The 53,004-nt window shown below is 41.7% G+C and overlaps 2 protein-coding genes across 4 annotated transcripts; one reads left to right on the top strand and one right to left on the bottom strand.

Moving 5' to 3' along the window:
- The first annotated feature begins 11,157 nt into the window (after positions 1–11,157).
- On the top strand, positions 11,158–29,813 carry scaf11 (SR-related CTD-associated factor 11). 3 transcript variants are annotated; one of them, XM_075472185.1, is made up of 15 exons: positions 11,158–11,342; positions 17,755–17,801; positions 17,945–18,090; positions 18,352–18,429; positions 19,733–19,812; positions 19,903–19,982; positions 20,074–20,111; positions 20,872–20,942; positions 21,130–21,255; positions 21,644–21,744; positions 23,675–25,888; positions 26,006–26,325; positions 26,708–26,875; positions 26,973–27,092; positions 28,191–29,813. In XM_075472185.1, exons 2-15 carry the CDS (start codon positions 17,783–17,785, stop codon positions 28,284–28,286), a joined length of 3,657 nt encoding a protein of 1,218 aa, XP_075328300.1. In that variant the 5' UTR covers positions 11,158–11,342; positions 17,755–17,782; the 3' UTR covers positions 28,287–29,813. The 3 variants fall into 3 exon arrangements, with proteins under 3 accessions (XP_075328300.1, XP_075328301.1, XP_075328299.1); XM_075472186.1 differs by having other exon boundaries at positions 18,346–18,429; positions 26,982–27,092; XM_075472184.1 differs by having other exon boundaries at positions 18,346–18,429.
- Positions 29,814–30,958: 1,145 nt separating this feature from the next.
- On the bottom strand, positions 30,959–43,611 carry slc38a2 (solute carrier family 38 member 2). Its single transcript, XM_075472183.1, has 16 exons — positions 43,271–43,611; positions 41,970–42,111; positions 41,781–41,862; positions 41,578–41,693; positions 39,668–39,741; positions 39,477–39,569; positions 39,060–39,135; positions 37,641–37,723; positions 37,420–37,478; positions 36,933–37,103; positions 36,763–36,842; positions 36,546–36,646; positions 33,592–33,716; positions 33,357–33,501; positions 33,164–33,261; positions 30,959–32,896 (listed from the first exon to the last, which is right to left on the bottom strand). Exons 2-16 carry the CDS (start codon positions 42,101–42,103, stop codon positions 32,810–32,812), a joined length of 1,524 nt encoding a protein of 507 aa, XP_075328298.1. The 5' UTR covers positions 42,104–42,111; positions 43,271–43,611; the 3' UTR covers positions 30,959–32,809.
- Positions 43,612–53,004: the final 9,393 nt, after the last annotated feature.

Below are 53,004 nucleotides of genomic sequence, written 5' to 3'. Positions count from 1 at the left end.
CCCAAACTGGCAGCTGGTTCCACAGGGGAAACTCTAGGAACCACGCATAAATCTGCAGTCTGAGAGCAGGTTTACTGAGAGAATAACAGATTAATGCGATATTTAAGATTTCTTTCAAGTTTTATTCTGGTTTTACTAAGAGCGAAGCTAAAATCAGAAATATGATTTCTCCTGTCAGAACTGTGGATTTTTAGAGAGGTACTTGGACATTCCAATTAAAAGGTTTGAGATCATCAGGTCCAATGACAATAACTCCACTTTAGTCTGAATTCATAATGAAAAAAAGTTCAATTTTAACCAGGCCGTCAATAGTTGCTATTTTTGAACACTTTTGCACAGTTATGGTAAAACAAAAGTTCCTTCGTCACCTTTTCAACACATAAATTCTGAGGAAAATTCATCCGCCCACAAAGGAAACAAAACAGATGTTTTCTTTAAAGAAATGGCCAAAACATTGCTGCAGCTATGAAACCCATGCAGTTAAAATCCTACGTCACAGCAACCTTTGTGAAGATGCAAGAGGGAAGTTTTGGACAGCATCTAATCATCTAAGGTCAGCATCTAAATTGACAGAGATGCTATTTTTATTTTACTTGACCCAAAGACACTTCACACAAAGGACTGGATTCGATAAAAACAGCACAAACAGCTGGTAAGTGTCAAATGAATACATGGAGGACTTGACTAGATAAAAACTAGACTGACGCACACAAGTAGACTTGGTTAAAAAAAATAAATAAATTCACAATAAGCTGATAAAAGCCTGGTGGCAGTGGTGTAGTCTACGTTGAACGCAGGTATACGGCGTATACCCACCTCTTTTTTGGGGGGATTTCCGTATACCTACCTAAAATGCTCCGCATACCCACTTAAAATTCATTTTTCAATATTTAGAATAGCACAGCCACGTTTCATCAACTACCACTTCTCATGGAAGCCTTGTTATAACTTAACAATACAACGACAACACTTCAGAATAGCATTCATTCGGAAATTGCGGCAGTCGATCAATCTCCCAGGGATTCACTATCAGTGTTTTGACAATGACGTCCCATAGAAACTCTTCTTCTTTGTATTAGTTGAAAGCGGTGATTCTCTAACGCACAACAGCGCCCCCTATAGGAGTGGAAGGTGGAAAACTAAAATGGATGTGTGTATATATATATATTTTTTTATGTATATTACATATACAGTATAAACGAATGTAATACACATATATATATATATATATATATTACAATTAATTAATTCTGACAGCCCTTGTGTATATATTAATATATAAAACAACCTGTCTCAAGATGTGATGGTGTTCTGCTGCTTTAAAACAATCACTCTGTTAGGCCTCGCTCTATGAGGGATGAGTACAAAGATTAAGTGCCACAGGGAGTCCCATTGCCACTGAGATACACAGCATACAGTCCACACAATCAAAGTGAGTTTATGATGTCCCTCATCCTGTCCCTCATGCATGCAAGGGGCAGGTAAGTGCAAAGCTGCGACCCCACAAACATGTTTGTCCCTTAACACGTTAAGACAGCATTATAAATGTGCTGTTACCAGAATGGTAATGACCAAGTCGTAGTGCATTATTAAAAGCCCTGTGTTATGTCATAGTATTGTAGTACTATGGTACTTAACTTTTCAATGACTATTACAGCGCGCCACTGGAGGTACGGCGTGCATTAAGGGGCTACTATTGGTCCCGAGAGGTCCCGAGTCCCGACCTCTAGTTTGGTACCACGGGCCTATGACTGGCCAACTATACAGTATACCCACCTCAAAAAGGTAGACTACACCACTGCCTGGTGGGGAAGCAGAACTATGTCAGATTATAAACTCTGACGAACAGATGATGCTTGGAGAGGTTTTTAAAAGTTGTCCAGGGATGAAACGCTGAAAATTAGCAGGGAGAAAAGTGCAGAGGATTGGGATTGCAACACTGAAAGCTCCGTCTCCGTAGGTTCAGAGTGCGCTGAGTTTCCAAAATGGAATGAGTAGGGGAAGAAAGTCAGAGAGCTACTAAGAAGTAGTTATAAAAGAGAAAAAAAGAGAAATATAAACCATTAGTTGTAGGAGAGCTTTCTGATTTAGAGTGTGTGAATCCCAGTCAGCATAGCTTAATGTAAAGGAGAAAGAGCTGAAAAAGCTCAAAACAATAGGAAAACAGTTGAACAGGTTGTTAAAGTAATGGATATGGCAGAAAGTCTTTGAGATAAATTTGCCGAGATTAATAGCTAGAAGTTATTACAAATAGGTGAAATCATCAGTTTTAAGGGCCGGTCAGAGCCAAATGTAGTGGATAAAATCTCGAAAGTGGCTAGAAGTAGTAGACACAACTAATGAACTTGGCTTTTCTTCTTGTACTTGATATTCAAATTCAAATTCAATTCAAAAATACTTTATTTATCCCAGAGGGAAATTAAATGTTGATGTAGCTCAATTAAATCAAGGAGTTATTATAGATGCTGATGGCTGTGGGCAGGAATGATTTCCTGTAGCGGTCCGCTTTGCATCCAAACTGAAGAAGCCTTTGACTGAAGAGACTCTGTTTTCCGATAACAGTCTCATGGAGAGGATGTTCATGGTTGTCCATAATTCTCTTGATTTTATGCAAAATCCTTCTTTGCATTATTGTCTCCAGAGGTTCCACAGTCGTCCCCAGAACAGAACCAGCCTTCTTTATCAGGTTGTTGAGTCTTTTTAGGTCCCTGGTTCTGATGCTGCTGCCCCAACAGATGACGCAAGAGGAAATGACGCTCTCAACAACAGACTTGTAGAATATCTGCAACATCTTGTTGCAAACCTTGAAGGACCTTAGCTTCCTCAAGAAGTACAGTCTGCTCTGTCCTTTCTTGTAGATGACTTCACTGTTGTGTCTCCAGTCCAGTCTGTTGTCCACATGAACACCAAGGTATTTATATTCCTCAACCACCTCCACTTCTTCTCCCATGATGGAAACAGGGTTTGATCTGACCCTGTTTCTCCTGAAATCTACAATCATCTCCTTTGTTTTGTTAACATTCAAGATGAGATGATTGTTCCCACACCATGCCACAAAGCAGTCCACCAGCTCTCTGTACTCAGCTTCTTGTCCATCTCTGATACACCCGACAACTGCAGAGTCATCTGAATATTTCTGTAGATGACAGGAGTCTGACTTGTACTGGAAGTCTGAAGTGTACAGAGTGAAAAGGAATGGTGAGAGTACAGTCCCCTGTGGTGCTCCTGTGCTGCTGATCACCTGGTTAGACACACAATTCTTCAGTCTGACAAACTGTGGTCTGTTTGTCAGGTAGTCATTAATCCAGGTGATTATTGAGGCCTCCACCTGAGTCTTCTGGAGTTTCAGACAAAGCAGATCAGGCTGGATTGTGTTAAATGCACTGGAGAAATCAAAGAACATGATCCTCACAGTGCTGCCTGCTTTGTCCAGATGACAGTGGGTTTGTTGAAGCAGGTGTATGATAGCGTCTTCAACTCCAACTCCATGGCGATAAGCAAACTGCAGGGGGTCCTGATATGTGCTGGTTTGCTTACACAGGTGGGTCAACAGGAGTCTCTCCAGGACCTTCATGATGTGGGATGTCAGGGCAACAGGTCTGTAGTCATTGATGTCTGAAGGGTGAGTTTTCTTTGGTACCGGAACCAGACAGGATGTCTTCCACAACAGAGGTACCTTCTCTTGGGTCAAGCTAAGGTTGAAAAGGTGTTGCAGAATCCCACAGAGCTGCTCTGCACAGGCCTTCAGGACTCGGGGGCTGACACCATCTGGACCTGCAGCCTTGTTCCGGTTCAGTCTCTCCAACTGCATCTTCACCTGACTTCTAGAAACAGAAAAGTGGGAGGGGGAGGCAAAGGGGACAGCAGCATCTCCTGATTTGGTTGAAGACAAACTAGTGGAAGCAGAAGAATCCATGACTGAGGTGGAGGTGGAGATGTTACAGGAAAGCTGTGGGTCAGAGGAGGGTGGGATGTCTCTTTGGCTGGGAACAGGAGGGGAGGATGGTGAGCTTGTTCCTGAACTGAACCTGTTGAAGAATGTGTTCAGCTCATTTGCTCTGTCCAGACTTCCATCCATCCGATCCTCCCTCTGCTTGAGGCCTGTGATCTTCTTCATTCCTGACCACACATCTCTGATATTGTTCCTCTGCAGTTTACTCTCAAGCTTCTTTCTATACACCTCCTTGCTCTCTCTGATCTTGACTTTGAGCTGCTTCTGTATACTCCTCAGTAACTCCCTGTCTCAAGGGGTTTATATGCTGAACAGAGAAAAACAAGGTTGTGATCTGATTTACCCAGGGGAGGTCTTGATTTGGAAATGTATGAATCCTTGACATTTGTGTAAAACAAATCCAATGTCTTGTTTTCTCTGGTAGAGCAGCTGACAAACTGTTGAAAAGTTGGCAGTGTAGCAGAGAGTGAGGCATGATTAAAATCACCAGATATTGCCACAAAAGAATTGGGGTGTTGTCTGTATCTGAGCAACAACGGAACTGATGACATCACATGCAGTGTCGGCAACAGCTGAGGGTGGAATGTAAACAGCCACCAAAACAACACTGGTGAACTCTCTTGGCAAATAATATCAGAATCAGAATCAGAATCAGAATCGCTTTTTATTGCCAGGTATGTGGACACACACGAGGAATTTGACTCCGGTTACACCTCACTCTCTTTAGTGCAACAATTACAAAAAAATAGACATAGAACAAGATTAAATCAGAAGTGCAAATTGGTGCATGGTGCAAGGATGAAACACTGAAGTCCGGTTTTAGCTGTTTAACACAGAGACAGACTGAGGGAAGAAACTGTTCCTGTGTCTTGTTGTTTTGGCGTACAGAGTTCTGTAGCACCTTGCAGAAGGGAGGAGTTTGAACAGTTTGTGTCCAGGGTGTGATGGGTCTGCAGAGATGTAACCTGCCCGTTTCCTGACTCTGGACAGGTACAGATCCTGGATGGAGGGCAGGCTGACACCAATAATCTTCTCTGCAGACCTTATTGTCCGTTGCAGTCTGTTTTTTTCCTGTTTGGTGGTTGATCCGAACCAAACGGTGATGGATGAACAGAGAACAGACTGAACAATGGCGGTGTAAAACTGGATCAGCAGCTCTTTAGGTAGGTTGAGCTTCCTGAGCTGCCGCAGGAAGTACAACCTCTGCTGTGCTTTTTTGATGGTAGTGACTGTGTTGGTCTCCCACTTCAGGTCCTGAGAGATTGTGGGGCCCAGAAACCTGAAGGATTCCACAGCAGACACTGTGTTGTTGGTGATGGTGATGGGTGGCAGAGTGGGGGGGCTTCTCCTAAAGTCCACTGTCATCTCCACTGTTTTTAGCGTGTTCAGCTCCAGATTGTTCTGACCACACCAGCAGACCAGCCGTTCAACCTCCCGTCTGTATGCAGACTCATCACCGTCCCGGATGAGGCCGATGACTGTTGTGTCATCTGCAAACTTCAGGAGTTTAACAGACGGGTCTCTTGAGGTGCAGTCGTTGGTGTAAAGGGAGAAGAGCAGTGGGGAGAGTACACACCCCTGGGGGGCACCTGTGCTGATGGTCCGGGTGCTGGATGTGATGCTCCTCAGCCTCACCTGCTGCTTCCTGTCAGTCAGGAAGTTTGTAATCCACTGACAGGTGGAGGAGGGCACAGTGAGCTGGGTGAGTTTGTTGCGGAGGATGGCTGGGACGATGGTGTTGAACGCCGAACTGAAGTCGACAAACAGGATCCTGGCGTACGTCCCTGCAGAGTCGAGGTGTTGCAGGATGTAGTGCAGTCCCATGTTAACGGCATCATCCGCTGACCTGTTCGCTCGGTAGGCGAACTGCAGGGGGTCCAGCAGGGGGTCTGTAATGTCCTTCAGGTACCCCAACACCAGTCTCTCGAAGGACTTCATGACTACAGATGTGAGGGCAACAGGCCTGTAGTCGTTCAGTCCTGTGATGGTGGGTTTCTTGGGGACCGGGATTATTGTGGAGAGTTTGAAGCATGAGGGGACTTCGCACAGCTCCAGGGATCTGTTGAAGATCCGGGTGAAGATGGGGGCCAGTTGGTCAGCGCAGACCTTCAGGCAGGAAGGTGACACACCGTCTGGGCCGGGTGCCTTCCTGATCTTTTGTCTGTGAAAGACTGACAGAACATCCTCTTCACAGATCGTGAGTGCTGGTGGGGGGTCAGAGGGGAGAGGTGGCAGAGTGGCAGGTGATGTCAATGGGGGGGGAGGTGGAGAGGTGTGAATGTGTCAAACCTGCAGTAGAACACATTCAGCTCGTCAGCCAGTTGATGATTCGCTGCAGTGTTTGGGAATGGTCTCCTGTAGTTGGTGATGGACTGCAGGCCTCTCCACACTGACGCTGGATCGTTGGCTGAAAGGCTGTTTTTAATCTTTTCAGCGTAGCTCCTCTTGGCTGCTTTCACCTCCATTGTCAGCGTGTTTCTGGCCTGGTTGTACAGGACTCTGTCCCCACTTCTGTAGGCCTCCTCCTTGGCCTGACGAAGTTGCCTGAGTTTTGCAGTGAACCAGGGTTTGTTGTTGCTGTATGTGCGGAAGGTTTTGGTGGGCACACACATGTCCTCACAAAAGCTGATGTAAGATGTCACGGTATCAGTCAGTTCATGCAGGTCTGAGGCTGCAGTCTCAAAAACACTCCAATCAGTGCAGTCAAAGCAGGCTTGTAATTCCACTTTGGCGTTGTTGGTCCATCTCCTCACCGTCTTGACCACAGGCTTAGCAGATTTCAGCTTCTGCCTGTAGGTCGGGATAAGATGAACCATGCAGTGGTCAGAGTCTCAGGGCTGCACGGGGGACAGCGTTATATGAGTTCTTAAAAACAGTGTAAAAGTGGTCCAGAGTGTTTGTGTCCCTGGTGGGACACTTAATATGCTGTTTATATTTTGGCAGTTCGTGGCTGAGGTTTGCTCTGTTAAAGTCCCCCAAAACAATGAGCAGAGAGTCCGGGTGTTTTTTCTCCACGTTATTAATCTGGTCGGCCAGGTGTTGTAACGCCTCAGTAACACAGGCCTGAGGAGGGAGGTAGACTCCGACCAGAACAAACGAGGAAAACTCCCGTGGCGAATAGAACGGTTTACAGTTGATGAAGAGTGTTTCTAGTTGAGGACTGCATGATTTGTTTAGGACCGTGACATCAGTACACCAACCTTCGTTAATGTAAAAGCAGATTCCGCCTCCCCTCGTTTCCCCCGTAAGCTCCGTTATCCGGTCCGCTCGGTGCAGGTGAAATCCAGGCAGGTAGAGAGCAGTGTCCGGGATGTGCTCACCGAGCCAGGTTTCGGTGAAGCACAAGGCAGCAGATCTGTTGAAGTCCGTGTTGGTTGTTTTGAGGAGCTGCAGTTCGTCCACCTTGTTCGCCAGAGAGCGGACGTTGGCCAGGTGAATAGACGGGAGCGCAGTGCGAAACCCCCGCTGCCGCAATCTGACAAGTGCGCCGGCTCGCTTCCCCCGATGTGTCCGGCGTCTCCAGCGGAGACCACAGAGAGCTGCTGCTCCTCCAATGAGTAGTTCTGTTAAGTTTTCCGGATCGATGAGAACCGAAGAAAAAACTTTGCTGGTGGTTATACCGATGTTTAGGAGTTCTTCTCTGGAGTAAGTGACCAGAGAAGGAGCACAGAAAACACGACAAATGCACAAAAACGTAAAAAACACGAGAGAGCGAAGTACCGAGGCAGCCATCCGCGGCGCCGTCTCCATGGAAAATAATATGGACGAAAACCTACTGCCAATAGTTCAATGTCAGGACTGCAAAGACGACTCTTCACAGTAACATGTCCTGGGTGACACCATCTGTTGTTGACAAGCACTGCCAATCCACCCCCTTTCCTTTTCCTGCTACTCTTTAAATCTCGATCTGCTCGTACAGTCAGGAAGCCCGGCAGAGAGACGCTGGAGTCGGGGATATGATCCTGCAGCCATGTCTCAGTAAAACACATAATGCTACATTCCCGATATTCTTGCTGAGTCCTTGTCAAGGCTAGAAGTTCATCCAACTTGTTAGCTAACGATCTTACATTGCCCATGATGACGGATGGCAGAGATGGTTTGAACTTCTTCTTTCTTTCTCTCCTCTTTGCTCCTGCTCTGCATCCACGACGCCTCCTTTTCAATTCCAGTGGGATTTCTGGCTTCAGTTGTCGAATTATTTCTGCTTTTCCAATGTTAATCAGCTGCTCCCTGTTGTAAACCACCTTGTTGCTATGGTTATGCATCATAACAAAAGAGCAAAATATACAAAAGTATTGGGAAAAATCAATCCAGCTGCACAGCATCCAAGGCAGGAAGGAACAGTTGTCCAAAAAATGCAATTTCTTCCAAGAAAAAACAGGAATGAAATATATGTATATATGTCCTGAAACTCATCAGCATATTACCTTCCTAAGCTGTTTTGTTTTGTTGACTTTGTTTCAGAGTGGTGGCATCTAAGATTGCAAATTCCGCTAGACTTTGCCATGGTCTTCCTGCTGGAATTTCTCACCAAGTGCCCGAAAAACATGTCCACAAGAATACCATGTGAGGCAATGTAAGAGCTAACTCTGCTGGTAAGAGTTCCTGCTTAATACAATTTTATTGCAGTACCACGTGTGAACTCCAACTGTGGGAAAATTTTGGACCAAATTGTTCCGACATTTTTATGAAAATCGCCAGTGTTTATGTGTGAGAACAGCTCTGGTTTTTAGTTTGGGAACTACAAATAAATAATGAGGAGCTGCGTACAGGTCACCATTTCTCACTTATCAGTTGACCAATCAGAGCAGACTAGGCCTCTGAAAGAGAAACCTCAAAGCTGCAAACACTAAAATGGAGTGTCTCGAAGCAGAAGCATCTCCTGTATGGGCCCCCTAGAATCCCATTCAAAAAGCATAAACTTCTCTCATGAAATACAATATCATTCCTTTTTTTTTTCAACCATATCTCCTAACAGTGTCATTAACTACATTGACTCCCTCTGACCAGCGTACTGGTGGTCCCTTTTAAAATGACTGCATAAATAAGCAGACATTAGGCCTTAAAGATGCTATTTTTTTCTGCTAGGAGTTTTTCAAATACAAAGCTCCAGCTCCAAACTTTTGTCCTAATTTGGAATCATTTAAGTAACACTAACATGTTTACATGTATTTTAAAAGTCTGGCTTTGGTCGGACAAACACTGTGATTTGAAACTATTTTCACAAATCAGGGAAAAAAAGACGTCCTTGTTAAGCAGCCGCTGTTCCTTTTTTTGCTAATTCACACATGCCATACAATGTGCCTTACGTTATATGAAAGACATATATGACAAGACCTATCATCTACTCAATTACCTAACCCAGATGTTTGCCAAAATTACAAATGTTGAGGTATGTCGTGATTATTGATAAGTATTCAGGTATTTGAAAAAAAAAACCAAACATCTTTATTTATCTATTTATGGGTTACTTGATAGGGACTGATACAGTGCACATAGATAAGCTGAAAACATGCTAATTTGCAACAGTTGTCCCCAGTTAAAATCTTAAATTTTCTAAAATATGTGCCAGAGATGATATCTAAGCTGTATTTGGTTCAAACTTTTCAGAGCCTGATTGCAAAGACACTCAATAGATCTCATTGTCAACTGGTTGGTCTGGGACCAGGCGGCTGAACCATATAACAAGTGTGACAATATTTACAGTATATTTAAGTTTACAGTCTTTCAGCAAATGAAACAAGGGAAACTGAACTTTTATTTCCAGATAAATGTTGTATTTGACTAATTTTCAAAGGGAAAACAAACTGAGGGTTGAAAGAGATTATACTGATTTGTGAAATGTAATTTGAATGCGTTTAAAGTTTCTTATTAAATGTAATAAACTTATAAATATACAGCTGAGAGACACCAATGAGGCTCCCAGATTCTAATCTTACATTCCATTATAAATAATACATGCCTGTGGTGTCTAGTTTTACCATGTAAAAACTATGGTGAAAAAAAATAGCTCAGTAGATTCAAAATTACAAGCAGAAACGATAGAGTTGTGGGTACAGTTCATATTCTGGCCATTCGTGTTTCTTATTGAGGCTTGCAGAGAAAAAAAAAGCCCAAGAGACAGTTGTATTTACCTCTGTTGAAGTTTTGCCACTCTATATATCTATATATACTAACTGTGTGTATTGCATACATGACCTGTACATGACCTCAGAAACGCTGAAGGAGGAAAGAGGGCAGCCTTGAGGGTCGTAGGTACGAGATATGAGGCTGGGAGAGTTGGCAACCCTGAAGGATGCACACTCAAAATAATGGGGAAGGGAAGGAAAGATATATACACCTGGGATGAGGTCATGGTTTAAAAAAAACCCAAAGGATGGAAGTATACACGGATAGTTTTGGATATTAGTTCATAATAGTGTATTGGACAAGGGCAAAATAATTAAATTACTGCATTTTTGGTCTGTATTTTGATGTACGACAAGATAAATGCACCCTGCTTGTACTTTGCTGTCTACAGAAGATTTTTTTGGACTTGTCTCTTGATTCTATTTTTGCCACTGATATAATTGAAGACTATTTTTTGAGAACTTTCAAGACCAGAGTTTTGAATCTGTATGCCAGTCTGACTGAGGTGACTGAGAGACAAAGTGGAACTTTCCTTCATTGTTTCCCCCCATTGTAGAACACATTTCAAACAGGTGTGGAACTGATTAAGGCCAACGCCCTTTAAAATGTCTTTTAAAGGCATGCGGCCAGGAGATGAGATTGTTTGCAACACTTAAATCTCTTACAGTGTTGTTTTCATCTGACGGATAGACTTGATCTCGTTGATGACGTTGATCTCACACCTGGTGTCTGAGGTGTCTCTGATAGCAACTGGGATATTGGACTTTCGCTGCTGAACTCACCAGTGTTCAGTCCCTTTATTCAAACTATAATTTATCAGATGTTGGTTAGTATTTGGAAAGTATAAAAACATTAAAAATGTGGCATTTTACTTTATTTCAACCTTTCATTTACATGGTTTTATATTTCTTTAACCAAATCTTTTTCCAAATTAAGAGTATAAAATCTCAGTTATGTACTATGACTTCAAATATTCTAGTTTCCTTATCCTCTACCTGTTGCTTTATTTCTACATTTGTAAATACAACCAGATGGATAAATCAACTCTGCTCTGTAATGCCCAGTGGTGCCAATAGGTGGCGCCAGATGGGCAACCTAGCAGCCAGAACGCAAGACATGTGGCTGAGACTTTCTGAAAGCTACGCTTCATTTTTAGGTGAAAACATTTCCCAGATAGTGCGATTTGTCAGCAATATTTTGCAGGATATTGGACGCTAAAAACTGTTTAGTTCGTGGAAACCAGCCCCAGCTGAATTCAAAGGTGAGTAACGACACTTTATGCTAGCTAACTGGAGCTAGCTGCTAAGAAGCTAGAAGCGACGTAAGCAGGTGCTGTTGTTCAAAGCAGCTTGTTAGCTTTTAGCTAGGTTCGCCTGCTGCCACCTAGCTAGCTAACCTATGACCTTCAATGTAGTCTTGGTGGCTAATAATAAACACTACCCAACCGTTGTTGCTGCTGTGCTAATAACAGAAAGCTAGCTCTTCTGTAGCTGTGTTTTTAGCTAGCTGCAGATGCCCGGCTAACGAATAACAGCCGTGTTGCCACCGTCGTGTTGGCATTGGTTGTTCAAGTCGGTGCTGGTTTAGTGTTTCTAGTACACAGGCCGTACTTGCAAAAACAGCAGTACAATTTCGTTTATGTCCGCTTGCCCACTTAACCGCTTTATCTTAGCATTTCTTATTGTATTTAACAGAATTTAGCATTTGGATTAAGTCTAAATGTTCAGCTAACGTTTGGTTGGGGGTTGTACGCTCACAAGCTAGCCGGTATTGACAAACGACTAAGTCCTGTGAATAACAAAGTTGGACTGACAGCTAAAAAACAAAAGTCACAAGTGCCTGTGTTGTGGTAGTTTATTTTGAACTGTAAGTAATGTTTTAAGCCTTAGACTGAGGCCATAGTCTCAGTGTGTTGCAAGTTAAACTTGGATCAGATGTGATCATTAAAGCCCGGAACTGGTTCTGCACTAACTAACATAGAAGGCGAAGGGTTTCGGTTCCGTGTCATCCTATCAGAGAGGCTTGATGGCCTGCTGGGGTTGTTGTTCACCATGAGTCAGAGTGTAAATAACACTGAGGTCTGGACATTGAATCATGTCAACTACAAAGGTTTTTCTGACTTCACCTGATCACAGATTTCGTCCGTTGCGTCACTTTCACTTTACATTGACTATAGCGTATCACTAATGCTTAAAGCTAAATAATAGTCTAGTTTATATTTTTTGAGACATGTCAAATGATAAATATCCATAATTGATTGTTATGGGAATAAATCCAATTACAAAGTCACCTAATTAGATAACCAGGCCAGAGTACCAACTGAGTTTTGACAGAACCTTGCTTGAAGAGACAATATCATCCTCTATTTAGAATATAGTATGTGTAATTTCAAGAACACCAAGCACGAGGCCAAGTTATCTATCCCACAAAGCACAAACAGCCCTGTGCGCAGTACACGGGTGGACCTTGCTGATCTCATATTGCATTTTTAAACTTCATTTATTAACATGGAAGACGGAACTGCAACACAGGAACCTGAACTTTTTTGTGTTGTATATTTCATGTTTGCGTCCCTCCTATCCTCCACTGAGAGCATGCTTACAGACCCACAGGAACTTTTTCCTTACTTTTCAATCTTATTTCTTTTTTTGCCTCCACACTGCAGGAGCTGCAAAACATTGTAGTTTATTGAACTTTAAATAGGTGCTATAGATGGTTTACAAACTATCATAATTGGTGGAGTGGATGTCCCTGTACTTCCGAGTCACTTTTTACCTGAATAATCTTTCAACTTTAAAGGCATCAACACCCTGCTGTGCTTAAAAATTAAACAGCAGTAACTTGATGATGACAGAACATCAATTAATAACATAACAGAAAAGCAGCGTTGGGAAACCACTGTCTTATGATATAATGAAGATTTATTCTTTCAAAATTCACTGTCTGTTGACCTCTGGTCACCAGAATGCCCTGTGGGTATAAGGCAAGCCGGACTCGTTGGGCAGTGTAACACTCTTGGCAATCTCCTGCTGGGAAAACTTGGGTCCTACCATTCATGTGTGTGTTACTTTCACCCATTCCCCTCCCTGTTTGCCCTATCCTCTTTTTTACGAGAATAAGGTCCCCCGTGTCTAATGGAGATCAAGGAATAATGGTCATCCAGTTGCTTAACTACGGTATTGCAGTGACTATTACTGTTTGCTTCACAAAAGTAGCATATTTTCTTTGTGAAACAGGGGGGCAGCATCAGTGGTATACCAACATTTTAATTTACACTGGTATTTTTTAAAACAACATATGAAATCAGACCATTAATACTGATGTAATCTAACTCTGCCTGTGTGTATTAGGGATGTCGAAATTTAAAAAAAGTCTTGACCGACCACTGAGCCTCATTAGTCGATTAAAGTCGGTCATTGAAAATTCTATAAGTGCCATTTATGATATCTGTGTCCTGTCGCGCGTCTTTCTCTGCTGACTGGTTAGGCTCCCACCACACAATTAATGTTGGTTCGTGCCCTTGGTATTATACATTTTCCCCAATCATTGACCACTAGTTCTAGGCGTACTTGTGGAGGAATAAGGGTTTTGGGTAGAAAAATAATTGCTGTGCCTGCGCAGACACGCACAGTCACACATTACGCGCAACGGCGCCCTTCCAGTCACTGTACTTTTTAAACACGAATCAAACGCGACACCGAACTCGGGCTGTTAAAAGCCCCCGTTACAAAGTCACAAACAGAGAACGGTGCATTTGGCGGTGTTACAGGAAAGTAGGTTAACCAATGACTTCGTTAAAAAAAAAACTTACCGAATGCCAACAGCCTCTGTGGCGTAGCTAGATGCTGCACAAAATCCTTTGCAATAAGTTCCTGTCGTCTTGCTATTTAAGTACAGATGAATATATCACAACAAGTAGGCTAAGTTAGTCTTGTGTCTTTTGCCATTACAGTTTTACAATTATTATTATGTTGTAGTCCACACGCAGCCACATTGGCTTTAATTAGGTTAATAGTGGCGAATTTCCCGTCATATATGGCGTACAAGTTGCAACCGGTGTAGGAGAGGACCTCTGAGGAGGGCTCTACGTGAGCTCTGCTGCGGTTGTTCTTCCATCGTGGGATGGCTCATGCTCACATAACATTTCTAAAGATATAGTGAGTTTTTTTTTTTTTAAACCGACGGCAGAAAAATTCTAACCGGACGACGTTGATTCGGTCAACCATCGGTCATACGGTCATCGGTTAACATCCCTAGTGTGTATTTGTCCTGGTGGCACATCTCTGCACCAGCCTTTCCCTGCGTTTGTCAGCAACAAGCTGAGCCGCACTTATAACTCGTCATTGTTGCCAATTGGTGACTAAAGCCCTATTCGGACGGGACTAGTTTAATGGGGGGACCTGGGGTAAAGTAATAATAACCGGGAAATCTAGTCCCGTCCGAACGCGCCATGTCAGTAAAGATAGCGGAGTATGTCGGTAAACTTTGCCGAGAATTCTACCTCCTGTGAAACGGTCCGGAGTATCTACCATAGGTAATACTAATCCCGTGCGAATGCGACCTTCGGTAATAAGTACGGAATATGTCGTCACATCGTTTTAAAGAGAGAAACAATTAGGTGTGTCTATTTGCAAACATGGAGGTTCTGGATGAAGCGCTGCTTGCAAGCACGCATGCTTCGACCTGGTCGGCGCCATGTCTGTTTACAGATGGGGTTTACGGAAGTGAAATGAAGACGTGCATAGCATCCAGGATGTGACGGTTGTGCGTAACCAACAACTCTTCCCATGTTAGATGAATATTACAGGGATTTCTTGTCCCGTCCGAATTGGTCATTTCTTCTCCCTGGCGTCGTCTGGTTAACCAACATTACCATACGTCCCCCCATTGAACTAGTCCCGTCCGAATAGGGCTTTAGTTCTTCAAAAAGTAACCACCTTTACACCTAGCATTCATCTACAAGCTTTTCCTCCCTTGCATTAGGACTTCCCCTCGACTAAAATTATTCCTGCTTTACCACAAGTCGCAGATTAAGGGAAATAGTTGAACAGTGGTTATTCTCTAGGGCAGTGGTTCCCAAACTGTGCCGCGGCACACTGGTGTAACGTGATGCAAGTCCAGGTGTGCCGTGGGATTTTGTGACAACCAGTGTTTCCCGCAGGAAATTGCTTAGTCAAGGTGGTGAGTCGTCGGCCGGGGGGGTGTACTTGGAATGGGACAGGGGCTGTTAGAGCAATAACAAAGCTGTTTAAGAGCTGTAACACTTTTTTATTTACATTATTAACTATTTACATTAACAACCAGTAGGTGTCGCAATTCAATGTTATCAATGCTATCTTTTAAAGCTGCGGTCGGCAACTTTTTTTAAGTCATATTAGTTTGAACTGTCATGGGATTCTGGAAGTAGAATATTAAATAGGCTGTTTAGGAAAAATAACGAAATCTGTAGCTCCCTCTGAAGCCTGTAATCATGCTTGCAAAAACCGAGCGCTCCCGGCTGTTTTTAACCAATCAAGTTAGGGTGGAGGAATCCTACCTGTCAATCACAGCTTGTGCACACGCGTGAGTCTGCCCCAGCTTGTGAGCGCTCACACTGGTGTGAACTCACGTGCACAACCTCGTCCACAGAGGGGGAGGGGTTTGTGGGGCGATTCGGAGCTTGGTAGAGGTTGGGGGAGGGACCTGAAAGTTGTATCAGTTCGAATTTTCCGACTTTAGACTCGGAATTTTGAAGAAAAAAAAAGATTTTTTTTTTTTTTTTTTTTTGGGGAACGTTGGCAAGGCGGCAGTGCGAGTTTGCTAAGGCGGCCGCCTTGACTATAATGCACTGCGGGAAACACTGACAACCATACGTTAAAATAATTGTTTTTAGGTATAGAGTTTGCCTCCGTATTATGAAATGAGTGCATACAAAGTACTGATATAGTAAATTAAAAAATAATTATTTTTGTGTAGTTGTATATTGCAGTAATAACGTATGGTTGTCACAAAATCCCACGGCACACCTGGACTTGCATCACGGCACACCAGTGTGCCGCGGTACACAGTTTGGGAACCACTGCTCTAGGGCATTAACGATTGCCAACTTACAACTAAACTCTGTGTTTGAGCAAATGGAAAGACTTACACAGTTGTCCAATCAGCCAAGTGAAAACACACATTAATATTAATTTATTTTTCCATATTTAGAACTGTGTCATTAGCTGTCTTCTAGCCATTTGGGCTACTTTGTTTCGAATATCTACCATTTACAGGCCCTTTCCATGACTTGTGGACTAATCAGACTATTGTTTTCACATTGTAGGTTTACAGTCCCAAAAACCTGCTGAAATTGGGTTTTAAATGTTTATCTCACTTTGTAGTTTGACCATAATTGTGGGAATAAAGCCAGTAAAACTAAGTGGTATCAAACAAAACTTTTTTTATCCATAGTTTATGGAGAAGACTAACCTGTAAGTTTGAAGAAAATTCAGTTACTGACATATCTAGAGGTCTATTTGTTGAATGTTTGTTGAGTTTATGTTATAATTAGTGCTGAAAGGATTTCTTGAATAACTCGATTACAAAAATCCTTGACTCAAATTATTTGCTTCGATGCGTCATTTAATTTGAACAAACGTTCTGATCAGGGGTCACCCTGTTTCACATAGACGGTTATTACTGTCACACAGCGTGCGTACGTGCTTGCGTCTGTTGCCAGTTTGATTTGATGGCGCGATGGAGGAAACCAGAGAAAACAATGAGTAGCAAAATTGGGGGAAAAGACTAAACATGTCTAAAGTTCGGGGACATTTCAAATAAAAGAAAAGAGAAATATTGTAAAACCAAATCGAGTCCACTGAGTGGAACAAACACAAGGTAACATTTCACATTAGCATTTTAATGTAAATTAGTCGGCTTGTTAGAAGGATGCCGGTAGAGAACATAAATAAGCTAAGGATGGGATAGCCACATTTTAATTTACAGCCCTGAGGGGTTTTTTTCTCCAAAAAATGAACCTGTGTTTATTATTTTGGACAATTTGTGTCTAGTTTCAGTTGAAATGTCACCAGAACTAACCCCCTCTTTTAAAAAAGATATCAAATCTGCTGCTTCATTTAGTTTTTTCGGCATGCAGTTCAATATTTAAATTTGTTGCATTTTCTGAAGAAATAAAAACAATGAATGTTTCATGTTAAGAAACCTGTCTTTCTCTTGTAAATAGTTATTGCAAAAGTATTTCCTATCCGATTACTCGGTTAATCAATGGAATAATCGATAGAACACTCGATTACTGAAATAATTTTTGAGCGTTTTCAGACAAATAGGATTGCTTTTCTATTCTAATATATCTGTTTGAAAGCCCAATCTCACAGTGTTTTGATGCAGATCAGTTATTTAGGGGTTAGGTCATATGACCATAGGCTATAGACCTTAGTTTTGTCTTTAGTTGAATGAAATAGCAGATTTATGGTTGTTTTATTAATTTGTGCTACCAAGTTGAGCAGAAAATGACATTAAACAAAGACATCTCACATAGCCCCATTAGATCTGAAACTGTCTGGTCGCAAATTTGTGAACACCACCTCCCATAAGCTTTTCTGGGAAACACAACTCAGCCCTCAAACTGGTGTAACGTTGGGTTTTATGTGACTTTGAATAAACAGGTTTCTTGTTGTCACTCTGTTTTGTAGTGGTGATCAGGACAGCCTGAGTCTGGACATGACTGGAGCTGGAAGTGGTGAGATTTTTATTTGTTAATTTCTTTTCTTTTTTTCGTACATGAACAATGTTTAAATGAATTGTTACTGTAGCCAATTATTCAGATACTAATAATAAATGTTCTTACAGAAAGTGTGCGTGGGTTCTCTTCTGTGTGTTTAGGTGGCCAGGGCCCCCCTGATGGGTCGGATGCTGAGGAGGTGGAGAGGTGTCCCATCTGCCTGGGCGTCCTGGCTGGAGCCGAGCTCGCCATGCCTGACAGCTGCTGCCACGTTTTCTGCCTCAGATGCCTCCTCACGTGGGCAGAGGTGATGCTCAGTGGCACTACATTATTTTCACAACTTAGTTTTTCCCACAAAATTGAACTGCGTTCAGTTAACGATTCAAGTTTAGAAATGAGGTCATTTTCATGCCGTTACTCAGGACTTTGTGAAAATAAATATGTCAAAAATAACGTTAAGCGATGGCCTTCTGGGTCAAATAAAATGGCAGATATCGTGATGTGTTCCACTAATTAGTATTAATGTATTAATGAGGTTTTGCTTGTTTGCTTTACTTTTAAGTTGCAGATGTCGCCCTCCTGCCCTGTAGACAGAAGACCCTTCGGTAACGTTTACAGATGGGACAGAAACCGTAGCCTTGTGCAGGTCAGTTTTCTCAGTCATAAATGAAGCGAGTTGTGTGCTGCTGATACTAGTGATGCTCCGATCGATCGGCTGCCGATCATGATCGGCCGATAATGCCCAAAAATAGCCTGATCGGCGATCGGAAAAATATGCCGATCAAAAAAAACGATCATGTGACGTAAATTACTAGCGACCACTTTCTAATGTGGTACATGACGTGTGTACAGAACCGAACAGGCAAAACCTCTACAGTGCATCTCGACAACATGACCTCTCCTGTCTGGAATTTCTTCAAAGTGTGTCAGAAAGATGTGAAACTTACTGCGGTCACGCCATCTGCGCTTCGGAGAGGCACGGTCGCGCTATCTACACTTGAAAATCGAGTGCCCGTTTACATCTCGTCGTACGGTAAAGCGTGTGAGCGGATTTATGGTGCAGTCAAATGCACCCCGTAAAGTCAGAAATATATATCGAAGTTGATTTTTCATTTGTTGGAATACATACACCTGTCATTACTTGGTTGTTTTTTTACTACATTCTTTTTAATGATTCAAACAAAATGATAGAACAAAATTATTGAAGCATATTCAGAATCAAACTCATTTCTGCATAGTCAGATTTGAAAACTTCATTTAGAACCAAATCAAAATGTTCTCTGCCGACTCCACCAGATTCTTGTTCTACATGTCCCCAGCTACCTCTGTGGTGATTTTCAAGTCATTTCACTGCATCATTGTTTAATAATCTGATGCTGAAATCATACCCAATGGATGATGTATATGGGCAGATTAAAATATTAATAGAAAATAAAAAAAACAATTGTTTTCTGCAAACTCCACCAGATTCTTGTTCTACATGTCCCCAGCTACCTCTGGCGGTTTAATTTCTATAAATGGTGCACTCTCTGCTAGATGAAAGGCATGGAAATGTACGATTCCTTCCGTGATCGGCAGTGATCGGCAATCGGGCAGATCATGATTTTGGTGATCGGTGATCGGTCCAAAAAATGCTGATCGGAGCATCACTAGCTGATACCTTTAAATTTGAGCTTAAGTTGGTTGCTTTTTAAGTACACTCCCCTCACCCTATGTCTGTGTTTTTAAGTCTTTGAAAATAAGATTATTCTGCCGACAGTAAATCAAACCATTTTGTTACAAACGGGACTCACTAGCTGGTTTATTTTCACCTTCACATTGCAGTCGGCCTTGGGCTGAAAGTTAGTCAGTTTGTTTACGTTGTGTGTGTGTACCCAAGCTTGATCAGCTGTCAAGCAACGGACTAATTTGAGTTAAAAACAAAGTACGATTCTGTGTTACTGTTTAAGATTCCTGTGAGGAAACGACCAAGTCGAGCCGAAGCTGAGAGCTGCTGCTGTAGGAACCCTGAAGACAAAGCGGGTCTCAAGTGAGTGTCTGTAAAGAGTGTCGTCAAAATCCAAGCTCATTGACTATGAACTTGAGCGATTCAGGTTTATTTGTTTTTGTTTTTTTTCAGAAGTAAACCTTCAAGAAGGCTGAGGCGGCAGAAAACGGAGAGGTTGGCCGACATTAAAACAAAAGGACTTGTTAGGAAATGTATGTTTGAACCCGTCTATCTCTTGATTTCTGCACAGCCTCCCCGCATTGTGTCAGCAACATCTGACCGTCTTGTCAATGTCTTTTCCAGGTAACGACGAGGACCCCTCTTCAGTTAGCAGAAAAAAGGTGCGCTTTTCCATTCTTTCCTTTGACTCTTTCTCACATGAATGTTTCAGTATTGGTTTTAACCCTTTTGACAAACTTTCATTTTGGCAAGATACCAAAAGGCTGCAGCTTCAATGGTTAGAGATAAAGGGAAAAATCCTTTTCTGAATTCATGTACAAAACCGTGAACAAAACTATTCTAAATCCTGATCTTTTTTCATGTTTTTGTCACTTTATCCACATCAAAAGAAAATCAGTAAAAGGGATGTCAGTAAGAATCAGTAAAATGTCACTCAAATCAGTTTCAGATTTTTGGATTCAGAGTTTGAGTGGCCAAGAACTGGTGTTCATATCTCTTCGTTTAATTTATTATTAGTGTCCAGAAATCATGGGTCAGGAAGAGGATCACCAACTCTGGGCTCTGCATTCTCACCCTCTGAATCTGCAAAAGATTTGAACCAAAAAGTCTCCTCTTGTTAAATATTTTTTTACTCATTTTCTCAAAATCTCACCCTGTATTATAAACACTTCCAGATAGCTGCATGAGCTAAAGGCTGCCACCGATACGCCCCTTTTGTTTAATTTACTTAGTCATTCATTTACTCAAAGATTTTGAATGGGAAGAGACCTCGTTTTGAGAGTATAATTAAAATAATACATGTCTGCCATCTAGTGGTGGTGAGAAGAAACTATATTTTTAATGGGACATTTTATGCACTGTGGTGGGGGGGGGTGTATGTCACTGTTTGAGCTCACTGGTGTTTAATGTATTTTTTTCCAGGTGAGGGGAACAAAGTGCTGCACATGGTCACCACCTCCCTGTGTCTCATTAACAACATCAACACAGGACATGTAAGTAGTTTTCTAGATGAACATACCAAATATGGGCATCAAATTAAGCAAAGTAAATCTGCAGAAGTACAAAACGTATGGTGAAGGTATCATTTGTTTAGACTACACATTACATTTACAGATCGGGTGGTTCTGTTTTCCCACTTATAAGGAGCTTAATAGTTTCCTCTACTTCTCCGTCCTGCAGTGCAGATCCTGTTTGGTTGGCAGAGGACGTACCATATGACACTGGATTTGAGCAGTGCAAACCGCAGGCACAACGTTGTCCTTGGCTCTCCCCTGCCGCTCCGATCCCTGCTGACGGAACCTCAAGGTAAGAAAATTCCAGCAGACCTCCGCCGTATGTTTGTTTGCCCAACTTGACAGCATTTTTTGTGACATCCCCGGTGTCCACAGCCTCACTTTGAAGCTCAGAATCAGCCGTAACTCATGTTGCTGAGCTTGGAACACAGGAACTGTAATATTTTGTCCGGATCAAAGAGGTTGGCAGCGGTTATGATCATTTGCTTTCCAAGGGACAGAACTATATGTTGAATTTTCCATAATATTTCAAACATTTTTCAGTATGCAAACAAAAGATATCCACCCAAACAGGACTTGTGTTGTCCTTAAGGATGTAACTAAAATAGTAAAGTGATAAGAATCTGTAAATTGAAGATATTGGAAGGTAAGAACATGACCATTTTTGTTGCTTTTTACAGGCAGTATCTTCATGGAACTAGTTGGAACAACAACCCATTTCCATTTGGACTCGTTTCATCTCCCTTTACCTCCAGCTCACCGTTTAGCCCGAACCATTTTGGTGAGTCACATCTGGCACAGTTAACATCAAAATAGATCTCAACATTAGTAGAAAATTTAACTTTTATTTCTTTTAACTTTCATTTGAATTTGAGAATGTGATAATGCTGGATGTGCTGTGTTTTTTTTTGTTTTTTTTTCTTAAACATCGAAACTTGAACATTGAACATTAACCAGCGCATAACATGACTGAAAATGTAAGTGAGACGTTCCAACTTGTACAATTGATTTAATTGGCTGGAGAAGACGCTTTGTAACTTTGGAGTTGGAACTATTGAACGGTTTAAACCTTTCCATGTAATTTGCCGACTTGGTTGGTAGAACTTAGTGAGTCATAATATAGTTTTCATTTGGGCTTCAGCAAACAGTTATTTAGATAATGGAATATTTTCACTTTTATTGCATCAATTACTCAAGTCATTTGAGATGTTTGTTATTTGCTAGAGTTCTTCTCAACAAACAAGCCAACTGTTTTAGCTGCATTAAGATGCTAATGTGAAACATGACCGCACGCTTGTTCCGCTCTGTGGACTGGATGTGTTAGCTGTGTGCTTTCTGCTGAGATTCACTGGCTTTGTGCCATTGTTCAGCCAGTTTGGTTTTACAACATACACACTGTACAGCATTTTCCCTTTTCGTTTGTTTGAAATGGTCCCAAACTTACGACATCCTTCATCTTTTTGTCTGATTATGCTCCTCATTGTTTCCTCCATCACATTGTCAAATCGCAAGCAATGAAAATCACATGGCCGCAAGTGGCTGCCCAGACAACAGGAGCTGTGTCTTATTCAAAAATCTTTATTTTTTATTTTTATTTAATTAAATTTTTTTTGAGCTACCATTTCCAGAGCTTCCTGTCGAAATGTTTTGAACTTTTCAGACGGGCGCCGTTGACGTTACAGTTGGCCTTTTTCAGAACTCACGCAGACTCTGCAGGTTCCTGAACGTTGAGATTTGGAGACGGTCGGTACTCTGAAAGGAGTCCTACTGAAAACTGTCATTTTTTTACCCTAAAAATAACCCCGGAACTGGATTCCCTGGAATAGCAGCTTAGGTCTCGCACAAGATGACCATATTCTGCAAATCACTGTCTGTGACGGAGTGCGTTATGCATTACTGTAACGGTATCAGACTCAATCTATTGATGATATGAACTCAAGCGATGGGGAAAATTAATAATACTAAACAAAGAGGAGTGGTATTTATCACAGAGCAGCGTTTTAAGTTGCAGTGTGTTGACAAGATATTGATGACAAAGAAATGCAAAGTGCTGCTGTTTCCTTTTGTTTATAAAGAAACGCAGCATAACGGGCACCTGCCAGTCGGCAGCGCTTCCCTGCTGACATTTAGCACATTCGGCTATAGTTGACCACTGAGCAGAACGTATTTGTGTAGATTTAACAAAGTAAAGAAAACAATTTGTTTTGAGTGTTTTTTTGTAATCCATTTAGTTGAGGAATCATTTCAGCCTTGGTTTTCACATTAAAAAGCAGAAATTTTCACGATAGCATATGTATCAAAGGCTGGCACGAGGGATATTATTACAGTCGCCATCACCACTGAAATGGATGTCAGATGAATGGATTTTAGATAAACTCTTATTAAAATGTAAAATAAAAGCACAAATATGCATTACTCATGACGTTAGGCTACTGTGGTTCCCACAGCACATTGGTCCTGTTTCACACAGCCTTTCCAAAATTGGACTCCCTCATACTTACAGTTACGGAATCTGCTCTATGTTAGACTTTACACAACAGCTCAGTTTCATTTGTCACATCTGGGATTGTGCGACACTGGTGTGCTGTCAGGTAACCTTGACAACAGCCTTTTTGCATAAAGTGATACACTTGTGGTTTTTGTGTGAAAGCTTTAAAAAAAAAAAAAAAATTAAGAACTTTGGTTGCATTTTTTTTCTTCCTTTCCTGTAGTATTTCAGGGTGTTGTCTGCGCTGTCACATGTCCCAAAGGAGGAGAGAAGCGAGTCGGCAGATCTTCTACGTCCAAAGCTCCTACCAAAGAGTCTCTACCAACCAGAAGATCTGGACGTAACAGTAAAACCCAAGAAGAGACTCCTGCATCTGACCATACATCACCACCACAGTCCAGTTTGTCAGAGTCTGACTCATCCACCAGCCAATCCGCCAACCTGGACAAGACTTCTCAGGTGCCAGCCAAGAGAAAGGGGAAACGGGTAACAAACCGGAAGGCCAGTGGGAAACGGAAAGCTGCAGCGAGGAAAAAGCCCTCTCCTGATGTTGTTAGCAGCCCTGCAGCTAGTGAGGAGGAGGAAGAAAGTGATGGAGGTGACAACAGCGGGAAGGCAGATCAGGATGATAAAACTAAACAAGAGCAGGATGTGGACGACTCAGAACAGCAGCAGTGTGATGCTGACGGTTGCCTCAAAGAAGAGCAAAGTGAGTTCAACTCTAGTGATGAGCAAAGTGGTGCTGGATCTCCAAACATCGTGGGGCAGGGCAGTGATGAAACTCAGGAACAAACCGATGAACAGCAGCGAGACGACAAAGCTGACCTCTCCCTTCCGTCAGACTCGACTCCTAACAGCCCTGTCTCGTGCTCAGAGAGCGTTCAGAGCAAAAGAGGAGAAGACGAACCAGCTAGCCCAGTTTCCTCTGCAGAAAAGGAGTCTGAGAAAAGGACTTCACCATCCCCCTCTGATACTCAGAACTCTTTGCAAGAAGATTTGTTGTCTTCTCTTTGCGACAAAGAGTCTGAGCCGGATGAAAACATGGAACTTTGTGCAGCATCAGAAGAAGCCAGTAACGAAGAACCATTAAAGGAAGCCGAGGCTGAATCATGGGAGAACTTGGAACAACCCGGTTCCTCCTCTGCTGGAGAATCTGAGGAAAATATAGCCAAATCTTCTGACGACACCGATGTAAAAATACCAGAACCAGAAGAGTGTTCAAGAGTTGACAGCTCCAAGGATGGAGCCAAGGATGAGTCAGCAACCAAGGACGATGCGATATCCAAGGACGAAGATGTATTGAAAAACGATGGCGCATCCAAGGATGACACAAACGTTGTCCCCATGGACTGCAGTTCGCCCATTAGTGAGCATGGGAGCAATTCCTTTTTAAAACTTCCGGGTGAGAATGCTTCCTCAGCTGCTGTAGAAGCTACTGCTACTGCTTTGGAAACTCAAGACACCAAGGATGATGGATCCAAAGACCAACAGGAGAGAGAAAGAAGCCAAGAGAGGAAGAATGGTAAGCAGCGACGCTCTCGCTTCCACTCCCCGACCTCCACTTGGTCACCTCAGAGGGACTCAAAGAAAGAACCATCCAGGCGCTCACGGTCAAGAGAACGTGAAAGCAGCCAGCCCTCTGGTCGGTTTTCACGAGCTCGCAGCAGAGAAAGAGACAGGGATCGAGAAGGCGACAGAGGGTCTTCTCGGAGGGACCGCAGTCGCGAGAGGAAGAGGCGACGATCCAGGAGTCGCTCTAGGTCAAGATCTAGGTCTCGGTCTAGATCTCGATCAAGGACAAGGTCCTACAGGCGAGTGCCCAGCCCTGAACGGCCAGTTTCAAGAGATCAGTCTCCTCCAAGGAAGGAGCGTAGAGATGGTTGGAGGACAGGGTCTGGTGGTGGATCTGGTAATGAAGGACGGAAGTATCACGGAGGCGCTGGTCGCTTTGAAAATGGTGTGCCTCCAGAAAGTTCTCCTGATCACCAGGGTTGGTCGGATAATCCTGACTGGGTCACAGAAAAGACTCGAAGTGAAGCTGAGAGCAGGAACCGGGACAGCTCACGCAGCCGGGGGGGCCGCGGAGGGTTTGAGCGGGGCCGAGGTGGAGGGCGGGGTGGCGCAAACCGTAGTTTCTACAACCAACAGGAAGAAATGTCAGACCGCTGGCAGCCCAGAAACAACTTCTCAGGTACAGGCAACAGTTCAGGGAACGACGCATACAGCCGCTTCAATGAAAATCGGGGGGGCGGCCGGAAGAAAGAGTCTGATCCGGGAGACTCTATGATCGATCGGTCAGGCTGGTCCTCAGCATCCAGCTGGGCTGTCAGGAGGACGCTACCTGCAGACGTGCAGGACTATTACTCCAAGAGGGAGAGAGGTGGACCAGGCAACTGGAACCGGCAAGAGGAGGAGCAGCAGCCAGCAGCAGCATCAGGTTCATCCTCTTAAGTCTTTAGTTTTGGCATCGCATTCTGCTACAGTTAGAAGAAATGAGTACTTTAACCGCTGTATTTGTTTAGGACTTTCTAACTTTGCGCTTCTTTGTTCCCAGATCCACTGAAAAGCGATCCTCCGCCCCAGGCAGTCCCGGGTAACGCGCCAGTACCTGTGATGAACGTGATTCCCCCTCAGCTCAATGTTCTTCACCATCATTACCCCATACAGAGCCTGCAAGGGCCCCTGCCGGTCACCTTACAGCCCGCGGCTCCCTATGCCATGCCTCCTCAGGTCCCCATGCACCTCCACCCCGCCGTGCCACTGCTTCAGGTGCCTGCTGTCAGCGCACAGGGCCTCCCACCCCCTCCCCCACCCCCTCCACCCATGCAGGCAGGCAACCAGTCAGCAGCTCAGCCTGACGGCCACACAACACAGGTACAATACACTAAGACAGGGATGTCCAAAGTCAGTCCTCGAGGGCCGCTGTCCTGCAGGTTTTAGATGTTGCCCTGCTTCAACACACCTGATTTAGATCAAGACATCGTTAACAGGCTTGTGCAGAACTTAAAAATCTGTTGAAGTGATCCATTTAATCTGAATCAGGTGTGTTGAAGCAGGGCAACATCTTAAACCTGCAGGACAGCAGACCTCAAGGACCGACTTTGGACATTCCTGCACTAAGATGTAGGTAGGACTGCTGCTGAGATGATGGCAATAAGTTTCAGATCACGTGTATCACATTTAAAAATGTCGATACCTAATAATTCTCAAGCACCTGTTTCCACAGTCCTTAAAGTCTTTCTCTGCGTTGCTCTAGATGACGAGCACTGTTGTGGGCTACGGGAAACCTGCCCTCCTACCTACGCCAACCAAAGCAGGTGTTGCAGCAGCGACCCAGCCGGCATCCAGCCAGGTGATGCCATCCTCTACAACTCAGCCCGGCCATCATAACAAGGCTCAAGCTGACAGCTCCAAAAAAGAAAAGGTGACACGCAGTCTTGCTTTTACCCCATTAGAAACTGTCTTTAAGAGTGTTTTCTATTGCTTTCTTAAATTCTTCTAATTTCCTTTTCCTGTTCTAGAAACAACAGATCCAAGAAAAAGCGATAAATGAGGTGAAGACAGCCATCAAACCATTTTACCAAAAGAAGGAAATCACAAAGGAAGAGTACAAGGAGATTGTTCGCAAAGCAGTAGAGAAGGTACACACCCAATTAGCCACGACCGCTTTTGTGATGCCTATCAAGCTTTTGATTGTAATGTGCCACATACCCTTTTATACAGTGATAGTAGTTTCAAGGTCGAATGCTGGAAGCTGAAAGATGTAATTTATGGACCGCTAAACTGTTTGAATTAGTCTTGGGTTCCGAGTTTATTTAGACTTTGGGGTTTACGAAGATAAACACCCTTTAATACAATCAAGCGCAAGCCAAGGTGAGTCATTTTATTCCAAGGCCTGAGGGCCTATGGCAGGGGTTCCCAAACTTTTCCATGCCAAGGCCCCCCAAACAGTATTAGCTTCTGGCCGGGGACCCCCTTTGCAAACCACAGACAATGCTACACAATATGTAAAGAAACATCAACTTTTAGAACGTATTTTCTTTCTTTTCTTCACGGACAGCAGCTTGCCGTGTGAATGCAGCCTGACTAAATGCTCTTCTTTACATCTTAAGAAGTCAACCGTTTTTTCGGACTCTGCCGGATGTTTTTGTATCAAGTGACGCTGAAGTTTCGAAGGTTTTGAACACTCATTTGAGAGGGTCTCCAGACGAGGACGTATTTCGGGCAATCGTGGCCATTTTTCTGTATGGCTGTAAAGCCAAACTTAATGTATGCTGCATCATACTTTCTGATTTTAGTCGGCCAGTTCTTTCGGTCTCTTCCTAGTCAAAAATCTGTCCATTTTGGCTAGATACCTACATGCTAGCTTGAGGAGCAGAGCAGCTTGAGAACAGGCGCAAACCGCCTGGTCTAAGATGTTTTGACTGGCAGCCAATCAGAAAGACAAGCATGGCAAATAACATTTCGATATGATATATTATTATAAATTGTATTTTACAATACTGATTAAAAAAATGTGACAATTTTTTTTTATGATGTTTAAAAAAAATTGAATTCAATTTTTTCATTTTTTCATTATCTTCACTCCAATTTTCTGAGCCCTTGCCCCCCCCCCACTTTGAAAACCACTGGCCTAAGGGAAGGACCTCCACAGATTCAACTTGGTGGTTGTCTTTTGGAAGGTGTTTTATTCGATGGCAGCTAACAATCGCTGTAAACATTTTCTCCGTCTCCCTCAGGTGTGTCACAGCAAGAGTGGCGAGGTGAACTCGAGTAAAGTCGCCAACCTGGTGAAGGCCTACGTGGACAAATACAAGCACGCCCGCAAGAAATGAACTGCCGCCCTGCTGCTGGGGGGACGATGCCCTTACAGACCCATTCTGCTGCTCAAGTGCAATTTCCTCCTGCTGGAATTTGGCCTCCAAGCTGAAAGTTGACGGAGAGCCAGAATTTTTCTTTTTTTTTTTTTTTTATATCTACCTTTTATTGAATGAAGATTTTTTTTTTTTTCTATAGATTTTCATATTTTGTTAGAAAAGAATGACCCAATCAGAAATTGTAATGCAAGAGCCCTTTATTTTGCATAGATCATGTGACTGGAGAACCTACTGTAAAGAGCAGAGCGTAGCTTGAGCAGGTTGGATGATTGATCCTAAAGATAAAACGCTCAGTGAACAATGTCAGCTCATGTAGTGGAGAGCCTCTCCCTGAGGTGCCCACTGGTACATTTTCTCTACTGTGGCATCCTGATTACATAGCTTGTTAATTGAAAATGGTCAATGTATTTTTTTTTTATATATATTATATAATATTTCAGATGAGAGCCTAGTTAAGTGAAAGTGCATTGCCCTTTATTAATTTCTGTAGCCCAATGAGGGACTGGAATCTGATGACTGTGATTGTAATCAGGGCCCTGGTTGGATCCAAAGTGGGACGCCCTATCAGCAGTAAGAGTATCATATAAAGTCCCGAGGGGTGGGGGTTTTGGGGTGCTCTGGTGAAAAGTGACCCCACCACCTTCCTGAATGTGTAAGAAATGTCAATGTGTGTACATGAACTGTGCAAAGTATCCAGAAAGTAGTGAAATAAATTAGCTGCTTCCTTATGCGCTCTGTTTGTCAGAGAGGGTGCCTGAAAGACTAACTACCAATGCGTCCTAAAGATGGGTTTTTTTTTTGGAAAAAGGATGTATTAACAGCTCTGAGCCACAAGGTGGGTTTACAGCTCTTGCTTTTGCGCTGATGTTCAAGTTTATTCATAATGTTCAATGCTACTTTGCATTTACTTTGGATCATATTTGTTGGAAATGATTGATGATTGAAAAGGCCGTACACAGAAACGGGTGGTTTTAATTATTCTGCCCAGTTAGATCTCAGATTGTTGGTAGATGTAGCTCTTTGATCTAATAAGAATGGGCCTTTTTTCCTTGAAGACGAAGATCTAAACAATAAAACTTATGGTTAAATTCCATTGATCTGCTCTGATATGAGGATCTTGACATTTTGCATGTGGGACACTGCGAGAATAGAGCCAGTCTGTGTCGTTACAACAGTTTTGAACATTAAAAGTAAAAAAATATACAGCTCTTACACATCCAAACATTTCTGAAATATGGTCTCACCAGAAAGCCAGAACAGTGGAATCGGTCATTTGGGTTCTCATGGATATTTTTATTTTTATTTTTATTTTTTTAATGCACCAGAAGAATTTGTAGGTTCAATTTTTGGGCGAAAGTGTTTGGGCGGAAATAGTTAGAAATACTCAGGTGAAAAATGAAAATGTGACCCTACGCATCTCTAGGCAAACTCAATCTGCTAGCAGTTGTATGATTGAAAGATTCAGAATGGCCAATAAACATAAACAGACCGTGTGGTGATATTTTTTCACAGTATCAAATCGTTTCAATGCACAGTAACAAAACACCATTATCGTAACATATCTGTGCTGTAAACCTGGTCCTCCGGGTCAGCTAACCAGGGTGGTGGTAGGTTTAAAACCAAGTCTTCTGAGACATTCTGGCAATATGTTTAGCAGAAAATGAACAATCCAGAGCTGTGAAGTTCCCACCCATTGACCACCAGGGGGCAGTGCTGTCAGAAGATTTCGCCTCCGTATTCTGTAACCTGGGGAATAAGTTACATAATTTCTTCTCTCTTTGTTTTAAAGGCACAAATAAGAAACTTAAAAGTTTGCATCCTCATAAACTACAGTCACACTCTCACAAGACCAAGTGTCATGCAGATTTAAGAAAACACCAAGACCGCGCTGAAGTTAAACTTCTTTTGAATCGCGTATTGATCACAGGACGAGGGATGCTGTGTTGTGCTCAGAAGAAAGATTAAGTATTTGTGGTCATTTAAATTAACAGTTTGGTGTTGTTTAAAACGATATTGAGTAAAATAATATACTTCTGACTTAACTAAATTATGATTCACAATACTTGAGATTTCTTTTGTACTCAAGCCTTTTCTCTTGAAAATACTTGATATTGTAAACGAAGAACAAAGAAGGAAGGGTGTGTTATTCTAAATCTGAATTTTTAAAAACTTAATGGAAAAGTTAAGATAAGTTCTCTACAGGGGCAGGTGTAGCTCCTGGTGTAGCACCCACCAATTGGAAGGTTGATGGTTAAACTCTGGCTTCCCCACATGTCAAAGTGTCCTTAGGCAAGACCCTGAACCCCACGTTGCCTACTGATGAATCCATCGGTGTATAAATTATGTGAATGGGATGGGTAATGAATGGGTAGGAAGCATGTAGTTATGCACAGACTAAGACGTGTGTCGTGTTAGAAGCGCTTTGAGTGGTCAGCTAGAAAAAAAGTCCATTTCAAGGCGCAGGGAAATCAATTGAGGTTGAATTTAATATATTGTGCTCTGCTCTGACTCTTTGGTTTTACTTGTGTCTCACTTGTCCATCATTGAGACTTCAGCAGTGACGCCTCATAATCAACATTTTAAAAAGAGGAAAGATACCACCAAACACAAAAAAACACCCGCAGTCCAAGTTCTACGTTATCTTTGATTTTATTTAGACATTAATTACAGGATTTACATAGTGTTTCATTGAAACAAGAGTCTAACACTGGCGGGCAAAGCCCTGTTTGCTCCTGAGGTCAAGAGATGGTTGATGTAATCTCCAACTGAGATGTGTGAAAAGAACAATTCGCTGATCCGTTTGTATTTAGGGGCCAAAAAGAAAGAATGCTGCAGTATGAGCGGTTTTAACTCGTTAAAGTTTTTTTTTATATTGAGTCAATATATAACTGGATCGTTCAGACAGTCTTAAAGGAGATAAACAGCTGAAGCTCTGATGTATTCAGAGCAAGCTCTGCATCCCAAATCTACCGTCCTGGGCTTTATTTGTTTTACAGCTCCAATGCACTTTTGTTTAAAAAGTTCAAATAAAAAAAAAATAATAATAAAAAAAAAAATCCAACAAAAACATAGCATATTTACAGTTAAACACAATAGATACATATATATATATATATACACACATAGATATATACATACAACATTATATAAATATAGTAAAATAGATTAAATTACACTGATTTAACGGTCTTCCATAAATAGATGTTTGACAAAAACAGTGTGGTGATGGGATAGTGTTGGAAGCACAGTGCACCATCTGAAGACAGGCTCTCGACTCAGCAGGAAACAAGTCCACGCTGAGCATGTGTGTTCTTCACTGTGAAACATTTTGAAAGCACAAAACTGTGCGACCACACATTAAAAGACTCGGTTTTCAGTTTCTTTCATTTGGTTGTTGGTGCTAAAGAACTCGCCAGACTCCTTAGTTTGTTTGGGGTGGGGGGTTCTCTATTGTTTTTGCAAGTGTAACAGGTATATTACAACCACTGCACGTGGTCAAATTCAAAGTATTCTCCCATAAAGAAAAAAATTCTGTTTTCCCTCACCTCTGAGTAGGGAGGTGGGATCAGGAGGCTTGCTAGCCTCCTCAAAGCAGTAGTGTCATTGCTGCTCAAGCTGTGCCAACAAGATCTTCAGCAAGCTATAAAGAGTAAATACAGCTTCAGATGAGTCCTCGTGTGAGATACTCAGCAGCTCCCAGTGTTTGGTTCTGAAAAAGCAGGTTCTGTTGATTGATATATAAGCTGACATTACAAGCAAAGGTCAAAGCCTCATGAGAAATACTGGATAGGTGCCATTTTAGGCCTCGCCTGTTAAAACTGGCAAGTGTGCTGAACCGTAAGTGCTTTTCAATATACAAAGATGCTTTACAAATACATTTTTTGGCAAAGTAAAAAAACTAAACAAGAAGAAAGAAGGAAAAAAAAGAGGTAATATTAAAAATTGATGTTAGATGGAAAGTAATGAGGAGGATTAACTTTCAAGTGATGTCGCTTCTTGTCAGTCTTTGGGAGATTCACGTGCGTCTCAGCGGTATCTGCTGTCGCTGAGCTCAGAGGTCACAGCTACGCTCTTGAACACTGTACCTGAGCGTAAGCTGTATATTGAACGCAAGGACTATGTCCTCTCTGGTATGAGGCACGCTCACGTGTTTGTTTTCGGCTGTACCCTAACTATTCAAAGAGTAAAAAGGAAAAGATAAAAGTCAGGAATAAAAAGGAAAGACAACAATAAAAAAAGTTATGATAAAAAGCATAAAAAGTAAAACACCCTCTTTGTGGTCTAGAACAGCATCATGTACAAAGTTCAGTTACATTCTCTTGGAATGACATGGTCTGCTGCTCAGAAAGTCTAAGCTGAGCATCAAGTGAGTTTTGTTTTTTTTGTTGTTGTTTACAATAGGTTTTGATCTTGGTTTGCGTGGGTGCTGCAGTCCAGCATCAAGAGCTTTCCCTCGCCTCCACGTTTTAATGTCCTTTATCTTATAAAGCATTGTGGATCCAGTCCATGATGATGAGACTCATGCTGCCAGTCATGACCAGTATTCCACACACCAGGAAAGCACAAGCCTGTTGAGGAAAACAATAAAACAGTTGAAATGTTGAACCGGAGCAACATAAATTACAAGCTTGACATTTTGGGAAGTACTTTTATTTGCTTTTATGACTATATCTATTCAAGCTGAATTTCTGACTTTTGTTTAGTATGAAGTTGTGGCTCATTAGCTTAGCCTAGCATAAGAAATAACTAAGCTAATACTAAAAGCTAATGAGCTATGGCTGCAGCTACATGTTTATCATAAAGGCCTGGAATCAAGCACGTAAATAACTCCTTACCCCAATCTTTTGCACAGACTTCATAGGTTCTTTCTTGACCAGCTTGATGTAGAAAGCCGAAGGCAGGATGAATATGAGCATAGCAGCAGCAGAGGCACCTGAGAGAGGGGGAAAAAACTTTTCTTAATGAAAAATGTTCTAAACTTTTATCTTATCAAGACATCTTAGCACATTAGCACATGTAGATGCTAACCAATAAAGCCAAAGATATCCCTGATGGTGGGGACAAAGATGACCAGGGTGTTAGTGCTAGCCAGCAGGACCACAGTGATGATGGTGTGACGGACCCAGCTAAAGTCCCTTGTGGGGCACAGGAGGTGGTTGATGGAGGTACGAATCTAAACAGGAAAAAGACAAAGGTCATCTTATAGGACATGTAATTTGCACTGACTGATTTTCTTAATGACTGCATTGTATTTGTAACTTACAGGAAAGAGCACCACAGGGACAGTGAGGGTGACGGCCGTCAGCACAGCCAGACGAACGATCAGCAGGAGCACATCATGCTTGTAGTACTTGGAGTAGGTGTGCAGCAGCTCAGGCTCCACATGTACTGTAGAAAGACAGCAGAGACCATCAACTTGAGCAACAAATAACAGCCTCAGGCTCAAGTGCTGTTAACAAAAAACAACAACCCTGCATTGTTATCTCTTTCCCAACTGTTAGCCAATGATAGTAACTACCCTCATCATTATACCAGCATTTTCATGTCTCTGAACATTATAAATCAGGAACCAGTAGATTATTTTCCTAACTGGAGATAAAGCTAAGCTACAAATCAAACATAGGAGTATGAAATGAGATAAAATATCTCCCTTTGTATAGAGCCAACAATCCAGCCATGTTGCTAACAAGGGGGTCAGCTCTATGTTCCCACGGCCCATTGGTCCCACGGCCCATTGGTCCCACAGCCCATTGGTCCCACATTGCTAAGAATTTTTTGTTTTTTCAAAATTAGGCCCAATGGTCCCACAGCCAATTGGTCCCACATCGCTAAGACTTTTTTATTCATTTTTAGGCCCATTGGTCCCACATCATAAAGACTTTTAACATTGTTTTCTAGGCCCATTGGTCTAAAATTTAGAATTTTAATGAAAGTTTTCACTAATCTTTATTGTCACTTAGCACAGTGAGGGAGGCCCATACAGAATTTTTATGTGGGGTCTGCATGGGAATGTTCCTCAACTACATGAGGAACACATATATCCAATAAATAAATTTTATTTTATGGCAGCTTACCACCGGGTCATGAATGACACTGGTCAAGTGCGCCACCCCGGACTGTGATGATATTTTATAGGCCACTTTTTATTGTGTAAAGCCAATTTAACCATGAAATACATATTATTATTGTCATTATTAGTAGTAGCAGTAGTATTAGTAGTACCAATGCAGTTGTATGTGTTTTTCTACTTTTGGAAATGAAGCTAAAAAAACAGCTGAGGAAATAATAAAAAAAAAACAAATAAAAAAAAGGTTAGCATGTGCAGGCCAAATGTCTTTACACCTTTTTCGCTATTAGTTTACTCAGAAATGTGAGAACATGGAGTTGTGGGACATAGGGCCTAAGCTGTGGGACCATTGGGCTGTGGGACCAGTGGGCTGTGGGACCAATGGGCCTAAAAAATAAAAAAAAGTCTTAGTGACGTGGGACCATTGGGCTGTGGGACCAGTGGGCTGTGGGACCAATGGGCCCTGGGAACATAGACACGCTCCCCTAACAAGCTAATAAACGCATAAAATTTGTTTTAAACCAATAGCTTTTTTAAAGAGAGGTAAAACATGCAAGTTTTAGTTTTTAGCCTTTCCTTTACTTCAGCTACATATTAGTGCTAATTATCAAAAGTTACTATGCTAAAAACTAAAACAATTTTCAGCTTTTGTGCATGTTAGCTTGCAAAAGATATCACTTTGATAAAAACACTGTTTTGGTGACTGTAGGTAGGGGAGCGTGTCTATGTTCCCACGGCCCATTGGTCCCACGGCCCATTGGTCCCACGGCCCACTGGTCCCACAGCCCAATGGTCCCACAGCCCAATGGTCCCATGTCACTAAGACTTTTTTTTTTATTTTTTAGGCCCATTGGTCCCACAGCCCACTGGTCCCACAGCCCACTGGTCCCACAGCCCAATGGTCCCACAGCTTAGGCCCTATGTCCCACAACTCCATGTTCTCACATTTCTGAGTAAAATAATAGCGAAAAAGGTGTAAAGACATTTGGCCTGCACATGCTAACCTTTTTTTTATTTGTTTTTTTTATTATTTCCTGTTTTTTTAGCTTCATTTCCAAAAGTAGAAAAACACATACAACTGCACTGGTACTACTAATACTACTGCTACTACTAATAATAACAATAATAATATGTATTTCATGGTTAAATTGGCTTTACACAATAAAAAGTGGCCTATAAAATATCATCACAGTCCGGGGTGGCGCACTTGACCAGTGTCATTCATGACCCGGTGGTAAGCTGCCATAAAATAAAATTTATTTATTGGATATATGTGTTCCTCATGTAGTTGAGGAACATTCCCATGCAGACCCCACATAAAAATTCTGTATGGGCCTCCCTCACTGTGCTAAGTGACAATAAAGATTAGTGAAAACTTTCATTAAAATTCTAAATTTTAGACCAATGGGCCTAGAAAACAATGTTAAAAGTCTTTATGATGTGGGACCAATGGGCTGTGGGACCAATGGGCCTAAAAATTAATAAAAAAAAGTCTTAGTGATGTGGGACCAATGGGCTGTGGGACCAATTGGCTGTGGGACCATTGGGCCTAATTTTGAAAAAACAAAAAATTCTTAGCAATGTGGGACCAATGGGCCGTGGGAACATAGAGCTGACCCCGTAGGTAGAGCAGAAAGGCCGCTGCACCTTCATATATTATGAATAGGAAGCATACTTTTGCAAAAAGAAGAGTTCAATGACATATCACTTTGATCATTATGATTTTTTTTTCCACTTTAAGTGTATTGACCTTTCCCTCCTTCCCCTCCTTCGCCTAAAAGGTAAAAGTTGGTAAGATTTCACAATGCTGACTCCATTACTCTGTCAAGCTGTTACATAACATGTGTAACGTTCCAGGAACACCTCTGTGCTGACTGGCAAAAACAGTGACAAACAGGAACAGGTTGGCACAGCAGTCAGCTGCATCAGGTGTTTTTTTCACAGTCTTACATAAGAGGCCTTGAATAATCCAAATTTTAAGATATATTTTCTCATTTGTGTGTGTTGATAACATTTTGCCAGATTATAGAATCTGCTACATGCAAAAATTGCTAACTATCTATAGCTAAACACTCAGTATTAGTATAAGTATTATAAATATTTATGCTTATCTATGCATGTCTATAGATTTTTCCTTGTCAGAGACTCACTGTTGAAGGTGAGGTATCCAAAGAGGGCAGCCAGCAGGTACATGATGAACATGGCCAAGAAGGACAAGTTGGCAACACCCTGCATCTTTTTCCGGGAACGGCTGTTTGGGAGACAGGGAAGAGGATGTTTAATTAAACACCTGCCAGAAATGTGAAGACATTAAAAAGAAGGTGTATTTTGTAGGCCAGAGAAATGTCAAAAGCAGGGCGCACTTACTCTTTGAGCTCTTCGTACATCGGCAGAATGGCGGGGTGGCACACAAAGGCGAAGGTCAGGATGGGTAAAGCGTAGACGGTCTGGTGAAAAATGAACCATCCAAACATTACAAGTGTTTCAACATAGTTTATTTCAGTTCTCTATTTGTTTTGAGTCTTAAATGGCTTTACCTCTGAGTTGTAGACAAAGTATTTTGGTCTGCAGGTGTCCTCGTTGTAGTCCATTGCAGTGGAGTTGCTGTTTGCGTTGCTGTATGAGGTGCTGTTCAGCAATTTTATAGTTTCATTCACAGCGTCCATAACAGGCAGAGGACATGAAAGCTGGAACTTTTTAATGATCACCTGGAAGACCAGAATATAAAACTTTTTAGTTGGAAGACAGCATAATTACAAATAAATAAAAAGTATACATTGTGACTTTGAGGACCTGCACTGACATATTTGATTGAAACTTGCCAGTAGTCATTTGAATATGTTGTTGTAGAAACCACACTTGATTCACAAAAATTCCACTGAAACCAGGTTGTTTTGCTTTCCTCCAGTATGCTATCTGTCACTATCTTGTTGTCCCCAACATTGCTATTTTGTGTAAGAGGGAAGGCTAAAGTAAACTGACCCCCCTGACAAAGACAAGGACACAAGGTGGGGTAATACTCACCACAATCAAAAAGAACACCATGCAGAGCAAGGACAGACCACTGGTATAACCAAGATAACCTGAGGGGACAAGCAAAACACAAACATGAGCTACGAGTCCTTTCATTTCAAAGCCATTTTCAAGACTTACTTTCACTTTAATTTAATCTGAATTGTAAACATTTAAGGTTTCTTTATTACGTCTTAAATGCACTGATATTACAACAAAAACGCTCTCCTTACCCAGGTTTCTGAGCAGTGAAAGGGGCAAGATAATGATAAACGACACCAGCAGCACCAGGTAGTCTCCGTTGGTGTACCATTCGCTGAAACACAAAAACAACATGTTAGTATTACTGCTTAATGTAGGTAATTTGGTGAAGATGCTCAAGTCTAATGTACTTTTATTAAAGAGGCTCTTCACTGATTTTAGTGTATTCATGTAAAAAAGTGACATGCATTTGTTAAGGTTTTGAAAGTATAGTCATCTTTATCTCAGGCAACCTAATGTAACAGCAACAGGAGTAGGTCTAAACTAACTATCTCTGATATCGATGGATCTACTTTTCTGTCAGAATCTCCTTTTAGATCCTCTGCAGCTTCAAGCCTGATCAAGCCTCTCAGCTGCTGCACTGACATCTCATCAGGCAGGAGCTTCACAAACAGCTGACACACACACTGACCTGCGCAGGATGACTGCATTGCTCACAGAAATAGATGTAACAAAGCAGCATAGAAGCACAGAGCCGAACCACATCAATTTTTTAAAGTTGAAGCGAGGTCGCAGTGAGCTCATCATGCGCCCTGTCTCGATGCGGCACCAGCCTCGGCTTCTAAAAGGGCTCTTTGATGGGCCACTCAGCTCAGACGAGCTGAGTACTGGCATTCTTTCAGAAAACACCCAGACACAACCTCCATCCCTCCCCTGCTCCCATAGAAAGACAAAGGCGCTGCTTCACCTTCTCCAGCACCCAGTACTTGAAAAACAACTGGCGGCCATTTTGCTTGATGTGCCACTTCACCTCAAGTGCTTCTGCCAGGCGCTCCTGTTCTATTTTGCATCTCATTCCAGGAATCCATTTTATGTTCAAACACACAGCTCTCCAAGTCTTTTCACCAACTTTTCAATTTATTTTAAGATCTACCTAACCAATGAAAACATCCATTTTGGGATGTGAAAAGAACCGCCGAATGACATCTGGTTCATAGCTATGGCTCCTTATTAGATGGTCAGATATGAATCCCCACCAAAATCAAATCAGTTTTTCCTTGGCTGGAGGCCGGTTCTTGGAAAATTCTTGTTTTCAGGCTTCATTGAGGGTTCAGAATAATTTGTCCACTTTAATTTTTATATAAGAAAAAATTAGTCTTAAATTTGAATTGAATTTCATGTTTACATGCTTGTTTTCTGCCATCTAAAATAAAACCGATGAGACATGAAAAGTGAAAAAACAACTGGAACTGACTGCTTTATAGACTTTTCATTGGGATGCTGAACTTTAACGTGATGCATTTAGGTTCCTGACCACTAGTAGTACTATAGAGCAGTGTTAATAGAGAGTGGCCCAGTTTTGTTTATTAACAGTAAAACCTCACATGGTGCCTTTAATTACAGTCAAATCAGCATCTTTTTTTCCAGATCTACAATATTTAGCCACTCACCCATTATGGGTTCCCGTGAAAGCCTGAATGACAATGGGAAGCTCGTATTTGACAATGTAGAGGTAGCTTGACATGGCTGTTAAGAGGAAAACAAGAGCAGTTAGAACATCTAACAGAAAAATAAACAAAGTCATGCTTTTGTGGGTTGCTCAACTACAAATTTTGTGATGCGTAATATTTGGTGAGAGGCCAAGATGTTCCAAAAAAGGTTTTACTGGAAGCTACTCCAAAAACACAGACTGGTTTCTATCAGCCAAGTTTAGTCTTTTTTCCTCCCAGTGCTCTCAGTTTATACACAGGGGAACAGTGTTTTGGCTTCTCAAATAAGCAAATGATGGATAAATATAGAGTAGTTCAAACATAGTTACATAACCACCATAAGAACACGCTGCTGCTGTTAAAATGCCAGTCTCTCACCTCCGATGTTCTGCATGGTGATGGAGCAGGAGGCTGCGAGTTTGCCTGGTATCCCAAAGGCTTTGTAACCCAGCTGCTCATAAACCAGTGCACCTTGAAGAGGAAAAAAAACCCTCAATGAGTAACAGATTTGGCTTTTAAAGGTGACAACAATCAGCGGCTGGCAAGATTCGATGCCTGACTCTGCATACCTCCTTCATTGGCTGTCTTTAGCAGCAAGTGGACAGAATACAAGGAGAAGATGGCAACCGCCACGAGGAGAATCCTGCAAACAGATGAGAAGGATCTTTAGATGCTGACTCACAATTGTTATGGAATTACAAGGAAAAAAAACAAGCGGCAACGACAAACTAACTCTGAAGTGCTGAACATGGGACTTAAAAGGCCAACTGAATGACAAATGTACTTTCCAGTCTGAAAAAAACATATTGACATTTAGCTCATGTCAAAGTCAGGTATTCTTATGCAACGACTGCTGAGGATACCCTCCATCTTTTCACGTTTGTAATGACTCGAATCTCATAAAAGAATTTGCCGGTAGGGTTGGATGATTGAACCACTTTCTGCTTGTTTTAGGATTTCAACATGACACTGCAAGTCTCTTCCAAAAGTCAGCAGTTCAGATGGTTTCCTTTGTGACCAAAGAGTCGACATATATTTTGAGCTGACGATGAAATTCATCGAAAGTAGCCAAGATTTTCTCCAATTCATGTCAGCCCAATTAGCAAAGGCATTGTTGTCAGCAACAGACTATTGGTCCTTTGACTCACAAGCAGCATCAGCAGGGTTGCAAAGGACGAAAGGTTTCCCTAATGGGGATCCTCTTAACGCCCCCGGGATTCTGCAGAGGCAGCACTGTACGTTCAGCGGTATAAATAGTCTGGGTGAAAATTAATCTGTCTGCCATTTGGGACTCATCATGCAAGGAGGCATTATTTCCTCTCTGCATGTAACTGTCCAACAGCTTCTGTGGCCACTCCCTCTGCCTGCCGGCCTGTTTTCCTCTGACACCTTTAATCTTTTTTAATATCTTATATGACCTTTCATAAGAGTAGGCAATTTAAATCAAGAGATTAGGGATAACTGTTCATTCTGAATAGCACAAGAAATAGCCTTCCTAGCTATCTTTCAATACCAAGCGATAAAGAACAGCGAGGAATACGCCAGTTGTGAAGTAACTATTAGCTTTCTATAATCCCCAACGTTCAGATTGTTCAGACACTGACTGATAAAAAATAATCTCTCTTCTCATTTCCTGATCTCCTACATGCGTATGCTGTCCCTCCAATTACGTAACTCCGTAGCAGTGGGATTAGCTTGGCTAAGCTGCGGCCACTCTGTCTTAGTGAAGTGACCTACAACTGCCATTTAGTTGCACCCAGAGTAACCTAAAGCTCACTATGAGAAGTTCTACTTTACTCAGTGAATCACAGTATTTATTTTATTCTTACTGGTATTTCCTCAACTGGTTCTTGTCCTGAAAACTTTGGTTTGTGTCGAAGCTCATAAGACTGGGGTTCAGTCCTATCAAATGCTGTCGGGGTAGTTTTAAAACCTGTCAACTCTAAAGCTCCTGTCTTGAAAAGTCAGCTAAAGGATGAAGAATGAGGAAATCCAGGACTCAGCTGATATATAATGGCATCAAGTTGCTCACAAGAGCTGCAAAATTATGAGAAAATATTCAGAGAATTTGATGCATTGAATAGCCGGTAGGGGGCACTATTGGAAAAAAACTCCAAATGTTCTCACTGAAATTTACCTTTTTCCTCACGCTTTTATCTACACCAAACATGATAGCAAGTAGTGCAGCTGTGTAAAATCTGGACAATCGTAAACTTTTGACCCGGTGTAATCAGCCTCTACCTCAGGGTCAAACAACTACTGAATCAACACACTCATCTACACACATACACAGCAAGCGGGAAAAATCCATCCTGCACAGCTTCAGTACATCTGGACCTAAGACCTTGATGCACCAGACAAAACCACACCTGTCTGTGCTCGCCTCAGCTGAATCGGGGGTTACGATAGAGCGGCATTAAACATGAGGACACCTAATCAGTGCCGAATGTTCCAAATGCTGGAGCAGATCAGTGCTTACACAAACAGGGCGATGCCTGTATTGGCCATGGCGTAGGACAGACCCAAGATGCCACTGCCCATGATAGCGTTGCCCAGGTTGAAGACGGACATACCAAAGGAAGCAGTGCCCTGGTGCTGTGGAGGAAATGCAATAAAATCAGTCAGGCAGAGCTGGAGAAAAAACAAAAATAACGACGAATAAAAGTTAAAAGGAGTTCTTACATATTCAGTCTCATACTTCTTCTTTCCGGGCTTATGATCAGGGAGGAAGTTTTGACTCTCTGCGTCTAAATCAGGGTATTGTCTTTTTTTGTTTGTTTGAAAAAAAGAAAAGATGAGATCAGGTGTGAGGAACTTTGGTGTTTAGAGAGGCATCTGAATATTGTGAATATGGTTTAAAATGAGCCTCACCCATATTGTGGGACCTTCTTTGCAAAGTCTGTGTAAGGGTAATCATTGCTGTTGGTGCTGCTGGCGTCGTCCTCTTGGGGGGCACTTAAAAATTTCATCTCAGTCTTAGCGGTGGGCTGTTTCTCAGAGGGCATCTTGGAGGCTGAAACAAAGAGCAAATTTACAAGTAAGAATCGCTATTTCTACATTTCGTTCTCCTGCGTCATGTGCATCCCGCCCCAGCCTCTTTCATTTTAACTGCACGCGATCACGCTCTCTTCAGAATAATAAATATTTTAAAAAGCCATCTTCTCAGAGAATCTCAGACCACGTGACTCCGTTTCAGTGAAAGGAGGGGAGGGAAGAGGAGAGGAGGGGAGGGGAGGGAGGGAGGGAGGGGGGGGGGGGGTGACGCACCGGCAGTCAGTGGAAAAATACCAGACACCGGCATCCGCGTTCAGCCGACATCACCACAGTCATTGTTGATGCTGAATTACAAAAAAACCGCAGTGCGCGCGGCTGCCTGACACATTTCCCTCCGAAAAGATTTAAAATGCCAACATTTCAAAAAAGGTGTCCGGAGATTTTTTTTCCCCCCATTTTACACGAAACATCCCTTAAACTAGCACACATTGACTATTTAGGCAAATGTACAGCTCCCAGAAATGATTAAACTGTCTAATGTACAAAACCCGTCTTTTTTCATATCGTTAAATACACTTTCACCCCAACACTGGCAAAAAAAAAAAAAAAAAGAGCAACCCCGGATCCGTGTAATTACATCAGCCACATCACCGGCTCCAGCAGCAACAAAGGCACGTGCTGTCCCTTTATGGGCATGGCTGTGCATTATCTGCAGGGGCTCGCGCTCTGACTCATGCCCTGGCTATGTTCAAACTACACACTGTCTTGACACTTTTAATTAAGATTGTGTGTGTTTCAGCAATGCACCATCACTGTTACACAGCCTCATTATTTATTTATCGACACCAAGGCTGACCTCGTCAACAAATAACACCACTTATCGGCAAAAAAAAATGACATTTTCGGCGCTTTGGACAGAGATTCACACAAAACAGGGCTGGATTTTTTTTTAAACGGAATAATTCAGCCTAAAAAAGCGAGAACATCATCTATTCACGATTAAACTCGATTCAAATGAGATAATACACTGATAATATTAATATGACAATACAAGTTGTAAACTTAAACGTGTCAAATCTGATGAAACGTCGAAAAGCTTCTGGTTATTTGAAAGACTGCCCCTCTTACATCTGGTAATTTTCCAGCCTTCCAGTCAATGAGCAAATGCCGGCACTTACCTTTTGGATGTAGCAGGATGCCTGTAAAATCCTTTCAGAGGAAAAAAAGAAACTACAAGTGTCCGGATGTTTTCTTCACAAAAAGCAGCTGATCCTTAAGAATATCTGGATTATTTATGAATGAATGGCAATCTTTTTTTGTAAACAGACGAATTAAAAGATAGGATCTGAGTAAAAAAAATAAAGAAAAGCTGAAACGGTTAAGGTAGCATTAACAAGATACTCTCACGATTAAAAAAAGCGACGTGAAACCGAAAGAATTTCAGTTTATTTACTAATAAAACCAAATTCCCGGAGATGCGCTGCCCTTGTAAAGAAAATCCTGTTCTGCTGGTGGAGGGGTGGGGGACTCACCCTTTATTGCATCAGTTTGATCCGCAGGGAGGAAGGAGGAGGAGTCCTGCCTTGAGGTGGGGATTTTTTTTTTTACTCACGCTGTGACGTGTTTTGTGTACAAACAGATCAGCCTGACCCAGAGACTCTCCCCTGGAAAACCACAGGCATCCACCAACAGCCTACTTATCACAAAGGGTGCTTTCAGGAAAACCAACTTTAAGTCTTATAAATAGTTTTATAAATCTTCTTAATCTATCCGTCTTCGCATGTCGAGAATAAAGTCCACATGTCGAGAATAAAGTCCACATATAAAGTCCACATGTCGAGAATAAAGTCGAATTTTCGAGAAAAAAGTCAACTCCTCTGGTCCATCATCTAATTACTTTATTTTCAACATTTCGACTTTATTCTCGACAGGCAAAATATAAATATTTTTTCTTATGCCTGGCCCTAATACTCTTCCGTAAGGTAGAGATGTACATGGGAGAATGAACTACAATTATACGACACTTGTATATCCTTAACAACCACTCGAAGCCATTTTCATTTCAAGCCACATTTCCCAAATCTGACACGCACATTTTCAACACTCATCTTGTTCAGGAGTCGGGTTTCCGATCTTGTTTTTTCTTCGCACATAAAACTTGAATAAGTAAAGGTAAGTAGAAATAGTGCAAATTCAAATACTTCTGCTCATTTTCGACAAATGCATGTATGAGGCGGTTTATGTCTGTTTTGGAAGAAGATTTGATGGCTTGAGGGGTTATGGAAACAACTTTATAAATGATTTCTAACCTGCCAAATATTAAAATGATAAAGTAACTAGCTGTTTCTGGGTTAGCAAACAGACACACATGAAAGACCAGTGTCATTCCAGATATGCTATAATATCACAGGTATAATAGAGTAATTCCTGAAGAAGAGCTGTTTTCCATTTTCTTTCCTTTTCATGAAAATATCAGCATAAAAAGCCTGTGAAGTACATACACTGATAGCTTTTTCTACACTGCACCATCATAAGGCTCAAGTTCCATTTTGTTACCAGTTACAGTGGCAATTTGTTTATACTCCTTCAAAAAACTCTAACCTTCCTGCTAAAATGTGAATGCAATTAAAAGCTGAGCAGAGGTTGTGTACCATAATCATGTTTAATAGTGTTACCAGTGAAAAGTCAACACACTGACCTACAGTAAACACAGTTGGGGTCCAAACTCGCCGCCGGCACTGTGTTTAAGTGTACATCATTCATCCTTTTCTCAAATTATTTCATAATAAACAGTAAATGCCACAGTGGTTCAGTAACTTTGTGAATTTACTTGTAGGCACAGGTATAAAGATGGAATTTTTTGAATGACATGGCATTTAAGGATTGGTAGCCTTCGCATACAATGTTTTTTCTTTTTTTAAATTTTTTTTAAAATCTTAGACACACTAGTTTGCTTTGTCTTAGTTGTGTAAATTCATTGCGTTGTATTTGTACTTTTCCTTGAACACTGGTTAGGCTTTGGCATCGAAAGCACAAGTGACAAGATGGGGATACCATGGGGGTGTTTTGGATTCCCCATGGGACTGTTTTGACTTAACAATGTTAAATTTAGACATTATCAGTCATTCCTATTATTAGAATATATCAAGACCGTACCCCTATCAATATGCATACTGTTTTGGTCAGCAACATAATGTTTGAAGACCTGAAGCCCAATATTATGAAATTTAGATTTATTATAAAATTCCTTTAGTTCTTTTGTAAGGTCATGTTTAGCCTTGACATGAGGATAAACTGGGCACTTCTTGGACTGTGGCCCTATCCCTGACTTCATGCCCTACCATACGGGATGTGAAATACCGCTAACTATTGAGGATGTCCTCCTAATGGTCTTTGTGGCAATGTAGTCCACTAATGAGTCAGCCATTTTGTAGTGCTGTCCTAAAATTTGCAGCACAACTTCCATGCTATACTGAGCTACAGAATCATTAAGTGGTACGCTTTTTGTGTAGAAGCTGTACAGCACATTCATCATAGACTGGTCCGTTTTACAGCCAACAGCTATAGAGCGGACCATGCTAGTGCTAATGTTTACAGGTTATTACATTGATTTTCAAACTCGCTCAGGATGCCTGAACACAGTAACTCCACAGACATCTCTTTCTTTCAGGATTATTATTATTTGTGTTGCACATCTTTATCTAAATTATACTTGCTACCTAGCAAGTTAGCAAACTAGTACACACCAAATCTGAGGTGATGGAGCACAAGTTAGCTTTAGTCTCTCCATGACGACCTAAAACTTTATGACTGGAATATGTGCGTACCTTTTAAAAAAAATAAAAAAATCACTATCAAATAGTTATATTTTTTTGTGTTACATATCTTTGTCTAATTTCTAATTGGATAGTTCTACATTTGAATCAGAATAGGAGTACAACTCCCCTATGGAAGTACACTGCAGGGCCACGAGAGTATTTGAAGGTAAAGTAGGCTCAGTGTCCTGAACTTATGTCAGTCCAAATCAGGTTGTGAGAGAAGCTTCAAAGCAGACCTCCCTTTCTGAAGGAGATTACACACAAATACTGTCATGTGACAGCGGTTATCCTGATCCTCATTCACACTGCAGGCTCTTCTGACCGTGTCAGGTGTAGGTGTGTGTGCTCTGTATTATCATCAATGGCAGGGTCACTGAGTACAATACATGCTATTAGCTGCGAGGCACTTAATTGACCGGCCTTTAACACGGTCGATTGATAAAACACTTCTTTTTGATGTAACTACTGCTAACTATTGCTACTTCAGCTAAAACCTAATATCACAGCTGTAGAAACAGCTTTTATAATGAGAACCACAACACTTGTGTTTTTTTTTTTTACTTCTACAACCACAATAATGACCCAGCTGTTACTACACAACCTTGTGCATGACATTGAGGCTAACTATACTGCCAGTTACTGCTCAGACCACTTGTTCTTGTGATACTGCTGTTAATATCCCTGCTTTTACCAATATCATTAATTTCTGCTACATATTCTACGACAACTACTACTGTACCACATGTGCACCTTGTACTACTTATAGAATTACAACAAACTGGAATTTTTTTGCAGTTAAATGAGTGTTAGTGCTGGTATTTGTGACAGTTTTACAACCGAAACTTTAAATAGGGCAAACAATTGTACTGGAGTAGTTTCACTTGGTAGACTACTTGTACACTTGTATTGTAGTATTAGTCAAATAATCAAACAGAACTGTCAATCCCATGGAGTGGACTGGTTCTAAAGTCTGGAATAAAGCATGGTCCAAACAGTGGTCCTGCAACTACTTGTAACTATTTCTACAGCAACAACTGCTTGGACTCGTAAGCTCACAACTACAAGTAGAGTGGTAATGCTGTAATAATTATTCATGATTATAGTTATTCAGGAGGGTGTATGGTCAGCTTTACTCACCTACTGTCATCATAACAGTTGGAGGTGAAATGGCAGAGGCTTTAGATAAAGAGACTTTTATTTGTGAACACATTATGCAACATCAGTGTTTCTTTTGACCCTAAAAATGTTCATGACTGCACATTTCAGCTTTGTAATTTTGTGACGCAGGCTGAAAATTGCACACATTCCATTACTTTTCATTGTGATGAGGCAGATTTTGAACGCACAGGAGATACAAACCCATATTATAAGTAAACTACTTCTATTTTTTTGCATTGAAAAAGAAAATAAATCTAGACACTCAGAATGAAAGTAGAACTCTGTTGATGCTTTTTGCCTACTATCTGAATACTGTTTCAGTCTCTCTCACCCACACATTTGCATTCCAGTGCCTATAGTCAAACACTGTGTGTAGCTTTGAGTGTGTAAGTCTTTGTTTGGGGCTTTAGCCCAAACCTGCACATTTAAGAAGGATCAGTAAACTGGAGCAGGGGGCAAAAGGTGCAACAGGAGAGGCGATGTGGCCCGAATATCGGTGCCCCAAAACTTTCATCCCTACGCAAAAAAAATTAAACAAAACCTAGCCAAAAAAACTAAACAAAACCTAGCTCTACAAGGATCTCTCCCCACAGATACCTTTGTAGAGCAGGTTCTTTAGTAGAAGGGGCAGCCAAACAGGTAGAATAGGGTGTGTTCAGTATGTTAAACAAGGGTAGCTGAATGCAGCTGATTGGCATCAACATTACTCTCCCAGAAAGTGACACTGTCATTGCAGTTCTTTCAATACTCCCATTGTTACACTGTTTCATTTGACAAACTATCACTGCTGCCACGACTCAAACTGCTGCAGCTGCTTTAATAAAGCAGACTTTGTCATGTGGTTTACAAGTACATTGAGAGGCACTTCTGAGTAGTTTAAGAAACAAGGCTTTCACTGTAACATTGTCTGAATCTGAGTGACTGAAACTGTACCGTAGAATAAATGGTTTTCTTCTGTCCACAAGTCTGCAACAATGCCACACAGCGACCTTGCATGTGTGTGCATGTGTGTGGGCTCAAAACAAATCTCAGTAGAATTCGAACACACCTCTGTCGATAACGACATGAAGCAGGGACGTGTGGTGATTTCTTCAGGCATTTGAGTTTGCAGTTGCAGACATCTCTAGACAATAGGTTACCCTTTTCCTTGAAAGAGGAAGTTATACAAAAGTGAGACTTCCTGTCAGATTATCAGTAAAAGAAACTACAGTTTTTTTGCGGGACCGTTCAGTTGACTTTTTTTCAGTAAAAAAAATCAACTGAACTCAAATAAGTGGAAAAAAAGAGTAGGATTAAAAGCACAAAAGTTAGATTAGAACAAAGAGGCCGTGATATTTACATAATTTACATAACTTAATATGTAAATATAACTACTGTAATATTTACATAACTACTGTAAGCAAGTAGTTATCAAGAAGCAGGAGTGCAAAAGAAAACAAATTGACCTTTTTCCCTCAACAGAAGACATATCAGGAAACACACAAATGCGGGTCCAGCACTCGACTCATGTCTGGCGGGGCCGGTGGGCTGTCGGCCCTGATTCCCGGGAAGCCTCTGTTCTATGGCGGCTATACACTCATAACTGCGTTATGAAAAAAAAAATAGCATGCTTGCTATGCAGTTGCTGTGTCGTTCTGTGGTTTTGGGCCATCCGTATTGTGTTGTATGTGCTTGCTGCTGGTGTTGTTGCTGCTTGTGCTTTTTGTTGTTTTGTTTTTATCTCCGTTTGTCTGCTTACAGGTGCTCCTGGGGTCCGTTTCACAAAGCAGGTTCAACAAACTCTGAGTCTATTCCTGAACTCTGAGTTGATCTACTCTGAGATAGAAAACTCTGAGTTTTCGGTTCAAGAAACGCTGATTTGAGGGAGTTTAATCAACTCTGAGTAGGTTTACCTTGAGATTTGCATGTGCGCCACAACTTTAAAAAAAACAGCATCAATGGAGCCCCGATTCGACGAGTCACCATGGCAACAAGGAAGGGGAGGGCTATGTTTTTCACCAACCTCGAATTGGAAATCTTAATGCGCTCATACGGCGAGTTTCAATACGTTTTCAGAAAGTGCAACACCGCTGCAGCTACAAAAGCGTAAGTTTAAATGTAGTCCTTTGCAATCACAATAATATTAAAGTGGAAAACTCTGCTTGAATGGTAACGCATTCATTTATTTCATTTAGGTGCAATCCCGCACACTTGGCAGCAGTTTAAGATGAAATATAAAAACATTGGGCCTCATGCAAGAACATTTTCGTATTTTTATTCTAAATTTCTCTCACTTTTTTCGTATGAAGGTCTCGTACGAACACGCCACATCAGATTCAACAAACGCTCTTAACTTCGGAAAAAGTGTGTAAACGACCTGCGTAAATGATGAATCACACTCGTGCGTATCTAAGTTCACGTGCACGAGGATAGTAGATTTGCATACTCCACGCCCTAAATTATACCATATAAGGCTGTGCTTCCTCGCTCCTGTGCCAGGAAGTGTTGAGTGTTGAGTCATGAGAAAGACATCAAGGCGCAAAAAGAACAACTTTAGGGGCTCTGAGATTGAAGTTCTGCTTTCAGAGATCCAAAAAGAAAAATCTGTCATTTTTAGCATGTCAGCAGTGGAATTACGGGACCTGCTAAAGCGATAGCCTGGGAATTCCCATTATGCTTTGCGCTCAATTTCATTCTCACTGCAAAGTCACCATCTCATCGAGATTGTGGACGCGTCAGCCAGGCTACTAAAGCGAAGAAATGGGAAGCAATTACAAGTGCTGTTAATACTCACCGAATGTCACCGAAATAAAAAAGAAATGGTTTGATATGAAAATGGCTTAAAAAAAAAAACGTCTCGCCATGGGCAGGCGATCGATGACTGCAACTAAAGCTGTGCAATCAGTTGTTGCCTCATCATGATGGCTCTTTGATGGGGTGGTCCATGAGGGGGGTCTTCTGGCACCACACCTTCTGGTCTGCCTGGGCTGGTTCAGGTGGAGACCCTCGTTCATGGCAATATTGCGCCATGAACGAAGTATCGAGACACACCCACCTGGCCTTCAGCTCAGTGCGCTCCACAACAGCACGGGTGCTTTGATGCGTATGTGTCTCGTGCTCCAATTATGATTGGCAGTCCAGCCACTGGATGAAAGTCCCTCTTAATTTGTACTTGTTTGACAGCGGTTTATGGGAATTTGATGTACCATGGGTGATAAACTGATGAGAGTTTTGATGACCAAGGGGAGCGCACGACTCACAGAGGACTGGGACACCCCCGATCTGTCTCCAATCTCCCTCTGAAAGGTTCCAGTGGCCAAAAATCCAAGGGTGGTGAGGACCTGGACGTGTGGTGGAATTGGGTTTGATCGGCGTGTTTCAAGCTTCATATTTGCAGCAGCACAGTCTTTGGGAATCTTAATCGCGATGTCAGTCATTCGTCTGTCTCCACACGGTCTCTTCAAGAGCCTGACGCGCTAAGGCATCCAAAAGTAGCAAGACAGCTGCTGGTTACGCTTCCCATTGACCTTGTTATATACAGATTCTAATTAACCTTCAATAAGTGCACAATTTAAGTCAAACAGAATAATGTCAGCATAATTATGGGGTATAATGTATATTTATTTATGTTTTCTTCAAAGTAATTAAATATACAATCCATTAGTCAAGCAAACGTGATTTGAATAACAGCGGACTATTTTACGAAACTCCTACGACAGGTCTGGATCACTCGTAAATTCTGTTCGTACCTGAAAGAAAACGTAAAATACGAAAAGATTGGTGAATGCGCAAATTCTCTTAAATCACTCGTACAGACGATTTAAGAACAAATCTGTGCTTACGAACGGTTGTTGCATGAGGCCCATTGTTCAAACAGGTGAGACTTCGGCATGGATGTATCTCATTTTGATCATGTTTTGCTCTGTAAAGTAAATATTAAGTGGCTATTTCACTGTGGAGTTGTTTTATCTCCAACATAATGCTGTTTTCACACACATAAATGTCTTCTTATCTATATCATGTTCTGTAAAATAATTAAGCCTATTTACACTAACACAGACTTCTACTGAGCCAACAGAAAGAAGGAAGATGCCCATAAAACGGGTGGTGCCCAGCACCGCCACCTCTAACGGAGGCAGAGGAGCTGGCCCTAAACCAGAATATTGGAAGGCCAGTGGCAGAGGGAATCCCTGGAGGGGGCTCATCCTCTGAGTCCACCTACCAAGACACAAGTGCCTTTATAAAATATAATAGGCCTATAGATATCTTTTTTAAGCCTATTCATACAAATATTTATTTGTCTTTCATGTCTTTTTTTCTTTTGTCCCAACAAAATTCTGATGGTGCCGCTCAAAAAGATAATTGTCTGGAAATGCTAAAACATCTGATAACCATCTCCCGACGAATATTTAATTCTCCGCGCAATAATGCTGCACCTTCATCGGATTGTTGTCAAAAGGACATGCCATGTTCGTGAAAAAAGTCACCTCCTACTGTGCCTAATGGACTTCTAGAAGTAGAAAAACTCACTCTGCTGACTGAATGAATGAGGAAATCAAATGGTGTGTGTGGCTAAAGAGGGCGGAGACAGAGAGAAACTCGAGGTTTCTTGAGTAAAACCTGGTCCCGACCAGGTTAGGTTCAGAGAGTCTGTTACGGTAACTGACCGAGAGATTAAGTTACCTCTCTTTGTGAAACAGGTTAGAGTTACCCCTCTTTCTCGGGTTTGAGTTACCTACCTTTGTGAAACGGAAAACTCAGAGTTTCCCTCATTTCAGGGTTAATAAACTTAGAGTTTTCACTAAACCTGGTTTGTGAAACGGACCTCTGGTGGTTCTCCATCTGGATTCCCCACAGAGGCCGTTGGATGTCTTCTGTTTGGTTTCTGCAGGTGTATCAGCTGGTTGTCTGGTTTATCATTGTTTTCTCCAATCGTTTCTTTCTATTTCTTTCCCATTTCTTTTTCTTTACTCTCCCTCTTTTCCTGTCCCCCTGTCAGGTTCGGCTCTATTACATGTAAAGTATTGTAACAAAAATAAATAAATAAGCAGTACTTGGGAAACAAGGGGAGCTTTACATTCATAAAGCTTTCTTTGGCAAAGCAAATGTGTTTGGCGTATAATGGTATTCAGATAACAAGTCTGCTGCCATAATGCTGGACAGGACAAAAGAAAAAGAACACACAAGTGAAATTTTTTTTATTTAAAAGTGACTCAGTTTCCATAAGTATCCCATTAAACCGAAACAAAGAGTTTACATGATCCTTCCCTCCCTTAAATGTCCAAGGCATAATTTTGACAGAGGTTTTCCTCATTTGTTTAAAGTGGACATGGCACAATCATTTAAGTCATGTAATTTTTAATTTTAGGTACCTCTAGATCATCTTTGCACACTTCATAACTCCAAATAGTTTATAGTTCAGAACAGGGGGAGCTTTCTCTAGGCTGTGACATGTAGCAAACAAATCTCAATTTGTATGTTTTGCATTTGTAATAATGTCAATTATTTTCCTTTCAACTTGCCTTCACCAAAAACATGACTTAAACACATCCCTGAGGCAAAAACAAAAGTATTGTTCTCTGAAAAGTTCTAGCGGATTACTTGTTCCTAGCGGCGGGATAACGTTTGCTTTTAAAATGCTCACAGTGTATAACATGCACACTCTACATCTCATGGGTGCGGACTGCCTAGAGAAATCCACCAATCCTGCCTTTCACTCATTTGTGACATGTAAGTGAAAAGATTGTAGAAAAAAAGTATCACTCGCGAGAGTTCGAGATTATTGAGAAAGCAAGTTCCTTCTTGAGCTATGGGTGATTTTTGAGGTGACAATACATACTTCTAACACTGCAGATTAGCCAGAAAACATAGAAACGTATGCTATAGAACCGTTAAAAACATCCTGTCCACAGAATATACTAAAACTCTACACCGTTGACTAGCATAAGCAATAGGCA

The sequence above is a fragment of the Odontesthes bonariensis genome, chromosome 8 (genome assembly GCF_027942865.1).
Source record: "Odontesthes bonariensis isolate fOdoBon6 chromosome 8, fOdoBon6.hap1, whole genome shotgun sequence".
In the NCBI taxonomy this organism is placed as follows: Eukaryota; Metazoa; Chordata; class Actinopteri; order Atheriniformes; family Atherinopsidae; genus Odontesthes; species Odontesthes bonariensis.
The sequence above is the reverse complement of the archived record's forward strand: the minus strand, read 5'-3'. Positions and strand labels throughout refer to the sequence as shown.

Coding starts and splice junctions, on each gene's coding strand:
- slc38a2 (XM_075472183.1), bottom strand. CDS start 42,103: ATGCCCTCTGAGAAACAGCCCACCGCTAAGACTGAGATGAAATTTTTA. Junction 39,742..41,577: donor ACAGGCATCGCCCTGTTTGT/GTAAGCACTGAT, acceptor ATCTGTTTGCAG/GATTCTCCTCGTGGCGGTTG. Junction 36,647..36,762: donor ATGTACGAAGAGCTCAAAGA/GTAAGTGCGCCC, acceptor TCTCCCAAACAG/CCGTTCCCGGAAAAAGATGC.
- scaf11 (XM_075472184.1), top strand. Junction 18,430..19,732: donor GAAACCGTAGCCTTGTGCAG/GTCAGTTTTCTC, acceptor TTACTGTTTAAG/ATTCCTGTGAGGAAACGACC. Junction 27,093..28,190: donor TTCGCAAAGCAGTAGAGAAG/GTACACACCCAA, acceptor CGTCTCCCTCAG/GTGTGTCACAGCAAGAGTGG.